The following is a 60,948-nucleotide window of genomic DNA, read 5'->3' as shown; positions in this document are numbered from 1 at the left end:
TCAAACCGCCTGTTTGTAAACAAACAAACAAACAAATAACGAGCTTCGCATTTTGCAGCCAGTAGTATATATATATATATATATATGTATATATATATATATATATATATATGTGTGTGTGTAACTCAGTTGATATACTGCCTGCTAATACATATATTAAGCTGGGTTGTTTGCTGACAATAAAATATTCAACAGAGGAGTAGCGCTATAATAATACATAGAAAATTTACATGAATTAAAAAAATATTTAAGAGTATTTTATGACTGAATCACGTTGGGTAGAATGTTAATATAATGTAGATATAAATTTGTTTTACATAAAGAAGACACATTTTATATCTTGAATATTTGAAACTTAGGAAGACAGTTTTGAAAAAGATCAAGTGACCGTCTTTAAAAAAAAAACAGGTAATAAGAACAGAGTTCCTAAAGATTTCTTAGGTAAGTAATTCCCAAGGAGAGGGTTATAAAAGGGGTCATTTGTAATGAAGGAGTAGATAGGTGATGATTTGGAAAGATGGGTCCATTGAAGATGTATTTTGGAAGTAGGACAAATATGCCGTGATTTTTAAAGGTAAGTCAAATAAAATTTTGAAAGTTAAGCATAGAGGATTATTTTCGAAGCTGGACATACAAAGGCCGAATTCGAGGAATATCATAATCGGTTAACAATGGCGGTCCAATTTCGACAAAAAAGTGCTAGCTGTACCTAATTAGGGACGTTTAGGAGATTATTTTTGAAGATGGTGAACAAAGGGGATAATTTCGAAAACAGATAAAACTAAGGGATAATTTTGGAAGTGGAACCGGTATAGAGAAACTTTAGAATAGGGATTATATATTTTTTTGAAAGACGGTGCACATATTGGACTGTTTTCTACATTGGAGATATAGGAGTCGAATTGAAGAGTACCTTAAAAAAAGAAAACAGTAGCAGTTAATTAAAACAAAACTGCTAGTTGAAATCAAATACATCTATGTTAAATAAATTAAATTGTTCTACGTAAATAGTTTTTCAAGTCTAACAACTTGTTCGTAGGTGGGTGGTGCTTCGTCATTTGAATCATCGTTCAGCGGTTGATGCCCGGTTGATCTTTGGGTTGGTAATTGCAACGGAAGTGTTATATTCCTTGATAGTCGGCACGGGAATCTGATGCTTTCTGGTAATGAATACGGTATTGTGCTGCTGGACAGGTTTTCATCGTGAGTTGTGCGTAAGTTATTAAAATCCTGCCCGGTTGATCTTTGGGTTGGTAATTGCAACGGAAGTGTTATATTCCTTGATAGTCGGCACGGGAATCTGATGCTTTCTGGTAATGAATACGGTATTGTGCTGCTGGACAGGTTTTCATCGTGAGTTGTGCGTAAGTTATTAAAATCCTGCCCGGTTGATCTTTGGGTTGGTAATTGCAACGGAAGTGTTATATTCCTTGATAGTCGGCACGGGAATCTGATGCTTTCTGGTAATGAATACGGTATTGTGCTGCTGGACAGGTTTTCATCGTGAGTTGTGCGTAAGTTATTAAAATCCTGCCCGGTTGATCTTTGGGTTGGTAATTGCAACGGAAGTGTTATATTCCTTGATAGTCGGCACGGGAATCTGATGCTTTCTGGTAATGAATACGGTATTGTGCTGCTGGACAGGTTTTCATCGTGAGTTGTGCGTAAGTTATTAAAATCCTGCCCGGTTGATCTTTGGGTTGGTAATTGCAACGGAAGTGTTATATTCCTTGATAGTCGGCACGGGAATCTGATGCTTTCTGGTAATGAATACGGTATTGTGCTGCTGGACAGGTTTTCATCGTGAGTTGTGCGTAAGTTATTAAAATCCTGGGTAACTCCAGTCGTAAATATTACCTGAAAATAAAAATCAAGTAACAGTTAATGAAAAAACACTGAAACTTGAATTTCTATATAGTTTTTGTGACTTCATTTCCTATTCCTATTGTTCTCCTATATATATATATATACATATATAATGGCTCAGACGTATCCAAAGTGCATACGTAAGGGGTAAGGAATGATTCCTAAGAAAAGGTCAGGTAAAGGCTCATTTGAAATGAGGGAATAGATACGTGGTAATTTGGGGTAAAGTAAAAAGGTAATTTTGGAAAACGCGGATGTTTAAGGGATACTTTTGGAAGTATTGCAGATATGCCGTGATTTTAAAAGTGCGTTTCGATATGATTTTGAAAGATGGTCACATAGAGGATAATTTTCATAGTTGGGCATATAGCACCCGAAGTCGGAGGGTATCGTAAAAAATTAACAGTAGCAGTTCTATTTCCTAAAAAAAGTGTTAGTTGTAATCAAGAGAGTTTGGGAGATCATTTGGAGAGCTAGCGAATATAGCGGATATTTGTAAAACGGATGGAGCTAAGGGGATAATTTTTAAAGTGGGACAGATATTGAGGAATTTTCAAAGAGGGGTTAGATATGATGTTGAAAGATGGTCACATAGGGCATTAGTTTGTATGTTAGGAATGTCGTCGAATTCGGAGGTTATCGTAGAACGGAACTGGTAGCAGTCTAATTTCAGAAAATACAAATCTGCTATCTGTAACCAAATACATTAATGTTAAATAATCTGAAATTAACTCATCAACTGCTTTTCTATAAATAAATATTTTGCAATTCTAACAACCTCTTCGTAGGAGGGTGGTGCCTCCTCATCTGGCTCGTCGTTCAGCGGTTGATGCCGGATTGATCTGTGAGGCGGTAATTCGCATCGAATTGATGCGTGGGGTTGTCGATGGCACGGGAGTATACTGCTTTCTCGTAGTGAATACGGATGTGTGCTGTTGGATGATAATCTATACGGAATTCTATCGCAATCTGTTTGTAGGTGACCAACATCCCGTCGTGCCCTAGTTTCCTGAAAATAAAATAAATAAACAATTAATGAAAAACAATAAAAATGATCGCATAAAATCTGTAACTGAATTCATGAGTAAACTGTAAAGTTGATCGGCGTTCCAATTTAAGATTATTTACTTCAAGAAAAAAACATTAGTAAAGACATAGCTAAGCTTATTTAGTTGAAGGAAGTTATTAGTATGAATCTAGCTTAGATTAATTTACTTTAAAAACACATTACTAAGAACCAAGCTAATATGAATTTTCAGAAAAGTTTTATAAAGAACCGAAATAAGATTATTTCCTTTAAAGAAAAACATTATAAATTACCTTATTTTGATTATTTATTTTCGAGAAAATAACATTATTTACATTAAAGAAGCATTTTTAAAAATATGGGAAATTATTTCTTTATAAATCATTATTAAAAAACTGGCCTAGATTTTATTCTTAAGAAAAGCATTTGTAATAAACTGGTTCTAATATTTTTCTTAAGACAGGAGTTAGAAACTGGCTGAGATTGTTCCCTGATAAAAGCATTAGTACGGATCTGGCTCAGATATGTTTCCTAAAAAAGTGATAGTAAAAATCTGGGCTCAGATTGTTTTCTTAGGAAAAGCATTCGTAAGAAATTGGCGCAGATTTTTTATGAAAAGAATTCGAAAGAACATTGCTCAGATTTTTTTACGCAAATAAATCATTCGCAAGGATATGGCTCATTTTTTTTTTCGGGAGAATTATTACAAAGATCATGGCTCATATTTTTTCTTAAGACCGTCATTCGTAAGCACCTAACTCAATGTCTTTCTTAAGAAAATCATTTTTTGATTTACAAAATACATTAGTAAGAAACTGGATCAGATTTTTTGTATCATGACAAGAATTAGTAAGAATCTTGTTTAGATAGTTTACACAGAATTGCATTAGAAAGAATCTCGATCAGATTTTCTCTAACTTAATAAAGCATTAGTAAGGACATTTTTGAAATATTTTACCATTAAAACCCATTATCCAGAAGCTTACTTCTGATATTTTCCTTAAAGACGTTATTAGTAAGAACCTACCTCAGATTTTAAATTAAAAAAACATTAGTAAAAACATAACTCAGATTTCTTTTTGTTTTAAGGAAAGCCTAAGTAATAACCTGGTAATTAGTAATAACCTGGTAATTAGTAATAACCTGGGAATTAGTAATAACCTGGTTTTGCTTTCGTTCTTCAAAAATACATTCGGAAGAAGTTAGTTGATATATAAAGGGAATACATTGTTTTTTTTTTAGTTGACGATATATTACTCGTCTAAAATTGTGACAGCACGTTAAAAGATGTTAAGAATAAATTAAATAAAAAAATTAAATGGCCGATCTAAAACACTTTCTATGATATAAAGTTTACTTATGAAAATCAAACGATAACAATGAATCCGTCACGGTACATTGAAATAATCCTGCTACCGTTTGGAATGAAAGATTTCAAACCATAACTATAACTCTCAATCAGATCGATATAAATAAATTAATAGACAATCAATTATTCAGAGAAATAATTGGAAATCTGCTCTGTTTGATGACAGTCACTAGGCTTGATATATGTAACAAAGCTTTTTTAAAACCAGTGGTGGGACGATTACAAAACTTTACAATTACCGATTTCGTTCTAAATTTTCAATTCCAATACGATTCCTGATTCTGATTCCAATTCCGATTCTTTTAAAATTAATAAATATTTTATTAGAGATTTGTTGTTGTTTTTTTTTCGTAAATTTGCAAAGTTCGAGTAATTTCAACTTATACTTTTTCTCAAATGTTTTCCTTGTAATTTATTGAACATTTTTAGACGAAAACATATTTATTTTGATTTTAAAACAAAACCAGACTGTATCAGTTCTCGTTAGTGTACAACATGCTACTTGAAAGTTTTCATAAACGTCTGAAAATAGTCGGTAAATTAAGAAAACGGTGTAAAAACAAAATATTTAACAACGGTCCTACCATAGTTACGATCGAATTTCTAAATAATGTTACTATTTATAAAACCATTTTTAACATGGGAATGGCGTGGGCTGTATATCATCATCATCATCATCATCATCATCATCACCATCACCATCATCATCATCATCATCATCATCATCATCATCATCATCATCATCAGCATCATCATCATCATCATCATCATTAAAAGTCTAATTCCTAAGCAAAAAGTAAGCTTAAAGATTTTATCTATCACCGTACTATATATATATATATATATATATATATATATATATATATATATATATATATACTAGCAAAAGTACCCGTCGTTGACTGGGTTAAGAAAATGGACTCTGATTTATGAAAGCATGATAAGTTATGAAAAGGAAGGGTTATAAAGAGATAGCTTCGAATTTGGGGGTATCAAAACCAAAGCAAAATATGACGATAGTAAAAATAAAATAGATAAACCCCATAATTTATTATACCAAACCTCTTCACACTGAAACACTTATCACAATATTCTGTGGATCTATATTAAAAAAACCTTGTTAAACTTTGTGACATATTTCCATTCTATGGGGGTCCGGCGCGAACGGAGACCCCATCATTTTATTATACCGTCCCCATTTAAGTTAAAACATACATATCAAAGTATTATTATGTACATCTATCTTAAACATTTGTTAACATTTTTTTTGTTAATTTTTAAATTTTTTATTTCCATACTTTGTGGAACAGGCGCTTACGTAGACCCCACACTTTTAATGAATCATCATTATGCCAGATCAAACATACCCATTCCTGTGTCTCGTGTCAGTTTTTTTTTTAAATAGTCAACAATATAGGAGCCTATTCGTGACCAGACACACCTACAGACGTTCAGCTTTATATTATAGATTTAGTATTTACTAAACACATTATACATTACTTTATTTCAGGCTATAATAGGTTAAAATCCATTTCAGCTTTGTAATATGTTCGAATCAAAATGGTTTATTCTAAATTCTTATCTAAAACACAAGCTATTAGCTCCGTTAAAATGAATATTAAACAGTATTTTTCATAATTATGTATAGTCAACCTGTAAGACTAGAATGTATATCATAAGAACTAAACAGGCATTGACAGTAAACCACTGTCCCCATCAAACATCTCTGAGCACTAAATATGGCTGACAAGACAAAAAAAAATCGAAAGTGAGCAAACAAGAAGGTAAAAGGGGAAGGTTTTAAACGTTCTCTCTCTTTGCTTGGTTTCTTATTAAGTGCCCCCTATTCGACTTCATTTTCCGTTGTTACGTTCACTTTTCCTTGTTTGTTTTTCTTCATTTTGACCCACGCTGGAAAAATGTTTGGTCACCGACACCCAAAACAATATATAAGTAAGAATAGCTATTATTTTCGAACCGTGTCGTTGCATTTAAGCAACTCAGACCCGCACGTTGTCTGCTACTATCGCAGGAACAAACAAAGAAGGGCATAAAATTACGACTAAGAATTATTAAAGTGGATACTAAACAGCAATTATTCATTTTTTTTTTGCATTAAAATTATTGCGCATGTGTCTGTTCGCATCCAACATCTTTTATCGACACTTATTTTCAACGCTCTCTGCATCTTTCTATGGTCACGCGGTCTATTTTCAATGTCACTTTTTCACCTCCTTCTTCCCGTGATGTTAGCCCGTGCGCAATTTGCCAATTTGCATACGTGCCTTAAATGTGGCTGCTGCTGCTTTTCTCGTTCGTCGACGGTCTGTCACAATAATAACATGATTTCACTTTTATTTTATTCTAATTATGGGATCAACACACTTCTACTTTCCCTATTATTCTATTGTGTTATTGTCATAGTCATTCATCTACTTAGCCCCTCTCATTTTCCAATCATAATTATAATATAACTGCTTACCGTTAGATGATAATAGACTGATGATATTAGCGAGAGACTGCACATGATAAATGCCAAGCTCAGGATTAATACCTCAACGATTGCAATGATGAGTTTGTCATCAACTTCAAGTCTGTATAAGAAACTCTGTAAAAACAAAAGACGAGACAATCAGTTTAATCCCTTATGAGTATCGGAATCGCATTTATGGAATTGGATATAACGCCTTTATTCTGCACTAGCAGGACCCGTTAACCGGCGCTGCCCGGTGGAAGCATGCTCCTCTCCGCGTAAAAATTTAAAATACAGTTGTTGTTGTTGTTGCCCAATCTCCAATAATCCCATGGTAAGAACGGCTTTGTAAATGGACACCGCCACGCTCCCTATGTAAAGAACATCTTTCGCAAAAGACACCCCGTTTTGTGAGTAAGGGTGGGGTTGTTTAAAACTATTGCTCGGAATGTAACCTCGATAATCGCTGTTAAGATTCCTACGCGCAAATACTCTGAACCAACACAACCTCTTTGTTTTTAACAATGGAAAATGAGATTTTCTAAATCAGCATAGTAGAAAACCTATAAAAGTCTTTATTTTAAAGAAAAGTGTGTGGTTCGTAAATTTATATTAAAAAAGGAACAACTGGTGTAAATGCAAACAAATAAGTGGTCTCTTATGTAATATTCATTTTTAACCTTACATGCATAAAATATTTGGGTCAGGGTATGTTTTTTGATGGAGGTGAGAGAATAACTGCGTGAGGAGAGCGGTACATGTCGTAAAGTACTTGCATCTGTCAAATATAATTAAGATTTTCTGAATCAGCATAGAGGAAAAACCTTTCAAGTTCGTCATTTTTAAGGAGAGTTTGAAGTTGTAGTTTAGGTAAAAATTATCTTTTCTTCGAAGGAAAAACAAGTACAACTCGTGTAAATCCAACCGAAGTAAGGGTTTCGTTTGTAGAATAAGTAAGTATATAGCGTACATGCAGAAACTTTTGGGTTCAGGGTGAGGTATTTTTCTTTTCTTGGAGATTAGATATAGAACTGGTTCGGTGTTATTAAAAAAAAAAAACTTAAAATGTTTAAAAAAGTAAAATAGAAGAAAAATATCGCTCGGGAATCGTAAAAGGTGAGAACACAAGGAAAGGTTCGTGTTTCTGGAATAAGTACGTATAAAGCTTGCACGCAGGAAATATAGGGTAGTTTTGTTTGGGGGAGATGCTTGGTGTAAAAAAACTAAAAATATTTTTAAAAAAATGGAAGGGCCCGTAATAAATCACAGTAGAAGGAAGACATCGCAGCTCGGAAGTCGTAAAAGGTAAACACGGTTAATCGTAATTTTTTTTTTTTTTTTTTTATTACATTTTCACCCCAAACAAGGCAAATTGCCACTTTGGTGTAGGGGGCTACTATCAGGGGCAACAACTACTGGGGTACTATGTAGGGATTTGGGCAGCAAGGTGTCGGTTCACGTTACACTTGAACTTCTGCACGTCAGTACTGTTGGGGAAGCAGGGACCTGGAATGGAATTCCAGAGTCTTGCGGTTCTGGGGAAGAAACTATTGGAGTAAAAAGATCTTTTACATCTAGGGACCTCTACAGTGTGGGGGTGGGATCTAGTAGCCTGTCGGGTTTGTCGAGGGTGCTCGCGTCGTGGGGGCACAAGTGATTGCAGTTCGTCAGAGCATTCACCACTAAAATACTTGTAGAAAAGGCAGAGGGATGCAACATTTCGTCGATGGGACAGAGGCTGAAGCTTAGATGCCAGTTCAGGGCCTATCAGGTTTGCGACTCTCTTTTGAACCTTGTCAAGGAGCGAGAGACTAGTAGCAGATGCACCAGCCCAGATGTGGCAGCAATACTCCATACATGGGCGAATGGTGGCCTTATAGAGGTACAGGATACTTTCGGGTGTTAGTAGTTTTCTAGCACGGTAGAGAGAGCCTACCTTTCTTGCAGCGGCCCTGGCAATGCCTTCAATGTAATTGTTCCAACTCATGTTTCCTGTGAACGTTAGGCCAAGGAGTTTGAAAGATGGACTCTCAGATAAAGAGTCGTGGCCATTGCTATGGGTGGTAGAGAGGGTTTCTTGTAATTATTGAATGAAACTAGTTTAGTCTTGGCAGCATTGAACGCGACCAACCACTTTTGTCCCCATTCCACTACAGATTGGAGGTCTTCCTCTAGTGTTTCTGCCATTTCTTTAGAAATGTGTTCATTCGTCTTCCTGTCGTGTCTGCCATAGAGCTTAGTGTCATCAGCATATATACCCATCTCAAAGGCAATGTTTTCGGGGAGGTCATTTATGAATATCAGGAACAATAGAGGTCCAAGGATAGAACCCTGGGGCACTCCCGCATTTATATCATATTGTTTAGATGTGCGACCGTCGAGGACTACCTGGATTTTTCTCTTATCTAAGAAGGATTTAATTATGTTAAGTATTCTACCAGTGATACCGTATGATCTGATTTTACTGAGGAGACCCTCATGCCATACCCTGTCAAAAGCCTTAGATATATCTAGAGCTACCGCTCTGCCTTCCCCCGCTTTGTCCAGTGAATGGTATATACGTTCAGAGATCACAGTGAGGATGTCTGCTGTTGAACGGGCTTGTCTAAATCCATATTGTTTGTCAGTCAGTAGTTTAGCATCTGTAAGATGATGGACTAGAGCATGGTTAATTATGGTCTCAAATATTTAGGCAAAAAGTGGGAGGAGGCTAATGGGGCGATAATTTGATGGGTCTGTCCTTTCGCCATAATTCTTGAATACTGGTACAACAGGAGTTTTCCAACAGCCCGGAAAGCAAGCTTCATTAAGACATTTGTTGTAGAGTTTGGAGAGAACTGGAGCTACTTCGGCTGAGCACTTTTTTAATAGCACAGCTGGGATAAGATCGGGTCCACATGCTTTTGAGGTGTCAAGGTTTTTTATGATAGCATGCACCTGAGCAGGGGTGGTTTTCAGATCGTCTAGTGTGGCGTCTGTCCGCATAGGAAAGTCAGGTAGGGGGTGGTTGGAAGGGTCCAGTGTGGAGTTTGAGGCAAACCGACTGGCAAGCATGTTAGCCTTGTCGGTTGCTGAGGAGACAACCTCGTGATTGTTGGTTAGTGGGGGAATTGTTGATTGCCCATTATTTACTACACTGTTGTAGATTTTCCAGAAGTCTCGAGTTCCTAGTTTTTGTGCTTCGATGCGCTTTTTAGTGGTTTCCGTAAATTCTCTCTTAGCTGTCGCTATTTCTTTCTTAACGTTATTTCTAGCTTCTATATACTTCAGTCTGTTTGAACTGGACTTATGTCGGTTAAATGCATTGTATTGAGTTTTAAGAGTATTTTGTTGAGGTATGGATGTTTAGATTAGTTAATGTGTGCATGTGTAGGTACTAATTTTTTTACTAATAGGTATTTAATATGGTTGTGTTTGGATTAATTTATGTTTTACGGTTGTGTCGTGTAGAGAGATAGAGAGAAAGAGAGAGAGAGAGATACAGAGAAAGAAAGAGCGAGAGAGGGAGCAGCCGTATTGTCGAGCAAGTACCAGTTAAACACAGGAAAGTTGTCGCGTTTGTGGATTAAGCAAGTATATAGCGTATATGTAAAAATGTAAGGTTCAAACAATGGTAATTTTTTTTTGGTGGGGGCGGGTAGATCTGTTTAGTGTTATAAAAACACCCTAAAAATATTCAAAAATAAGCGGCGGAACAGTAATAAAGCACAATAAAAGGGAACGTTAAAAAAGTAAATTAATTCAAATACAACCATATTAAATACCCATTATCAGAAAATACAGTTCACTCTGCTCAATCGGAAGTAAGGTTACGACCATCTCCCTTTGATTCTCAAGTGCAGACTACTCGATAACAGAAACTGATTACCAGAAGTGACGTCAGGAAAAGTCTATTGTCAGAATTTGTAGAGATGTGTACCCAACAACGAACTTTCACACTTTAAAAATGAATACTATAAAGTAGGTGGATATTTAACATTAATGTATATATATAAAAGGCAAAATGTGTGTGTTCATTTCGTGTATGTCTTCAAAAGGCTTCTTTCGTACGCGTTCCCGGGGTTGTTACTATCGCTTAAAACTGTGTATATGGGTCCTATATTATAATATCTAGGAATTAGAAAAGCGCGTAGCGTATAGATTTATTTACGTCGACTTTTATGAGATTCGCGCTATTTCGCTCCGTCCACTGTTTGTCGTGCATTTTAGTATAAATACAGTGAAACACGTTTTCTTCTCGGCTTTCGCTGTTTCCCCCCCCCCCACTTCCCACCGTTATCTGGGTGAAGTGAAAACTAAAAATAACGATCGTGCGATGACCTCATTTAGCGTCTTCCTGTCAATCAAACTTCTTTTAGCTTTATAAGCTTTAACTTAACATGCTAAAGTATTACTCGCATTCGTGGTCGAGACCGTTAAGTAGTTGGTATTGTTTTCCACTTCCGGGTTCAATCCCTCCTCCCGACCAAACGTTTTTTTTTATTACTTCGCTTATTCTTTAGTTTACCCCCCCCCATACGCAGGTTCATTTATGCCATTTTTTTTTTCGTTTTGGTTTTGTTTTTTTACATCGTCTTTTTTATAATATTTAAGCAGGATTATTAATTACCCCCCCATAATCACACCTACAAACACCCGGGCAACGCCGGGTAACCCCTCCCCCCCCGCTAGTAATATATAGTAGGTGTTTTCCACGATTTTTCCAGCTTCCTAATATTTTAATATTTCCAGTGAAGTATAATATGCTCGGTTCGTATTGTTTACAATTACAAACATGGACGGAGAAGCACATACAATAAAGACTTCTACCACTATAGATGACGGCATCTGCACTTGTCCTATGCATTCGTCAAAAGTGGATAACTATTGACGCCCAAATGTCAGTTTAAATTTAAAATACTTTTTTTGGTAAATATCTATATGCCTGCGTCTTTACATTGGTTACGACGTAAAACGTTCTTTTAAGCCTTCGATAATGTAAACACGATATAGAAACCATTTCACGGTTTTCAGTTACTTATTCCGCAAGCATTACACATTATCTGAGTCTACAAAGCAATTTCAAACAGATAACAGATATTTAAACATTTTAAATGCTTTTATAATTGCCTCAGTCTAGAGGGAATTCTCAAAGGATTAAAAAATGGACATAACAAAAACCAAATAATTAGATCATTTTAATATACTATTCAAAAAATGTAAACCTTTTTTTTTTTACTGAATACTGCCAGAGATTCAATATACTGTTTTCGACCTAATTTATTTTACCTTGGTCTATGTATTCGCCAAAATTAAAATTTACAGATAACGAAAACCAAACATTTTAAACACTTTATACAGTTATCCCGGAAACATTTATAATTGCCTTGGTCTAGTAGGAATTCTCAAAAAAAAATAAAAAATACAAATACGAATAATCTAATACCTTAAAGAGTTTAACATACTATTCAGATTATTCAGAAGATTGAAACGCTTTTGAAAATAAAATACTTTCGGAATTTTTTAATATTTTTCTGAACTTATTAACACCTTAGACTCGAAACTCACAAAACAAGGAAAGATTACATATACCTAAAACGGCATATTTATATACTTATTATGGAAAAATTAAACCGAATAATTTTGGCATACTTAAATATTTTTTGGAAAATTTATCTTTCTACTTTAGTAAGTTCGAGTGGATAATTATCATTTTAGCAAAATACAAGGGAGCTGAGAATTTAATGTTTTATCCACAAGGAGAAGTAATACTTCATATTGTAATATTTTCTTTGCATTTAGTTACGAGTTTTTAAGTCAAAGCTGTAATAAGAAAACAGTTAGCGGTAATTAGTACAAATTAGGTTTAAATGTTAGAAACATTTTTTTAACCTTAGCTGAAGAGTCTGGAAACAGCGACCTACCCATTTTTAGGGTCATATCGGAAGTGGGAACCTGACTGACTCATTCTAGCTACATAAGGATATGGTGGGCATTGTGTGTGTATGTTGGGAGCGGGGGTGGGTAATGCTTTATTTATTTTTTTATTCTATTTTATTTCTTTGTTTATTTTTATTCTTTTTTGTTTTTTTGGCTTTATCTATCGGGATTGAAATCCTCCACCTTCACCTTTATAATTAAAATCCAATAATTAACTTTTATCAACTTGTGAAGTCGGCTTAATATTAATTTACATTTGAGTTTAGATAATTATTCAAAATTTTAATTTGGGAGGTTCCCGTAGGAATTCTTAAACAAATCAAAAATTACAAATACATATAATCAGTTCAACATACTATTCAGATTATTTAGAAGATTTGAACGATTTTAAAAACAAAATACTTTCAGAATTCCGAAATATTTTTCCGAACTTATTTCCACCTGAGACTCGAAATTCGCAAAACAAGGAAAGATTATATATGCCTTAAAACCACATCTTTGTATCCTAATTAAGGGAGATGGGAATTTAATGTTTTATCCACGAGGAGAAGTAATACTTCATATTTTAATATTTTCTTTGCATTTCTACTTTATAAATACAATTTCAATAACTGACGATACGACAATTGACACAGAAATAACACACATGAATTCTATTGAATGTCCGAATTCACATGTACAGGGAAACACAAAACAAGGTTCTAGGTTAAGTTTCCATGATGGCGGCTGTATATACAACTGCTAATATGAAAAATTTAAAACAATAATATAAGCCTATCCTTGTTTTATCGTTATTTTCATCGCAGATGCTCGCCTGAACTCCAATCTCTGGTCCCCCCTCGCCAATCTCTCACTAAAAACACCCGTCTAGCTGAATCCACTGTGAAACATTTCCCCCACTCTATATTAGTGCCTAAATCAAAACGCGGATTCCATGAACAAAGCTTCTTTCTTAGAACTGCACGCCTGTGGAACTCTGTTCCGTCTGCCTGCTTCCATCCGGACTACAACTTGGATCTCTTCAAGTCCAATGTTAAAAAATTCCTAATGAACCGCCCCCTTAATTAAACACTTCATCAAATCTCCACACTAACGTAATGTACTTGCAATAACCCTTATCGCTGAGTTGCTTCCGGGCCTTGATAAGTGGTGATCACCGTGTAAAAAAAAAGAAAGAAAAGATAAAATAAACCTAACAATTCAATCAGTTAGATTCCTTTTATAATATCCTCGGGCAACGCCGAGAAATGACGCCTGCTAGTAAATGCTAGTAAAATAATAATGTTCTTAATCTCCTCTATCTTTTCTAATACTCTCTAATTATTTTCTACATCCAATTAAGAATCCATCAATATTATTAATTCTTATGGCGGGTGATAGCGGTTCAGTTGTTCACAACACAAACTGACGAGCTGGGGGCCCCAAGTTCGAATCTATTTCAATCCACCTAATCACCTTCACTTAGAATGTTTGCAATCTTTAAATGGTCCTTCCCGTTTGTACCAGATATCTTTTTTTTTTCTTTTTTTTTTTTTACACAGTGATCACCACTTATCAAGGCCCGGAAGCCACTCAGGGATAAGGGTTATTGCAAGTACATCACGTTAGTGAGGAGATTTTATGAAGTGTTTAATTAGGGGGGCGGTTCATTAGGAATTTGTTAACATTAGACTTGAAGACATCCAAGTTGTAGTCCGGAGGGAAGCAGGCAGATGGAACAGAGTTCCACAGGCGTGCAGTTCTAAGAAAGAAGCTTTGCTCATGAAATCCGCGTTTTGATTTAAGCACAGATATAGAGTGGGGGAAATTTTTCACAGTGGATTCAGCTAGACGGGTGATTTTCGTGAAAGTTTGGCGAGGGGGGACCAGGGATTGGAGTTCAGACGAGCACCTGCCATGAAAATAACGATAAAACAAGGATAGGCTCGCAACGTCTCTTCTGTGGGAGAGGGGTTGCAGGGTAGAGAAAAGGGCATCCCCCACTAAACCACGAAGTCTATTTTGTACTCTGTCAAGGCATGATAGGCTGTTTTTGGCAGCTCCTGCCCAGATATGGCAACAGTATTCCATCCTTGGCCGTACTTGGCTTTTATATAGATAGAGAATTGAATCAGTAGTGAGATATCTTCTGGAGCGGTAGAAGGATCCCACCATCTTTCCTGCGACCTTGGCAACAGACTTGATGTACGTGTTCCATTTCAGATCAGGAGTAAAGGTCAAACCCAGAAGCTTGTCAAAACACGGGGCCTCACCCAGACGAGAGCCATCCATCACAATTGATGTCAGCTGGGGATCAGAGCGTTGATGATGTAAGGATAGGAGTTTGGTTTTAGATGCATTAAAGGTAACTAGCCACATCTTCCCCCACTGAACCACGCGCTCGAGATCAGAGGTGAGAGAATCCGAGAGAACTTCGTCATTTACAGCCTTTGATGTGTTGCCGTAGATGGTCGTGTCATCAGCATAGATGTCAACGAATGATTTAAGTATGTGTTTAGGGAGGTCATTGATGTAGATCAGGAAGAGAGTTGGGCCGAGGATTGACCCCTGAGGGACTCCAGCATTTATATTGCAGGCCTCCGATTTTTGTCCATCTACCACTACTCTTATGAGCCTATCGGAGAGAAATGATTTAATGACTGAGAAAACATTTCCAGTTATACCGTAGCTGGAAACAGACAAATATCGGGGAAACCAATGCCAACAATAAAATCTTCGAGTTCATAAGATACAATATGATGCTGGTGAACTCTGGCACTCAACTAGTTTTAACTTTAATGATGGCTTATTGGTTATCTTCAAGTTTCTTCATCCCGTGTTGACAAATTGTATTTTTTAAAATAAGAAAACAAACACAAAATATGCTAACCCAGTTTTTTATCTGTTTATTAAACGAAAAAAATGCACTCGGCTATTTTTTGCACCAGACAGCGCCGCTCAATAAGACTTTTACACAATGGATTGAAACAATTTGGAGATAATTAAGTTGTTAGTATAATAAATTATACAATCTAACAATTTAATTTGTTAAAATCAATTTTTCTTGCCTTTTAATATATTTGTCCCTCATTTCCGTTAAAAAATTTACAGAATATTTTATTTAACTGAAGAAATATTTATTGTTCATACATATATTTTCCCTTATTTTTTTACATTGTTAAGTGTAGTTTCAGAATAGTTAACCCCCTCCCCATATTAAGAATGGCTTTCAGCATGATTCTTACAATAGTGCTATCACAGTTTATTGAGAGCTGCTCAATATTCTGGCTTAATGGATCATTTAGCAAGGAATGAAGATGGTTATTCTGGTGTACCAGTTATTCTACCATCTACATTTACAGGAAGTCCTAGGAATCTACAACAGCTTTATCAAGATGCAATGGCAGTTTTCTGTGACCTATTCATTACTCACACGTGTAATCCAAAATGTTCTGAAATATCAAACAACTTGGGGTCATCAGAACTTTCACAAAATCGATGTCAACAATGTCACACAGTTTTTTAAAATTCACAGTCTAACTCCCCAGAACCTACTGACTGACCACTATTCTCACTCCAAGCAGCTGATCGACGTCCCTGTCAACGCCTCAATCATCACCAGCACTTCCTGACAATATCAACAGCATCAGTTACGATCGCATTGACCTTCAATAAAAGTTTAAACTAAAGTTCTTTGTTTGTTCTACTTGCTTCCATACATTAATCTTTGTAATATAACAATAAGGAATTTCTTACTGATGTGTTTTAAAAGATTTTAACTACCGTGGAATTTCCACGGGTCCTGCTAGTTTAGATTATTCTCCCTATTATTTGGATTAATCGAACTACCGTTCTATCTTGACTGTCATTTTCACAAAGTTTCGGTCGATGTCACCTTCGACCTTCTTGTTGAACTCGGAAAATTAGAAGGAATTTCGAACAGAACTCTTTACCTCACGAGGGTAGCATGCTCTTGTTTCGTCAGCCATGACTGGATAAATTTCCAATTTATTAAAAAGGAGTTTAAAATTTGATAACATACTACGAAGATTACATTAATTTAACGTGCGTAGTATGTTATCACCTTCTACCTCTCTTTGAAATAAATGGGATCCCTGAAACACCGAATGCGCAATGTGAAATATAAAATTAAACAAATTAAATTTAAAAAAAATGATGTAGCTTTGGGCCGTACGTGTAATTAAATTAGTTCTTGGTCTTTTGGCTAGGTTTTAAGTATCTGTTCTGTCTAAAGATGGTATAATGATATCGTGGGGTTTCCGTTAGCATCAGTCGTTCTGCAGTTAAATGTGCTGGTAAAACGCAAAATAAAATAAAATAAATACAAAAAGCAAAAGTTCAGCTAAATTCGTCACTGTCAACTTTCTCTTTCAACTTCCAGCACGTGTTCTCCCGACCAGCTCTGCCAACAGGCATTTTATTAGAAAACTGACCCCATTTCATTTACATACATGTGCAGTGGAAGGTGAGATCTCGTGAGGTTCCACGAGACTACACCTTATAAATCCATGGATGTCATCTTTAATTTCTCTCTCTTTCTCTCAGATCTTATCCGAATGTAAGTTGTATAACCGCACAATACACACACGCGGACCTTTTCTTCTTTGATTATTATATTCAACTCTACACGTTTATACAATGGGAATATGTCACAAACTACTATAAGGATATTAGAGATTAACCGTAATAACCAAATATATTTTGACACTAAATTAATCAGATTGTTACGTTGTGTCATAAAATGAGCGTTTGTTGTTTATTGGTTGAAATTGGAATGGAGATGATATATTAAAACGTGTCTATTTATAAAAGATTGTGTGTTTGATTATCTTATCAGAGTTAATGTCGTTTGTGTGTGTGATCGTCTAGTGGTATTTCTATTACATATGTTCATATGCTGTTAAGTGTGAATATGTGTGTGACATGTCATTTGGACATACCTTCTGCCATTTTGTTGATCCATCTGGAAATTCTCGTCTGGGAGGGAGACTTGATACCTGTTTTGGGGGACGAAGATTTATTTCACACAAAGACAAGAAATTGATTCTATAGTATATTTCACTTTCCCAGATGTCTTGCAGAAGGTGGAAAGTGAATTTGGCCTGTGTTGTTTTTTTTTCTTCTAGGTTTTATTTCTACCACGTCAGCGTTTGTTCCCCACCACCAGCGAAGGGGAGGAGACAACGGCGAAGCCGTCTGCTTTCGTCCAAGTTGCAACCAAATCTCAACGATTCAGCTAACCTGATCACGTGACTCACACGCAATCCAATCAGCTGATCTTCTTGACTTCCGGTCAACGTGTCTCCACTATAATTCACACATCTCTCCCCCCTCTCTCTCTCTATCCATTCTCTAACAAGATTACTTAAGTAAACACTTTTAAAGTTTTAATAAAAGCGCTACAATAATATTGCAGTGTCTTTATTCACGCTGTATGATCACAGAATACCCAGCAGCAATATATTATATAAGAAAGATGCCGCCGTGAAAGGCCCCGCTAGTTATATCTAAGTACAATTCCACTATTCTTGGTTGGACTTAAGTGTTGGTTCGAAATGATGGGTAGGAGGGTTTCGGCGTTAAACCTGTCGTCTGTTTTTCTCAACATCTTATTGGATAAGCGCTTTGTCAGATAAACCGAATAAAAATTGCTTTTCTCTGGTTAAATCCTGTACCAGTACTGAAATACTTTCCTAAACATATTTAATTTAAAAAATATACCTGAACAGATTTGTGAAAATTAAGTATCCATTCTACGTGAGTGTGGTTGAAAATATAGTCCTCAGTGCAACCATTATCCCTGAGTGGCCTTCGGGCCTTGATAAGTGGTGACCCCCATGTAAAAAAGCGACACTATTTTGACAAGGTAGGAACTGTATATAATTTGCATTCAAGATGTAATAATTAAAATTTTAGAAATTGACGACTTTAAATCTCGGACTACATCGAGTAGAGAAATTAGTAGAGAATAATATAATCAGAAAACTAAATTACCTGTTGATTCAGATGCAATGCTAATAACATGGTAGAAAGACAGACATTGATTGCGTCGACAACCTTTACTTGTTTGCTCTGTAAAAAATAAAAAAAAAATGAAATTAGTTACAAATGACGGGTTGCCAGGAAATAATTTTATTTTTTTAACTAGATGACTATCTTCCTTTTTTTTAAAAAATTCTTTAATTATTGTTAATAATTTTAATTAATTATTGTTAATGTCGACAAAACTTGTACAGAGTGAAACAATAAAATTGTCGCCCTAAAAAGGCGATATGATTCAATTTACGCTTATTTAAAAAAAAAAAATTCAGATCATCTACTAGTTGGCCAGTTGTGTACAAATCCCGAAAGCGATAGGAGCCTTCTATCATGTCATAAAGTGACACAAAATTCAACGCGCGAAATCGCAGATGTGCCGCTGTACAATTCATGCACCCTTTCGATTAAAGTAATGACACCAGAACAATTACCAGCACCATTAAAATACATCGTTTGATTGCTAGAGATAAAAGGGACGTGCCCAAAGTGATAAACAGAGTTTCCGGCCATGGTTATTGTCTTTTGCGTGGTTTCAAGTGAGGGCCACATCATGCCACCTCACATCTTCGAAGTTGGCTTGAAATTCAACACGAAAGTGTATCTGGATGTGGCAAAATGTGTGATTATCTCCTGTCGCAATCAGCCCACAAGTCCAAAGAAACCCAGACTTGGCTTCAGAAGAACTGCAACGCCTGTGTACGATTTCATCACTGGCCTACTCCCTCCACCAATCTGAACCTGGTGGGCGACTTTGTTTAGTCATACGTCGGGTTTATCGCCAACATGAACTCCCACAACAACAAAACCGCCATCCGCCGAGTATTCGCCGAGTATTTGTCGCGTATTCGCCGGATATTTGCCGAGCTCCCACTAGCGCTTGTGTAAAACGCATACTCCCAGTTCTCAGTATCGGTGATTGAGGCTGCAGTCGGCTACATTGAATAGATTCCAGCTTTACTACATACTCAATTTACCTGAATTGATTTTCTTTCAATAAATGTTTTAAAATAAAGTTGTAGTGTCGTTTCCTTCAGGGCGACACTTTTATCGTTCCACCAGATTATATATATATATATATTTTACTTGTGAATATGGAAATTCAGTGACCTTTCTTGACGTTCTATTTTTTTATTTTACCGTCATTGGATTATTTAGCTTTCACCAGACTATCCATTCACGTGTAATCACCTTTTTCCTCACCGTATTCCCACTGCTTCACTTTTTGTTATCAAGTAAGATCTTTGACTTACTTGTTGTTTCATCTAATACTTTTGTATGCAAAATCAGATCTCGAATTTTACTAATTCCTACCCTCTGATGAGAAGGAAAGTATTTATTCGAAACTCCGCGGATTAAGGACTATCCACTTATCAAGTGTTTCCTTTTCAGATTAAATGTTTTTAACTCTTTTTCAAAGTGTTTTTAACGTGTTTCATTAACTGTTTGCTCGTATATATATATATATATATATATATATATATATATATATATATATATATATATATAAAGATTCCTTGTGAATTTATTTTAATACGGTTAATTTGAGTCTTAAATCAGGAAAATATTAATATATTGCCCATATATTGGGAGCTTAAGCAAATTCTATTTATCTTATTATATTGATGAAACAGTAATCTACCGGCATATAAACACGAAGCTAACACGTTTCATGCCCAGGCGTTCCTCAACTGGCAGAAACTAGAGATCCGACTTGCTAAATGAAAGGTAATGGACAAATTAAAGCAAAATATTTTTGAGAAGGAAACTAAGATGTGGCAAGAACTCCTAGCTAGATCACTGGACATCATCAGATTTTCTGCCAAGCAGAACCTGGCACTACGAAAACACCAGGAAGATATCCATGATGATGAAAGTGGTTAAGAAAACAAACGGAGCTTTTTAGAATTGTTAAATTCATTGGCCAAGGATGACCCTGTGTTCCATGAACATTTGGTGAAAGCGTAGTTTGACTCTTGTAAGGAATCGAACCTAAGAAATTTCGGTCTAGTGCGTTAATTTTACACCATCATGTCCTGGATGAATTCTACGTGTTATTTTTAGTGCTTTAAACTCATGTAGATTTTTGTTGATTTAAAAAAAAAAAAAGATAAACATATTATCATTAAAAAAAATCAACAAAAATCCATATCAATTTAAAAGCGACAAAAATAAAACGTAAAAGCTATCTAGCATAACAGTTAAATCACCAAACTGTAATACATAAGGTCCAAGGGTCGACTCCTAAAGCTAGGCTGATAAGAGGTTGAATCTCGAAACATTCATGTTCGTAGATTACTGTTGTATAAGTGTGTATGTATATATATATATATATATATATATATATAATTATAAAACAGTAATATATATATACATATATACACATATATATACATATGCATATATAGCTGTATTCATATAAATATATATATATGTATGTATATACATATATATACATATGCATGTATATGTATAAATAAATATATGTATATATACATATATATGTATATGTATATATACATATACATCTATGCATATATATAAACATATGCATATATAGCTGTATTCATATAAATATATATATGTATGTATATACATATATATACATATGCATATATATGTATAAATAAATATATGTATATATACATATATATGTATATGTATATATACATATACATCTATATATATACATACATATATATATACATATATATATATGTATATATATCCATCTATATATATAAAAGCGAAAATGTATGAATGTATGTATGTATGTGTGTATGTTTTTGTGTCTGCAAAACACTTTCGACAGACACAAAGAAAATTCACAAACTTGGTATCATATTGAAGCTCCATCCTTCGCTCAAAAAATATCGAAAAATTGGCCAAAACGTTAATTTTTTCAACCGAAATCGACAATTTCTGACAGGGGGGTAAACAAAAACGGCCCTCCCAACCGGTTCTACGCATGCGTCAGATGACGTCATGACCTGATTTACTTTAAATAATTAAAAAACTGAACAAATTTCATGTACGTCGCGTTAGGTCAGTTGATTTGCGCGTTGGTTCATTATCTAAACGTTTTGGGTTCTAATCGTGGTGTGAGCTGTCTTTTTTTTCGATTTTTTAAATTTAAATATTGAACCAGTATTATTTAAGCTATTTTCACATAACGTTCGTTTTTCTGTTTTTTTTTTTTTTTTTTTTTTTTTTTTTTACTTCGCTTATCCACTCCTGACCACACACCCCAAAACACCCGGGTACCCACCAATTTTTTAAAATTCTAATATCGAAACAGGCTTATTTAAGCCATTTTTCACGTGTCCTTTTTACTGTTTTCATCGTTCGTTTGCCTTACGTTAGTTTTTCTTGTGTTTTTTTCATCGTCCTCGTCGTCGTAAGGCTCGACGACTTCCGGGCGCGCACCTGCCAATTTCGTTCTTACTTAAATAAATTCAAACATCTTTCACTAACTCATTTTGGCTGTCCGATTTTATTTTAAAACTTCGCCTCAGGGCTTCCGGTTCGATCTTAACATCCCGTTTCTTTTTTATTTAACACCACACACACCTACAAACATCTGGGTAACGCCGGGTACCCCGCTAGTCTATATATATAAAAGCGAAAATGTGTGTATGTATGTTTGTTTGTATGTATGTATGTGTGTTTGTATGTCGCACAAAAACTTTCGACACTGGTCACAGATTTTTTCCAGATCGGTATCATTTGAAAGTTGCAACCTTCGATTGACAAATATCGAAAAATTGGCCATAAACGTTACATTCTTTACCTTGAAATCAGCAGATTTCTACAAGGGGGGTCAGCAAAACCATTCCTCTCATGACGAGTTCGGTTCTACGCATGCGCAAATGACGTCGGAACCTGATTTAGTTTAAAGATAAAAAAACGACATCCTTTCCTGGACTTCGTCTTAGCTCAGTTGCTTAGAGCGCGGCCTAATTGGGTTCGAATCGTGATGTGAGATTTCATTTTTTTTTTCGATATTTTAAATTTTAATATTGAAGCAGCGTTAATTCCTTCACTCTGAAATCAGTAGTTTTCTATAGGGGGTTCAGCAAAAACCGTACTCTCATAACGAGTTCGCAAACGAGCAGTTTCCAAGATATAAAAAAAATGTTAGTTTCAAAAAATGGGGGTCACTTTTCTATAATAATTTGATGTAAAATGAGCACCCACTTTGTTGCCACCATTCTTTTTAGGGGTGGGGAGGATTTCTTTCCACCCTCGGAAAATCTTTTAAAAAACGTTAAAAATTCCAGGACACAAGTAGTTTATAGGATATGAAGAAATGCACCCACTCATTTGAGGTAATTTTAAACGTTTTTTTCGTGTTCAGCGTCCGCGAAAACATATGAGAGTAGTAATTTTAACGGAATTTTCGAGGGTGGTGTGATTCTTTATATTTACCGAGAAAAATAATTAAAACTCATGTCCTAATTTACTTGCACCTCCACGAAGGCCGAGTTAGTCAGACACAGGGCCAATTTTCCATGTGAGCAATATCCATCATCCTTTTTTGTTTTTGTTTGTTTATAGAATTTAATCGGTGTTGCCCAGGATTTATTATAATAATTATACCATACCAAGTGTGTTGAATTGCCTGCAAAACAGATGTTCTTTATAATTTATTTAATTAAATTAAAAATGGCCAATTTTTACGACGTGACCCAGTGTTATTTAGCCCCTAAAAAATAAGGACCTGCTGGTGAGGGGCCTATGACGTTTAAGCAGTCTTTATGAATAATATGAAAAAAGACATTATAAAAAGTTAACATTTTATTGTGGAGGATAACTTTTCTATATAAATTTAACGTAAAATCAACACCCTCTTTTTGCCCACAAAGCGTTCAACCAATCATGTTATCTCTATCATTTTTTTCAAGTTTGGCGATCGAGGGGGGGGGGTGAAAAATTACAAATAGAGCTTGTTTTTGTGTTTTTTTTTTGGGGGGGGCGGAAATTATATTTGAAACATAAAATAACTTAATTAAGTTTTATGAGACCATTCTGTACTTTCACCTAACAATTTTATAAACAGAACGAACCCCAAAATATGGCAAATTCATTTGGGTGAGGGATTACATTAGAAATATGAAATTTGGGTGAGGGATTACATTAGAAATATGAAATGACGATAAATTTAATTTAATTGTCTTTGGAATTAATTTTTGGTAGATCTTTTTTCTCTTTTTTTTGCGATCGCATGTGCATTCGCTCTTTTTATTGAAACAAAAGTTGTAATGATTTATTTTTAATTATTTTGGGGAGAGAGGGTCTTTCCGGTGCTCAATATCCGGAGAATAGTTTATTCTCTTTGAAGCCCTTCTGCCGAAATATCTTTTTTTGGGACGACTACATTTACATGCTTTCATCCGTTCTTTGATTTATATTGTGGGAGTATCCATATTTCCCAAATTAAAATGATTAGTATACAGGTGTTTTTCAAACAGAACTTCATGTCAACCCAGGCAACACATAAAAACGAGAAACAACCACAGAATTCGCGCATAAGCCTGACGAATCCTAGAGTGGATGAAACGCCGAATATTCAGTGTAGCTTAATCGCCATATACATTTTATAAATTACTATATATATATATATATATATATATATATATATATATATATATATATATATATATATATATATACGGTATAATAACGCATAACACATATTACCCTCAGATCAGCGAAATAAAAGAACGATGAGCCTGGCCAATACCAAATCTGTGATTGGCGCTGTATGTGTTCTCCGTTTATCTCGGAATTGTTTCCAGTCGTCCTGGATTTTTCCGTGCCACTAGATTAAGGGAGATGCGGTTGGGATTGCGCAACACTTGCAACACAATTACACGCGCAGTGCCACTACAGGGGTATCGTTTGTCTATCGAGACTGAACGGAGGCATATATATATATATATATATATATATATATATATATATATATATATATATATATATACGGTGCACTTTAATTTCAAAGAAAGAACTTACTAAGCCTTTATATGTTTCTGGACTCTTGCTAACTTTGATGGCAGACACTCCAGTTGCTATCATCTGAAAAAAAAATCGATAAAGATAAAAGGTAAAGTGAAAATGATCTGCTAAAGTTAATTCAATTTTGCATACTTAACACATTATTTTTTAATCTGCTGCTTAAGCGTATACGATATCGTTTTAAACACAGTCTCCTCATCAACAAAAATATTGGATGTTGATTCTAGTTTATAAACGCATGCGTTTATAAGCTACAATCAACATCCAAATGAATGTTTGGCGACAATTACGGTTTTCAAAAGGCGAAGAATTAAAATAACATCTGCCTTACTTAAAAATGCTAGGTTTATTTATGGTGTCTTTTACATATATTAAAAAAAAACACCCAATATTTTTGCTGATGAGGAGACATTGTTTAAAAAAAACTATATGTCCAAATTATTGTCCATGGCTTAATGTCTATCACAATAAAAATCATCGTTTCCGAAACGATCGTACAAATTATTAACTTTGTTGCTGTTCCTTCTTATGAAACAAATTTTTAATTTTTAATTCTAATTTGAATTTTAAATTGTCAATCACATTACTAAATATTAAAGTAGCTCTAGGATATTTGCCTATCGAGCTTATTATATAGGATATTTGCCTATCGAGTTTATTATATTAAAATACACTCTGCTCTTTAGACTACTGTTCTAATCCCCTTTAAATAAATATATATATATATATATATATATATATATATATATATATATATATATATATAGGAAGATTTTAGGGGGTTTTATGTAAGCAAAGATGGTTCATTACATACAATGATATAAATTGAATTGGAGGTAGGTTGTAGGTTAATATGGATATATATATATATATATATATATATATATATATATATATATATATATATATATATATATATACATATAATTTCCCTGGATTTTACTTGTGCGAATGGATATATATATACAGAGAGAAGGATAGACAGCAACTTAGGATATCGAATATATGTGATTTGTCATTTATTTATATATCCGTTATAGTTACATCGAGATTCATAGATGGGAGTGTTGGTATCAATAAAGGGTGAGAAATAGTTTAATAAGCAAATTTTTCCTGTAGCACACACATATATGGGTATATATACGAACACACATATCCATTTATATACATATATATGCATATGTATATGCATATATATACATATATATATATACATATATATATATATATATATACATGTACATATATATATATTTATACCTAGAATAATTTTCCCATTTTGAACTTAACTATTCCCATTTTGAACTGAACTATTCCCATTTTCAACGGAACTATTCCTATTTTCAACTGGACTATTCACATTTTCAACTGAGCTATTCCCATTTTAACCGAACTATTCCCATTTTGAACTGAACTATTCCCATATTGAACTGAACTATTCCTATTTTGAATTGAACTACTCCCATTTTGAACTGAAGTATCCCCATTTTGAACTGAACTATTCCCATTTTCAACTGAACTATTCCCATTTTGAACAGAACTATTCCCATATTGAACTGAACTAACCCCATTTTGAACTGAACTATTCCCATTTTTAGCTGAAGTATCCCAATTTTCAACTGAACTATTCCCATTTTCAACTGAACTATCCCCATTTTGAACTGAACTATTCCAATTTTCAACTGAACTATTCCTATTTTCAACTGGAAAAGGTATAGAATATGAGTATTGACTGACATCTGCCAAATGCTTTACAGTTTACTTAACTATTCCCATTTTGAACTTAACTATTCCCATTTTAAACTGAACTATTCCCATTTTGAACTGAAGTATTCCCATTTTTAACTGTACTATCCCCATTTTGGACTGAACTATTCCCATTTTGGACTAAATTATTCCCATTTTGAACTTAACTATTCCCATTTTGAACTAAACTATTCCCATTTTGAACTGAACTATTTCCATTTTTAACTGAACTATCCCCATTTTGAACTGAACTATTCCCATTTTCAACTGAACTATTCCCATTTTCAACTGAACTATCCCCATTTTCAACTGAACTATTCCAATTTTCAACTGAACTATTCCCATTTTCAACTGGAAAAGGTATAGAATATGAGTATTGACTGACATCTGCCAATTGTTTTACAGTTTCTCTGTTTTCTCTCAGCTTAGTCAGACTATCAGATTGAATTTGTTGGGATTTCTTCAAAACACCGCGTCTCCATTATTTACGGTCAATCGCTTCTTTTTCAAGACCCCTATATGGTATGTTTTCTGCAGACAGATTACTTTTGCCAGATATTTTGCATTTTGTGAATAATTCAGCATTTAATTCTTTGTTGCGGAGGGTATAATTTTTTTTGTCCACTCGGATATTCCATTCATTCCACATGCGGTGATCAAGGATTCCAAATGCACAAGTACTTAGCAATTCTGTGAACAATTTCATAATCAAGGGATCCACTATAATTAACTTTGCTGCCGAGGTAGTGAAACGATTTAACATGATTTATATAAAGAATATCCATTTTCAGTTTACATTTGGGGAATCTATACTCAGGTGAATTTTCTTTACGCCTACAACTTACTTTGGAGTAGGTGAACGCTGATGAACTACCACAGTCTTTTTTATGCTTATTGTCAGTCCAAAGGCCCTACATGCAGCTGAAAAGGGATCGAGAAGGGTCTGCGCTTCCACGACAGATGTTTCCACCGGAGCAGCATCGTCAAATAGCGAATAACTTCAGTTTGGCGAAGAGTTTTTGTTTTGGTTAAACAATTAACCAGATGACCGAAATAAAACCAAACAATAGTGTCAATGTTTTTAAATGCATGTTTCAGCATAAGCGAAAAGAAAAGCGCAAAGAGAACTAGTGCCATCACACACCCCTGGTTGGTCCCATTTGTAACACTGAAGACTTCGGACATCATTCTATCAGAGACAACATTAGCCCTCATCCCTTTATGATACGAAATAATCACGTTTAGCATGCTCTCGGGGTAACAAGCTTTCCCAAACCTGCCAAAAGAGCGCCACAGTTCACAGTATCCAAGGCCTTATTAAGGTCAACAAACACGATATGCAATTCTTGACCTCTCTCTCAGACCTTTTCTGCCATTTGACGAAGTGAAAATATCATGTCAATGGTGCCGCGACCCAAACCGAGAACCGGACAGGGACACAGGATACACCTCATCGCCAAGATGCTTGATGATTCTGTTTAGAATGAGACTAGCCAAAATCTTTCCAGCAATCGAAAGCAGAGATATCCCACAATGGTTTCAAAAAGCATTTTTGACTCTCCTATTCTTGTAGAGGTGTTTGATGCAGACGTCTTTGTAGTCTTGTGGAACTTGACCTGCCTTCTATCTCTTCAAAAAGTGCATGAAGTTATATATGCATATATATATATATATATATATATATATATATATATATATATATATATATATATATATATATATATATATATATATATACATCATGTGAATGCCGTCTTAGTACACAATGATTCCAAGTGCTTAGCTAGCTTTTATAGAATTACGGACGTTTACAGCAAATTAATTCCTTACTATACGTCACTATCTGAATGAATAAGAATGCGCCATTAGTAAAAGTTATCTACTATGTGGAACGAGAAAATTGCTGCCGTAGAAAAGACATGACCCCATTTGATGAAAACCGGCCCTTTTTGGAGGTTCCAGACCATCTACTAGTTGCTCCATTGTGTACAAATCCAAAGAATGATAGGAGCCTTCCTTCATATTTAAAATGACACAATGTCCAACGAGCGAGATCCCAGATGCGCTTCTGTACAACTAATGCCCTCTACCAATCCAAGTTATAAAGATAGGACCATTGCTAGTACGTTCAAAATGCAAAACCGGCCGGTTAAACGCTTGAGGGCACAGATTTACGACGTCTCCGGTGACGGTTTTTGTTTTTGGTATAGTTATAGTTATATCATGTCACCTCACATCTTCTAAGTCGACTTGAAATCAACAGCGAAGTGTACTCAATGTGGTGACGAGTGTGCTGATCTTCTGGTGCAATCGGGTGACCGCTGGCAGACCCTGGGTGTCGCATTAGCACTCAGCGCCGGCCCACAAGTTAAAAAGAAACCTAGACCTGGGTTCAGAAGGAGTACTGCGACTTTGTACTCTTCTCTCAATACCTCTCTCCTCCCCAACTTGAACACGCTGGATTAATTCATCCTGACTATCACCAACATGATATCCCACAATACTAAACCCAGCCTGATCTCTACCAGCTGTCAGGAATTCACTGAGCTCTGGACAACGCTGATGGAAAAGGCATGTTCCCAGTTCATGAGCCGTATTGAGAACGTGATTGAAGCTGAAGGCGGATACATTGAATAGATGTCAGCTCTACTACATAATCAAGTTACCTGAATTGAATATTTAAAGTAAAACTAGTGTTATTTTCTTTAGGGCGACACTTTTATCGTGGATCGCTCGTGAGACTCTCTTTATTAATGCATGGATATCGCGATTCGAAGGGCCGTTTTCTGTTGTAAGTAATTGAGGTAGTCACTTTAAAGGTCAATAATTCCAGAAATTAGCGAAGATGATTGATTTTTACCGACTAAGAACGACTGCATATCATATTTCAAAGCAATTATTTGATTGAAATAGCATACTGGAACCTAAATCCAGCAACGAATAAGGAGGATGGACAAATGGTTGATGCACCAGCCCAGATTTGACAACAATAATTCATGCAGGCGACTTTGTAAAAATACATTGTACTCTAGCTCTAGAGGGAATCAACTTCTTCGCAGCCGCCTCGGCAATGTCTACGATCACTTTGTTCCAATTAATTTTGCGTGTTATTTTAAGTCAAGGAGTTTAATAGATGAACACTCAGGTAGAGTATTATTAGTCTTGGCCAGCAGTGGTTAACAAGAATATTGTTATTGTTTTAATAAAGTAGCTTAATCTTAGTAGCATTTAATGAAATTGATACCGAGAATGTGTTTACTTACCGATAAGATTAACCATGCATGTAATATATACGTATTATATATAGTGACCTCATATAAGCATATAGCAATGAAGTTGGCCAGATAACACACACCGAGGAACGCTTGGATACATCCTGTCGCAAACATCATTTTGTACCGGGTATCGGGAAGCATGTTGCCTTTGTAAGAGTAATTCAGCTGTCCGTGTATCCGATGAAAAGCTACAAAAAATAGTGCTATTAGAAGACATGTTATCTCGTAACCACCTGTGTTACAACTGGGACGGACAAGTAGAGAGATAAAGAAAGAGATCTAATATAGGATTGTTCAATTAGTTAAAGAGGGGCAAACATTAATTATTAATTTGTAGAATCTGCTCTCAGTTTATTAAAATATTAACCCTATTACTCCTTATTACTCTCTAACTGACCATCAATCGGATACCATAATACTTAGTTCGCTCTACCTCATCCTAACAAAGGTGCATAGAAAATTTCAATTTGATCAGTCTAGTATTTTCCGAAAACTTTTTAGAGTACGTGTGGCATGGTGGTGATTATAACTGTCTATACCTAAAGATTATCATAATATATAGTTCTATTTCGTTGTCTATACCTAAAGATTACCATAATATTTAGTTCTATTTAGTTGTCTATACCTAAAAATTACCATAATATTTAGTTCTATTTAGTTGTCTATAAATAAAAATTTCCATAATATTTAGTTCGATTTAGTTGTCTATACCAAAAGATTACCATAATATTTAGTTCTATTTAGTTGTGTATACCGACGGATTACCATACTATTTAGTTCTATTTTGTTGTCTATACCTAAAGATTACCATAATATTTAGTTCTATTTAGTTTTCTATACCTAAAAATTACCATAATATTTAGTTCTATTTAGTTGTCTATAACTAAAGATTACCATACTATTTAGTTCTATTTAGTTCTCTATACCTAAAGATTACCATAATATGTAGTTCTATTTAGTTGTCTATACATAAAGATTACCATAATATTTAGTTCAATTTAGTTGTCTATACCTAAAAATTACCATAATATTTAGTTCTATTAAATTGTCTATACATAAAGATTACCATACTATTTAGTTCTATTTAGTTGTCTATACCTAAAAATTACAATAATATTTAGTTCTATTTAGTTGTCTATACCTAAAGATTACCATAATATTTAGTTCTATTTAGTTGTCTAAAAAAAAGATTACCATAATATTCAGTTCTATTTACTTGTCTATACGTTAAGAATACCATAATATTTAGTTCTATTTAGTTGTTTATACCTAAAGATTACCATAATATTTAGTTATATTTTGTTGTCTATACATAAAGAGTACCGTAATATTTAGTTCTATTTAGTTGTCTACACCGAAAGATTACCATACTATTTAGTTCTATTTAGTTGTCTATACCTACAGATACCGATACTATAGTGTTCTATTTAGTTGTCTATACATAAAAATTACCATAATATTTAGTTATATTTAGTTGTCAATACCTAATAATTATCATAATATTTAGTTCTATTTTGTTTTCTATACCTAAACATTACAATAATATTTAGCTTTATTGAGGTGTCTATGCCCAAAAATTACCATAATATTTAGTTCTATTTAGTTGTCTATACCTAAGAATTACAATAATATTTAGTTCTATTTAGTTGTCTATAAATAAAAATTACCCAAATATTTAGTTCTATTTAGTTGTATATACCTTACGATTACCATAATATTTAGTTATATTTTGTTGTCTGTACCTAAAGATTACCATAATATTTAGTTTTATTTACTTGTCTATACCTAAAAATTAACATACTATTTAGTTCTATTTAGTTATCTATGCCAAGCGATTACCATACTATTAAGTTCTATTTAGTTGTCTATACCTAAAGATTACTATAATATGTAGTTCTATTTTTTATCTATACCTAAAGATTACCATACTATTTAGTTCTATTTAATTGTCTATACCTAATGATTACCATAATATTTAGTTCTATTAAGTTGTCTATACCTAAAGATTACGATAATATTTTGTTCTATTTAGTTGTCTATACATCACAATTACCATAATGTTTAGTTCTATTTAGTTTTCTATACCAAAAGATTACCATATTATTTGGTTCTATTTAGTTATCTATACCTAATGATTACCATACTATTTAGTTCTATTTAGTTGTCTATACCTAAAGATTACCATAATATTACGTTCTATGGAAGTGTCTATACCTAAAGATTATAATACTATTTAGTTCTATTTAGTTGTCTATACCTAAAGAGTACTATACTATTTAGTTATATTTAGTTGTCTATACCTAAAGATTACCATACTATTTAGTTCTATTTAGTTGTCTATACCTAAACATTACCATACTATTCAATTTTATTTAGTGTTCTATACCTAAATATTACTATACTATTAAGTTCTATTTAGTTATCTATACCTAAGGATTACCATAATATTTAGTTCTAATTTTTTCCATACATAAAGATTACCATACTATTTAGTTCTATTTAGTTGTCTATGCCTAAAGATAACCATAATATTAAGTTCTATTGTGTTGTCAATACCTAAAGATTACCATGCTATTTAGTTCTATTCAGTTCTATACCTAAAGATTACAATACTATTTAGTTCTATTTAGTTGTCTATACCAAAAGTTTACCATAATATTTAGTTCTATTTAGTTGTTTATACCTAATGATTACTTTAATATTAGATTACTATAATATTTAGTTCTATTTAGTTGTCTATACTTAAAGATTACCATAATATTTAGTTCTATTTAGTTGTCTATACTTAAAGATTACCATAATATTTAGTTCTATTTAGTTGTCTATACTTAAAGATTACCATAATATTTAGTCCTATTTAGTTGTCTATACTTAAAGATTACCATAATATTTTGTTCTATTTAGCTGTCTATACCTTAAAATTACCATATTATTTAGTTCTATTTAGTTGCCTATAAAAAAGATTACTATAATATTTAGTTCTATTTAATTGTCTATACCTAAAGGTTACCATAATATTTAGTTCTGTTTAGTTGTCTTTACCTAAAAATTACCATACTATTTAGTTCTATTTAGTTTACTATACCTAAATATTACCATACTATTAAGTTCTATTAAGTTGTCTATACCTAAAGATTACCATATTATTTAGTTCTATTTAGTTGTCTATACCTAAAGATTAAGATAATATTTAGTTCTATTCAGTTGTTCATACGTAAAGATTACAATTCTATTTAGTTCTATTAAGTTGTCTATACCTAAAGATTACGATAATATGTAGTTCTATTTAGTTGTCTATACGTAAAGATTACCATACTATTTAGTTCTATTTAGTTGTCTATACCTAAAGTTTACTATAATATGTAGTGCTATTTAGTTGTTTATACCAAAAGATTACCATAATATTCAGTTCTGTTTAGGTGTCAATAACTAAAGATTACCATACTATTTAGTTCTATTTGGTTCTATACCTAAAGATTACCATTCTATTTAGTTCTATTTAGTTGTCTATACCTGAAGATTACCATAATATTTAGTTCTATTTAGTTGTCTATATCTTATGATTAACATAATATTTATTTCTATTTTGTTGTCTATACCTAAAGGTTTCTTAATATTTAGTTCTTTTTAGTTTTCTATACCTAAAGATTACCATAATATTTAGTTCTGTTTGGTTGTCTATACCTAAAATTACAATAATATTTACTTTTATTTAGTTGTCTACTCCTAATGATTACCATTATATTTAGTTCTATTAAGTTGTCTATACCAAATGGTTACCATAATTTCTATTATGTTGTCTTTACGTAAAGATTACCATACTATTTAGTTCTATTTAGTTGTCTATACCTAAACATTACCATAATATTTAATTCTATTTAGTTGTCTATACCTAAAAATTTCCATAATATTTAGTTCTATTAAGTTGTCTATACCTAAAAGTTACCATAATATTTAGTTCTATTAATTTGTCTATACCTAAACATTACCATAATATTTAATTCTATTTACTAGTCTATACCTAAAAATTACCATAATATTTTTTTCTATTTAGTTGTCTATACCTAAAGATTACCATAATATTTAGTTGTATGTCGTTGTCTATACAGAAAGATTACCATAATATTTAGTTCTATATAGTTGTCTTTACCTACAGATTACCATACTATTTAGTTCGTTTTAGTTGTCTATACCTAAAGACTTCCATACTATTTAGTTCTATTTAGTTGTCTATACCAAAAGATAACCATTTAGTTTTATCTAGTTGTCTGTACCTAATGGTTACCATAAAATTTATTCTATTTAGTTGTCTTCACCTAAAGATTACCATAATATTTTGTTCTATTTCGTTGTCTATACCTTATGATTACTATAATATTTAGTTTTATTTAGTTGTTTGTACCTAAAGATTACCATATTATTTAGTTCTATGTAGTTGTCTATACCTTAGGATTACCATAGTATTTAGTTCTATTAAGTAGTCTATACCTAAAGATTACCATAATATTTCGTTCTTTTTATTTGTCTATACCTTAGGATTACCATAATATTTATTTATATATACTTGTCTATTCCTACAGATCACCATAATATTACGTTCTATTTAGTTGTCTATACCTAAAAAATTCCATAATATTTAGTTCTATTTTGTTGCCTATACATTAACGTTACTATAATATTTACTTCTATTTAGTTGTCTATGCCTAAGGATTACCATAATATTTAGTTCTATGTAGTTGTCTATACCTAAAGATTACTATAATATTTAGATCTGTTTAGTTGTCTATACCTAAATATTACCATAATTTTTAGTTCTTTTGAGTTGTCTATACCTAAAAATTACCATAATATTTAGTTCTATTTATTTGTCTATACCTAATGATTACCATAATATTTAGTTCTATTTATTTGTCTATACCTAAAAATTACCATAATATTTAGTTCTATTTATTTGTCTATACCTAATGATTACCATACTATTTAGTTCTATTTAGGTGTCTATAGGTAAAGATTACCATACTATTTTGTTCTATTTAGTTGTCTATACCTTAGGATTTCCACAATATGTAGTTCTATTTAGTTGTCTATTCCTTAAGATTACCATAATATTTAGTTCTACTTAGTTGTCAATACCTAAAAATTACCATAATATTTTGTTCTATTTAGTTGTCTATACCTAATGATTAACATAATATTTAGTGCTATTTTTTTTCTATACCTAAAGATAACCATAATAGTAGGTTCTATTTAGTTGTCTATACCTAAAGATTACCATAATATTTAGTTCTATTTAATTGCCTATACTTAAAGATTACCATAATATTTAGTTATATTTAGTTGTCTATACCTCAAAATGTCCATAATATTTAGTTCTATTTTGTTGTCTATACGTAAAGATTACCATAATATTTACTTTTATTTAATTGTTTATACCTAAAGATTGCCATAATATTTAGTTCTATTTAGTTGTCTATACTTAAAGATTACCATAATATTTAGTTCTATTTAGTTGTCTATACTTAAAGATTACCATAATATTTAGTTCTATTTAGTTGTCTATACTTAAAGATTACCATAATATTTAGTTCTATTTAGTTGTCTATACTTAAAGATTACCATAATATTTAGTTCTATTTAGTTGTCTATACTTAAAGATTACCATAATATTTTGTTCTATTTAGTTGTTCATTCTTTTATTCTCAGACACCCACATTTTATAAACGATTTTTCTCGCAAAAAGGACATAATTGAAGTTTTCTGGGTCGAAATTCTATCAATATTTCACTTATGGGGTTTTTTATTTAAATTAAAATGATATTTTAGTTTTTTGCGTCAAGTGCCCCCATTTCTGTCTTTAAGCTATTGCCATGAAAATATGTCGGGCATGAGTGAATTTAATAGACAATGTTAATAATAATAAATTAATATACAATTAATAATAATAATAATAATAATAATAATAATAATAATTTTAATAATAATAATAAATTAATGTACAATTAATAATAATTATTTTATATAGAATTATAGTAGTAATAAATTAATATACTATTTGTAATAATAAAATAAAAATATTAAATTTATTTATTTTTTATAATAATAAAAAATATACGAATTATAATGATAATAAATTAACACGCAATTGATAATCATTTTATAATTAATAATGCATTACTATGTAATTTGTAAATTAATATATAATTTATAATATTAATAAATGGATATACAGTTTATAATAATGCATATTATCATTTATACATTATAATAATAATAATAATAATAATAATAATAATGATAATATTAACAAAAAAAAATAATAATAACAACAATAATAATAATGATAATAATAACAATGATAATAATAATAAAAGCAATAATAATAATAATGACAGCAATAATAATAACAACAATAATAAATATCTAGAAAGATACAATGAATAACAATAATGAAAGCTGCTGAAATATGAAAGAAACCTCTGACTGTGGAGAGTAATACACTAATACGCATGCGCGGGCCAGACGAGCTGCTGCAGAGACAAAACATGAAGCTATACATGGAACATCTATAATTCTTTATTCCCTTCCCCATCTCCTCTCATTATCCAACCATCTCCCCAAAGAATGATCCCAAATAACCGAGAATAGTCAAGGAGCATAGAAAGACCGAGGAGAGACCGCTGACCAGACCTCAAATTCCAGTGAAGACCAATAGTCATTGTTAGCGAGAAATCAATGGTAAGCGGCTGTTGCGATAATGCAAACTAACTTGCAAATGTTATCGAAAGAGGTGGAGGGTACTGAAAATCCGGGGAGACTTGTTGTCACTCAGCTTCCAGGGAACACCACAGGTTGTTTTAAAGAAGAGATTCTTTATGTGAAAGCTCCTTGTTGTCAAATAATAATAATAATAATAATAATAATAATAATAATAATAATAATAATAATAATAATAATAATAATAATAATAATAACTAGCAGGAGCCGTGTACTGATGTTTCCCACTAGAAATATGTCTCCCACTCCACCTGTCAAAAAAAAAAAAACTAAGTACGGTTGTTCGTTGGTATTACTGTCCGCCCATTGTAATGTCAGACACTGGCAACCGTAACCAATAATAATAATAATAATAATAATAATAATAATAATAATAATAATAATAATAATAATAATCACACACAGGACAACAACAATAAAACAGTATTTAAAAGGATATGAGTTCAATATAGAAATGTTGATTTTATTTGAATAAAATAAATTACGCATAAAGTGCACTTAAAAGCCAAATCACAACATAATTTATTTTCTTCTTTATGTATTTTCTTCTTTCTTGCCATGTTGTAAAGTTTGAAAAGAAGAAAGCAACACACTGAGGATGGAGTTTTGCTCCGAAATATATTAAATTAAATGAACGTTTCTATATGGAACTCATACTCTTTGATGTTATTCTCGCATTGCTTACGCACTGTTCCAACATTTCAAAATACAACGGCTGAGATACAACGCGCGGATCTTTACAAACAGACTTTTCTTGCTCCAACTTTACAACATGGAAAGAAAGAAGAAAAGAAAAAAAGAAAACAACATACTTAGGATGGAATGTAGCCCCGACGTATATTTATATTTTAAATTTCAAACAAGTAAAATATTTGTTTATTTTTCCTAATATTACGTTGTGATTTGGCTTTCAAGCGCACTTGATGCGTGTTTTATTTTATTCAAATAAACATTATCTTCACTATTTGGATTATTCGGACTATTGTTCTCACATTCAGTGTTATTTTTACGTTCCAAACGATGTAACATCCGACCTTCTTCAGGTATATCTTGTCCAACCGCAGAATCTTACTATCCAACTCGGAAACTTTCACGAGATTCCGAACAGAATATCTATTTTATCCACGGAGCCATGAAAGTGTCGAAGTCCTAAGTAATTCGCACCGGTATGCTGAGTGTCGTTCGCAATTAAGACCAAATATTGGATCTCCAGAAATGTGTAACTTAAGATTGAATTTTACCAAGTATTTTATCCGCTATGCCAAGATGTCTTAAGATACGCCGGAAGAAGTTCGGCGGTTACATCGATCGAAACGATGAAAACGTTAAGTATTAGATTAATAGATTCGGACAGAAAAAAACAGCAATCATTTCCCTTTTTTAGAAACATCACTCATGGAATGTAAAAACCAAAAGACAAAATAAAAGAAGCAATTGTTCAATTTATTCAATAAAAAAATTTACTAGATTACTATCTATAATCCTCTTCCTCTCCCACTGTATATTGTTTGATCCCGTTGGTGATCGTTATAGTCTCTATCACTCTCAAACCCTGTCCGTTCACATAAAACATTCACCACATGAACTCTTCTTTTACAACCACAGCAAAAGAATTTCTTTTCTCTTTCTCGCTCCTCTCTCTCACTTTCTCTATCTTTCCCCTCTCTCTCACTGTCTATCTATCTATCTTTCACTGCAACGACAATAATATGTAACTTCAATAAACGTAGTTTATTTTTTATCAATCACTTCATTTAACGAACAAGATACCATGAATGTAATCCCATATCGACTATAGTATTGGCGTATTCATAGCAGGTGCTCCAATTATGGCCAATCATTTGTCTTGCCTGTAAAAAATCGCAGCAATAACTAATATACCTCAACCGCAACAAATAACTTTTATTTCTGTCTTGTATGACTTTATAAAATAAAACAATCAAAACTTCCATGACCAAAGTTTCTTTCCTAAAACATCCGATGCCTATCCGTAGAACGAGATGCAACTACTTTGGATTTAGTATATTTAAATATTTTATTTTACTGCTTTGTTTACTCATTTTTACTGATTAAAAAAAAAAACGAGTTTAATGTCTGGTCCATCGGGCCATTCGTATTCCCCTATTTTTTAAAAAACCACATAAACAAGTTCAAAAGAAAACAACAAACTATGCGACCTCTTTTACGTAGTTCCGCCTAATTTCTTAGGGTTTACATGTGCTTTACACCTGAACCATAGTTAAAAAAAAGAAAATTTCGCGCACACTCATCATTTTTGGTAAAAAAATAACAAAAGAAACCAATAAACAAGAAAACGTTACCTTGTTTTACTTACCTTTTCGTATTCAAAATCAGTTGTATTTTTAATATTGTTTATCTTGTCAATATGTTTTTACAAGAAAGTCATTAGTTATCAAGATTCGAAGGTTACTCAAGGATAAGGTTTAATGTGAATAAGGTGATCATTGAGACAACAGCATAGTTATCGTTACGAAATTGAGTACAAGTTGATTATTTAAGAGCAACAGCTTAACAATAACTTGTTTACATTGGACATGAAGACGGCCATGTTGAGGTGAGCTAGAAAGCAGTCCAAACGTACATTCCACGGGCACAAAGTTCAAGAAAAGAAGCTTTGTTCGTGGAATTTGCACTTGGATTTAAACACAAATAGAAAAGCGGAAAATTAGTGACAAAAGTTTGTAGTTAGAGGAACGCTTGTAGTGAAAGTTTTGTGGGGTAGAACTCAAAATTGAGCTGGAGAGTAGCATTTGACCTATTGTGAGGTAATGTCACGTTGAAGAATTAGATGTTTTAAAATGACGAAAGTTTAAGATATTTTCTTTTTGTCTTTTTTTCATTTTTTTTAATAGATTCAAATTTCTCATGCGTGAAAGGAATTCGTACATTAAATTTATACAAATCTGATTGGTTCATATTACCAAGGTGTGCATAAAATTGTAGCTTCTATGTAGTTTAGTTTAGGAGTTGCTAATAAGTGGGTGCGGGCAGTGTAATCGGGTTTTACCCCAGCAATCAGGATGTCTAAATGCGCACAATAAACCAAGCTCCAACCTTGGTTGCATTGTCGCAACGTTGCATCACTGGGTCTATTTTACAAATGTAGGCAAACGAGTGCTTGTTGGGATTGTTTTGCAGGGCTGGACTAAAGACAGGAAATGAGCACGTGCCATGAAAATATAATAGAGTATTGATAGGCATCCAAGGTAATGTTCCTATTTACTTGCCTCCCCACGAGGGCAGAGTTTTTAATGTGGTGAAAATCATGCTCCCCAAAAAGGGGCATTCTTGTAATTTTGAAAAAAATGTTAAAAAAATGACGACCGTTTCGAATTTGTATTTTTTTCTTTACTTCTTTTTTAATTTATTCAAATTTCTGAACCATGAAGAGAATTCATTCTGATTGATCTATGTTTACAAGATATGCTAACAGTTGTGGCTTCTATGTTTATTAGGAGTGGCTAATAGTCGTTGGTTGGCAGGATAATTTGGTTTTGCCCATGAAAAATGAAAGGCTATGTCAAATGAAAGATTGGACGCACACTATCAACCAAAATTTAACCTCTAATCGCTTTAATCTCGCATCCTTATATTTATTTTACAAATAGTCTAAAAGAAAGTGCTACTATGAACTCATTGCATTTGGACTCCCTCGACGTACATACTCCCGACAAACCCGTTTAGCAATAAAATCCTAACATTTTAGTGTAGATGCCCCTAAATGCCTAAAAGTTTCTATTCTAATTCTATGCCGACTCCTGCTACCCCTCCTAGGGTCTGAAGCGGCCTGCTTATTGCATCAAGGGATAACACCCACTATTCATCACATCCAAGTACACCTTGGTGTTTATATTAAAGCCGACTTCGAAGGTGTGAGGTGGTATGATGTGGCATGATGTAGCTTCCTCTTGAAACCGAACCAATGACCATAACCGTTTCCGGAAACTTCGATGAGCTATGCCTTTGCGTGTTGAACCGTCCGGATTTTGCAATTTGAGGGTGCTAGCAACGGTCCAATTGTCATAACTTGGATCGGTATAGAGCATGAGTTGTACAGTGGCGCATCTCCGATCTTGCACGTTGAACATGGTGTCACTTTCAGACATGTTCGAAGGCTCCTATTGCTCTTCGGATTTGTACGCAACTATACAACTAGTAGATGGTCTGCAACAAAAAAAAAACAGAAAACGGTTTTTCATCAAACGGAAATGGAATCATGTCTTTTCTAAGGAGATAACTTTATCTTTCTACCCTGTACATATCGCCGAGTGTGTTTATACGTGTACAAATTTAAAAAAAAACTATTAGCAAAACGATATGCGTGTATATTACAGTGACCATTTTGTAAGTAATATATTTCTTTTTAATAAGGGGTCACCGCTTATTAAGACCAAGGGCCATCTCGAGGATAAGGGTTACTGAGTATCAGATGTAATAACACTGTAATCTACAGAAACAGTAGAAACTGATTAGTTAAAAGCTGTCTCAACTTCAAAACGAACGATGTTATAGTCAACTGGGAAGCAGCCTCGCCGTATTGTGTTCCACAGACGGATAGCTCTAGAAAATAACCTCTACTAAAGGAATTTGCGTTTAGTTTTAAACACAGATAAAGGATCAGGAAAATTGTTGACGGTGGTTTTTTTTTTACACAGTGATCACCACTTATCAAGGCCCGAAAGCCACTCAGGGATAAGGGTTATTGCAAGTACATTACGTTAGTGAGGAGATTTGATGAAGTGTTTACTTAAGGGGGCGGTTCATTAGGAATTTGTTAACATTAGACTTGAAGACATCCAAGTTGTAGTCCGGAGGGAAGCAGGCAGACGGAACAGAGTTCCACAGGCATGCAGTTCTAAGAAAGAAGATTTCTTAATGGAATCCGCGTTTTGATTTAGGCACAGATATAGAGTGGGGGAAATTTTTCACAGTGGATTCAGCTAGACGGGTGTTTTTCGTGAAAGATTGGCGAGGGGGGACCAGGGATTGGAGTTCAGACGAGCACCTGCCATGAAAATAACGATAAAACAAGGATAGGCTTGCAACGTCTTTTCTGTGGGAGAGGGGTTGCAGGGTAGAGAAAAGGGCATCCCCCACTAAGCCACGAAGTCTATTTTGTACTCTGTCAAGGCATGATAGGCTGATTTTGGCAGCTCCTGCCCAGATATGGCAACAGTATTCCATCCTTGGCCGTACTTGGCTTTTATATAGATAGAGAATTGCATCAGTAGTGAGATATCTTCTGGAGCGGTAGAAGGATCCCACCATCTTTCCAGCTACCTTGGCAACAGACTTGATGTACGTGTTCCATTTCAGATCAGGAGTAAAGGTCAAACCCAGAAGCTTGTCAAAACACGGGGCCTCACCCAGACGAGAGCCATCCATCACAATTGATGCCAGCTAGGGATCAGAGCGTTGATGATGTAAGGATAGGAGTTTGGTTTTGGATGCATTAAAGGTAACTAGCCACATCTTCCCCCACTGAACCACGCGCTCGAGATCAGAGGAGAGAGAATCAGAGAGAACTTTGTCATTTACAGCCTTTGATGTGTTGCCATAGATGGTCGTGTCATCAGCATAGATGTCAACGAATGATTTAAGTATGTGTTTAGGAAGGTCATTGATGTAGATCAGGAAGAGAGTTGGGCCCAGGATTGACCCCTGAGGGACTCCAGCATTTATATTGCAGGCCTCCGATTTTTGACCATCTACCACTACTCTTATGAGCCTATCGGAGAGAAATGATTTAATGATTGAGAAAACATTTCCAGTTATACCGTAGCTGGAAATCTTGTGAAGTAGACCCTTATGCCATACTTTTTCGAAGGCCTTTGATATGTCAAGAGCAATTGCCCTAGAAAGGAAGCCTTTGTCAAGAGATTCACTAATCCTGTGGGATATAACCGTAAGCACATCTGCGGTAGACCTTGCAGAGCGGAAACCATATTGTGTGTCACTAAGAAGGTTATTCCTGCTGAGGTGGTTGACTATTTCTCTATTTAATATGGATTCCAGCAACTTACTCATAACACAGAGAAGACTTATTGGTCTGTACTGAGAGGGAGATGACTTATCACCTGAATTCTTAAATACAGGGCAAACTGATGAGGTCTTCCAGGGGGTCGGAAAGCACTTCTCCTTAAGGCAGCGATTAAATAGTTTCGTAAGTATGGGAGCAAGTTCTGGTTGAAGCTTTTTTAACACTATAATTGGGATGCCATCAGGGCCAGTTGCTTTACTGGAATCTAGGTTTTTTATTAGCTTGGCGACCTCATGCACGGATATTTGTATGTTACCTAGCTTGTTCTGTGTTATAGGAGTAAATATGGGGAGTTGATGGCCTTCGTCGCATAGGGTAGAATAAGCTGCAAAGTTCTTTGCAAATAGTTTGGCCTTGTCTGACGCTGACGAGATGACCTCTGGTCCATTGATAGTGGTTGGGATAGAACGCACACTTCTGTTCAGGATCCTATTTGTTATTTGCCAAAACTGGTGGGAACCAAGCCGCTGATCAGCTACCTTGGATTTAACAGACTGGGCATATAGCTCTCTTGCATTTTTTATTACTCTTTTACATTGGTTGCTGGCAGTCCTGAAAGCAGCTTTAGTCTCAGTGCATCTATTACGTTGGTATCTATGGAAAAAGTGATTTCTGTGCGCGGTAGCAGCAGCACATTCTGGGGAGAACCGTGGCTAGCTGTTAGGTTTTTGTTGGAATTTTTTAGATGGTATGAATTGGTCTATGCCTACAATTAACCATTCGGTCAGATCTGATACTATAGAGGACACTTCCTTTTTAAACATGGAGTGCAGAGGTAAATCAGATATGAATGTACGGAAGCTATCCCAGTCAGCCATAGAGTATCGGTATACAGTACGGTGGAGGGGTACGTCTGGGGGCTTCTTACATTTAGTTTTTATCTTAACTGATACGACGGAGTGGTCGGAGGATCCTAGAGGAGAATGAACGGTACATGAACATAGCTCAGGGGACGTTGAGAGAAAAAGGTCTAAGAGGCTTGCATATTGATTGGGTGCATCGGGCACACGGGTGGGTTCGCGAACAATCTGAGTGAGGTCATAAGCAATGGCAAAATCATGACAAAACCTCCCCTCATCATCTGTCTTATTTGAATGGCACAGCCATTCCACGTTATGGACGTTGAAGTCACCACAGATGTGGATGTTAGCCGAGGGATGTGAAGACAGTATGTGGTCTATTTTCTCAGATATGCTCTTAAAGATAGTAACTCCACTGTTTTGGGGCCTATAGAGGGCAAATATAAATGCAGTGGTGTTAGCAAGTGCAACCCTGAAGCACATATAGGGTAGATTAGGATCTTCTCTAGAGATATCCCTTCCACATGGGAAGCCATCCTTAATGTAGGCACATATTCCATGCCCATGGCGATCTTGGGAGTCAGATTTAGCTGTTGAATTGGAGTATCCATTAATTATGAACTCATCTAGGGAAGTGGTCGGCCCTATTCCAGTTTCACTTAGAAAGTATATGTCCGGTTTCGTCTCCTGTAATTGGGTTTCAACCTCTGGAAGGTTGGAACGTAGACCCCTGATATTGGAGAAGGAGACCTGGTAGTAGGGGTCTATGCTGGAAGATGGGGTTCTAGGTTTAATCGAGTTTTTATTCTGGAGATATTTCATGTTGAGGTTTGGGGATTTGTGGAATAGGTCGGCATACTTGGTTATAGCAGTACAGAGAGGGAAAGTAAGAGAGAAAAAGACAGGAATTTTTTTTTTATTTGTAGCACACGAAAAGGTAAAGCCGTAACAATTACCCACTAGTATGGCATCGAGAAGCCCCACCAGAGTCTACTGCATGGTCCAGATCCACTCACCAAATGGCAATACAGCAGTCCCAGTACTTTGCGCCTGCTGATAGGACATCCTCCTTAGTGGTTAATCCAAGGGTCGGGTCCCTGACTATCAGGCGGATAACGTCAGCCCAGACAAAACGTTTACCTCCAGCACCCTTACTAGTGACATGGCAACAAGGACAGACAGAGACAGAAAAATATCCGACATCTCAGACTACTGGTCACCAAGTAGTACCGACCTTTAAGCAGCTTTTTCTTCACCCTTTGTCAGAAAAATCACTCATTGAATGAGGACTGAATGACAAAATAGGAGAAGCGAGAGTTACTGGAGCTCCGAGTTTTTTATGTGAATGTTTTACAGAGGGTGGAGGACTATTGATTGAAGTTAAGTCGAGCACTTGCAATGGAACCAAACATAGAACAGATTCGCTACTTCTCTAAAAAAAGGGGGGGTAGCATGGAGGAGATGACATCTATCAGATTTTGAAGCCGGTGCAATGTCTAAGTTGGAAATGGTGCTCCGGACAGACCCCTCCAAATACTACTCCATTTCAGGTCTATTTGGCCCTTATGTTAGTAGAGCCCGGTTAAGATAATTTAGTGTATATATGGACTTATATGTACAAACGTTCATTCAGCAGGAAGTGCATCTATCTATTATCAATGTCTGTTCGTTGATTGCCGTGTGTGTGCGTCACCGAATGTTGAGTTTAGTAGTCCGGAAAAATCTCCCGGTCATCTCTCGAAACCCTTCGCCAGAGACCGTACTGAGCCGTTGAAGACGTATCTACACCTACCTGGTAGATACGAATAGGCTAGAACAAATATGGTTTAATCAACAGTATGGATATTGCTGAGAGTCTTTTTGATGTTTGTTGACATATGGAAGTATTTTTTCTTAAATCAAAACGAACAGAAAAGAAAAAAATGACGTGGTTATTTTTCATACTGTGCTCGATATGTAAATACAATATTACTCTCGCTCCTGTTTTTCCCATGATAAATATTGAAGACACCTCCATAAGATTCAAATATACGGCACGGTCTCCATGTTAATTCAAAGTGCAACAATTTTTTTGTAAAAACTAAGACCAGTTTTTAAATGGGTTTTTTTTCGGTAGCTAGAATACATCTTTTGAGATTAGTCGAATATGCCTCATATTAAAGACCAAAGGGACGAATAATAACAACTTCAGGGTAACCGAATATTGCCTAAGAAAAAGAGTTGAGAGTTTTGTTTTAGTTTCGATTCTAGCTGATGGAACCTAAGTCATATATAAAACTCGTGTATAGCTTTACTGCAGGTAAAAAAAAAATGTAATATTAAAATTGCTATGAAACGCAGACAAGTGCAATATGAAACACTGGAAGTACATAACAAGGTGCCTTATTTCCCTGAATGTTTTTGTAATTTCAACTAATATTTTGAAAATGATTTTAATTTTTCTATTTTCTGGTAATTTCAAGTGTGTATCACTTTATTGTAGGTATCTTGAAATGAATACAAAGGGTGGATTAATAGCTAGTTAAAAGGAACGTGTTGTCGCAAGTCTTGCAGAAGGTATATCTCTTGTAGATCAAGCCAAGGAGCTTGGAAGAGATCAAACTAAGGAGCTTGGAAGAGATCAAGCCAAGGAGCTTGGAAGAGATCGAAAAACATTATCTTCATCCGTTGAAAGTCCGAACATCAAACCAAGGAAGGACAAAAACACAAGAAACTCAGTTTCTGCTCCTGATGTTAGAAATATTCGCCATCAGCTTATCAAGCAGTCGGGCAGCAACGGTGATGCTATATTAGATAAGGTTGGAATACCCTCTTTATCCGTGAAGACACGTTGCAATGTTTTAAACGAAATTGCAAGAAGCATTGAGCCAATACCAAACCTGTTTTAAACCAAACTCATGAAACGTTTGGCTTTGGGTCAGAAATACATGAAAATCAGCATTAGAATTGCTATTTTCACCGATTAGAAAAGTTTGATGGACCAGATGGGTAGGCCAAAGTTCGGAGTGCTCTTGGATTCCTTACCCCTCATCGATTATGTCATCAACAGCGAGGGGGAGGTGTTATGTTTTGGGATGGAGTAAACTGCAATGAACTAATTGGACCATTTTGAGTGCCAGAAAGTGTCAAAATGACAAGCCAGTCTTATATTTGATTTTTAAATGAGCATTTGCCACCATGGCGTAGTGACTTTCCATTGACGCGTCATCGCAAATTTATTTTTCTGGTCGACAATGCGCTATCCAACTCAGTCAAGGCTACGACATCCTACCTTATGTCATAAGGAATGAATGAAGAAAATTTGATGACATGGCAACCTTGTTCTCCAGTTGAGCAGCTATGGTCACTAATAAAGATGAAACTTATGAAGTAGGTGTTCAATTTTAGTCGAAGCATGAACTTTGGAAGAAGATTTTGGAAGTTTCCCATAGCATCACGTCATCTCAAATCCTCTGAGTGACATGATCAGTTGACAGGAGGCTATGCAAAGTGATTTTGTAAGAGTGAGAGTTATGTTGATAAATAAATATTTCCTTAAACAAAATAATGTTAAATCGTTCTTGTTTTTGGTTAATATTGTTACTGGATATTTTCATAACAACGGGGGTACCAATATATATATATATATATATATATATATATATATATATATATATATATATATATATATATATATATATTGGTTAGCTGGATTAAATCAACGACAGAATCTATACGAACCTAAATAAGACAGTCATTCAAATAACAAAACTAAGCTCTTTAAAAATTAGCGATCTAACACGTAAAATTATGACTAACACCAACACTAACACCAAAGCCGGAATATATTCCTGCCTTGATCGTGGAAGAATATACGTAGGAGAAACTCAACGTAATTTAAATAAAATAATATATGAACACAAAAGGGATGTAAAAAAACAACAACAATACACTCATGGAGAACGACAACCATTTTAATTTTAATAAAGCAACTTTCCTTAAACACATACCTAACTGATCCACACAACGTTTAATTGAATCGGCTATAATTTCCCATTCCAGTAATATAATTAAACAAAGAAAAGGTTTTTTCCACGCTCCCTATATGTCGAAAATAATTATTAAAGAGAACAACTTAGACACCGGTTAAACTCGATATATATATATATATATATATATATATATATATATATATATATATATATATATATATATAAATCCATTCGTAATTTCACTTCATTTTATTACTTTTATTTTATTTATTTACTGTATTTTATTTTATCACTGTCTATTTTTAGACTCCATTTTCTCACCCCCTATTCTTAATTTTAGACGCCATCTTTTAAGTTACTACGCTATTTTAGCCCAATTCAATTATCTCTAATTATTAAAAACTCCCTTCGTAATCTCGTTTCATTACTCTAATTTATTTCCTCTCATAAAATATATATGTACATAGACATCTAATTTACATAAGGAAAACCTGCTGCTCTCCCCCATCATTATATATAGCCCCAAATCTTCCGACTCTCTCGTCATTGACCATACCTCTTGAAAAAGGCCGCATGAATCGGGCGAAACGTTGAGTGTTCAGGTCCTTTCACCTCCATTTTATTTCATATATATATATATATATATATATATATATATATATATATATATATATATATATTTGTTCTTGTTATCGATACTTCTCGAATGAATTCAAGTATTTATATAAAAATGCATGTTTACCTAAATGCGTGTTGGGAATAATTTTCCCTTTGACCAATTTGGTACCTCCTAAATTGGGAGCGGCATATATATTATTTTTAAAATATAATTATCCACTGACACGTTTTTTTTTTGTCGTCCACGCCTCATCAGTTATGTGTTCATCAACATATATATATATATATATATATATATATATATATATATATATGTATATATATACATATATATACATATATACTCTCTCTCTCTGTATATATATATATATATATATATATATATATATATATATATATATATATATATAGATAGATAGATAAGGAACCTTTTCTGTGTGGGTGTATGAGTTTGTTTATTATGGCCTCTAAATCGACTGAGCCGATTTTATGTCTGGGAGTGTTCTAGCACAGGATTTAAATCAAAATGTATAAGATAATTACTGAAAATGGATAATCCAAAAATCTGATTGAAAAAGGATAATACAGGTAAATATTATAAAATATAAATAAATATGATATTCTATGTATGCAGATTACGATGCTCAAAACTTTTGGGTCTATCTGGCTTCTGTAGAATGTTTTTTTTTTTTTTACTAAAATATAGCTCAAGAAAAAGATGTTGTTTTTCAGTGATGACAAAACGTATTTAAATTACTGAAATAGGATTTGATAAAGGTTAAAATTATTTATGATAAAAATGAAAGGGTCAAACTATTTGATATTATTTTCTGTCCCACTGTTCTTGTCCCCTTTAAATAACTGACTTTATTTTTAATATCTCTTTGATTCTTTATCAAAAATTAGTAAAATTAGTAAAATTTCATTCGCCTAAATTGGTGTTGCAAATATTCTCAAACTATTTAAGAAAAAAAAAACATTTATATTTTAAAAGATTTAAGGGATCATAATACGGGTCAAAGTTTAAAAAAAATGACCGCCTTTTTTTTGCTCGACATACACCTCCAAATACCGGGCAACGCCGGGCACCCATGCTAGTATATATATATATATATATATATATATATATATATATATATATATATATATATATATATATATATATATATATATATATTCATTTGGACGATGTCAAAACACCGTTTATTCATTACCCACACATCAGCAGCCGTATAACGTAATGGTGAGAAGCCTTGACTCTCATTTGGGCGGTCGGGTTTCGATCCTGGCTTGAGGAAGTTGCCTGCCTAGCCGCACTGATGAGCTGTGAAACAGCGCAACAGTACTGTATGTGGATGACTATAATGCTTCTTATCTTGGATTTAGCATTTCGGGAAGTGATATACAAACTGCCATTACCGTATTGAGCGACACTCTTTGTGTAAACAAATAAAACGGAGGCATTTGGACGATCATTATCCAGACAGCAGCAGGTTTATAGCGTAATGATGATGATTGGATGTAGCGATAGAAAGCGCTTGAGAAGAATATGGCTGAATAACAACTAGTGGGCGCTATAATACACAACATGCCAGCTGAGAGAAAAATGAGAGCTCGGCGAAATGAAAAAATATAAAAAAAAATCAGAAAAAAGAAGAACTCTGTCGTCTTCAATCGGAAGTGCTTGAATAATAGTTTGTTTCCAAACTATATATCCATAAAAGTGAAATTGTCTGCCTATGTATGCATTTCCAGACCTTCCTACTCTGTCAATTTTCCGTCTACAGACCCAAGATTTATCATGAAGATTATTGAGGCTTGACAAAATCGTTTTAATCGGTTTCCGGCCAGAAATTTGGAAGTCAAGGGATTAAAGTTCAATGATTTTACTTGTGAAAACTCTACTAATTTCCTCCAATTTTGGGACTAAACAGTTAAAATTTTAGATGTGGGTTACTTGACCATGGATCTTAATTTTTAATTTGATTTGAGCCCAAAACAATAAATGCTAAGAGGTAAAAAAAAATGAGGTCAAACCAAATTACTCAGACAATTTTTGATCTAAATATTTGAAATTTTACATAAAGTGTATTCAGATATAGGACAAGCTTTTTAATCCTTTTTTAGCCGAAATTTTAGGTGCCAATGTGGGAAAGTTAAATAGATCTAGCCTTTGCGATCTCTAGCCAACTGTTCAGGCAATTTTGGGTCTAAACATTTGAAATTTTACGTAAATTGTATTTAGACATGTAGAAAGCTTTTTATTCAGCTTTTGGGCAAGAATTAAGCTGTTAAGAGGTTAAAGTTGAAAGAGTTTATCTTTCCAGACTCTACCAAACTCCTCCGCCAATTTTGGGTGTAAACACTTGATATTTTAGATGTAGTTTACCTGGGCATGAACCGAACATTTCAATATATAGCCATACGAACATAAAGTTATGAACAGAACATAGGGTCCGAGCAAAGCCGGGTTTAATTGCTAGTATATATATATATATATATATATATATATATATATATATATATATATATATATATTGTTTTAACGGTATGTTTTGAATGAATTCAATTTTTTACGAAAATGCATTTTTACCTAAATGCGAGTTGGGAATAATTTTCCCTTTAACTAATTTGGTACCCCCACATGGGGAGCGGCATATATATTATTTTTAAAATATAATTATTCACTGACACGTCTTTCGTCGTCTATGACTGATCAGAGTGGCTGAATCTAGCGAAATTCGAAATCGGGACCACATGTTAATGAGCCTAAACCCTTACTGCTCACCCCACCCATCACGCACGACTGTTTAGATATATCGCGATTTACTTAGATGTTGTTTGTTTTGTTTTAGCGATATATATATATATATATATGTATATATATATGTGTGTGTGTGTGTGTGTGTGTGTGTGTGTGTGATGTAATTGGAGTGATAAAAGATCAAATAAAAGCTAATTTTACATTCTCTTCCTATTTTTGAATTTTGAAATCATGCAAAAATACATTTTATTTATTTTTTTTACTCGATTGATAGCTTCTATTATATTGTGGGTGGTAAAGGGCCGAATAGATTCACTTATCGATATAATAATTAATTGAATTATTCTGCCTTATGAAACAGTTACTGTCAAGAGCTGTAAATATTAACACACCTAAAGGAATAAATTGTAAGATGATCAGCATCATGAAATTTGGAATATGGACTTTTGTCATTCATTTGTTATATGCTTTGTAATTAAACTGAATTTCATAAAGTTATGTTTGATATAAATCAGATGTGAAATATAATTAAAAAACATAATTTCACAATATATATATATATATATGTATATATATATATATATATATATATATATATATATGTATATATATATATATATATATAAGAACAAAGAAATAATAGTACAAATTAAAAAACATTTTCGCAAGAGTTAAAAAACATATTTAATTTTAAGAAACGAGACACAAATTACGTGAATTGCCTAGAGTTTCGAAAAAGATACTTTCCTTCTCATCATAGAGTAGGAATCGGAGTTTGCCTGCAAAGTATATAATGAAACTACAACTGAACCATGGAGCTTACTTGGTAAAAGTTTAAAAAAATAGTGAGGCAGAGGGAATGGGACAAACGAAAAATGATTTCAAGTTAATTCTAGTATCAGAAGTATATTTATATCACATTCATATAATTTGAATTACACGTGTTTCGTTGAATGGTATACCAGACAACTCCTCAGAGACCTATATGAATCCATAATTTCTTTTCTTAGAAAAGCACTAAATTTAGAATATGTAATTATATTTTTTTAAATTCATGAGAGCAAAAAAAAAAATTACTGATTGTAGGTTATTTATAAATCGTTCCAGGGAGAAAACACTCAACTAAAAGCACAGATACAATGAAGGTGAAATAACTATTATATAAAATTTAGTTTGCGTGTGTGAGAATTGCCTTCCTTATAGGTTACGAAACGGTTGAGGTTATCTTTTGCAAATTTTACACAAAAACAATTTATGCCCGGCGGTGTTTTAGATATGTTTTCTACAGAAATTCCCCAGATAAGTATCGAAAATCGAAAAAAAATCCGATCATGAAAATAGTTTTTTATTACAGTTAGAAAGGAATAATTTTTACAGGTTTATAGGTAGACCAGTAAGGGAGATAATAAAATCTTAGTAAGTGATTTCTTTTTAAGGAAAATAATTATTGAGATCTGAGGATATATCTCAGTTGTACAGTATTCGACTACAGATCGAATGATCCCCTGTTCAGCCCTGGTGTGCTTCACTATTTTATTTTATTTTTTTTTTTTTTGCTCAACACACGCCGGGCACTGAAGCCAGATTACAATTAAAAAAAAAAAAATAAGTACTATTTAAAATCGCTGCAAGTCTTTTCTTCTTCTGCATATTTTACAACTAAACATTAAACAGAAGTGACATTTCCACAGAATCCATCGTCAAACGCAAATATAAGCGGATCTGATATTGTAAACAAACACAAAAGGAATTTGATGGACGATATTATCATTATTTTTTATTTTTAAAATTATTTGTTGCGAATTAGTCCACAGAGTAATTATTCCTCGTAATATATAATAATCAACAGAGGATCGATTCTGTAACAATCTATACGCATTCTGCATAAATTACAATATCATAGCGTGTTGTACAACTGTGTAACGCCGGGCGTCCAGCTGGTATACTCCCACACCTTAATTAGAACCGATACATTAAACACACACACACACACACACACACACGCAGTCACCCACATACAGGCACAACACCCCATCTCTAATATAACACATTTAGCAATACCAACTTACCTCGAAACCTACAACACTAAAATATACCTAGAACCACAGTGTAGTATCTGTTCCAACAGTACGCCCACTCCTCCTACCCTCAGTCAGTGGATCGAAATACTTCATGACTGAGATAATTCTCATTCGTATACTTGTGCCTTTCCAGGTGCCCCCTCCCTTCTGGGGAGCGAGATCTTCTCCACACTAAAAAGCGATCCTGGATCTGGCCCTAACCACATGGGGAGAAAAACAAAAGTCCCGTATGTCTATTTATAAATAAGCCTTTTTATTTAAACACACATAATATTATGAATGCCCATCCGACTAAGATTAAAACGAAATCATAATAGAAAGAAACTAAAATCTAAAAATCCAAAAAAGTCAAAATCAAAATTGAATGAAAACAACCCTACAAATTACCAGACTACATATTGCTTAACTTTAGTGATCTGCATAAGTCATTTGGTAATCCCAAGTAGTCACCCATCTTAGAATAACCAGACTACATATTGCTTTACTTTAGTGATCTGCATAAGTCATTTGGTAATCCCAAATAGTCACCCATCTTAGAATAACCAGACTACATATTGCTTAACTTTAGTGATCTGCATAAGTCATTTGGTATTCCCAAGTAGTCACCCATCTTAGAATAACCAGACTACATATTGCTTAACTTTAGTGATCTGCATAAGCCATTTGGTAATCCCAAGTAGTCACCCATCTTAGAATAACCAGACTACATATTGCTTAACTTTAGTGATCTGCATAAGTCATTTGGTAATCCCAAATAGTCACCCATGTTAGAATGACCAGACTACATATTGCTTAACTTTAGTGATCTGCATAAGTCATTTGGTAATCCCAAGTAGTCACCCATCTTAGAATGACCAGACTAACGCGACCTCACTTCCACCCAAGTATAAAAAATAAATAAAAAGTAGTAAAAGGAGAAAAGAGAGGGAAAAGCAAAAGATAGCAATGACCATGGTCTGACCCCCAATAAGAAGGGTAGGGGTGGAACACGCCCGTGAAAAGATTTATAATCATTTACAGACATTTCCACTGCTCGGGATACATGTAACCAAAATAGACTGCGAAAATGCTTTTATACATTCTGACCACATTTCAAATATATTTTAAATATTTTACACTTTGAATAATTTCTGAAGAAGAGCCTCCACAGAACGTCTGAAACGCGTAAAAAAACTATTTCAATGATTTAAAAACATTATTACAATGATCTATTTATGATACCTTTTTAAATGAAAAATCTAAACACGGAATAATGAAATAATGTTAAAAAATACATAGCAATTGTTGGTGAGCTTTCTTATATATATATATATATATATATATATATATATATATATATATATATATATATATATATATATGTGTGTATATATATATATATATATATATATATGTTGGAGGGGATCGCTCGGAGGTTAAGGAAAAAGGGTGTGGTATATTTTGATTTCGATTCTAGCTGATGGTCTCCAGTTATATATATATATATATAAATAAATATATATATATATATATATATATATATATATATATATATATATATATATATATATATATATATACTTTTGGCTTTGGTTTCACTATCATATATTAGGTACAGTATGATAATTGATGAAGAATTGCCTCTATAAAAATAAATATGCAATCTGCATGAATTTGCATATCATATTTAAGCGTATCGGGCGGCCTACTAGAACACATATAAAGTTGGCTTGTTTGGCGCACTGACATTGATATTAAAAGCTCACTTTTCTATTAAAAAAAAACGAATACAATTTCTGTATATACTCTGTTGCGACTAATTTGTATATTCCTTTTAAAAACTAATTTTTATTAATTCACATTTCGTTTTTTTTCTGCTTTCTTAATGGTTGATTATTTTCATTTCACGATTAGGCACCGTTTGATTTTTGTATTTATTCTACACTGTGCATAAGTGCATCGCATCTTTATGTGTGGAATGATCTCTACAAAATAACTCTGTCAAATTTTACTTCACAGACTTGAAACAATATATAAGGTTAACGGACTTGTAATACAAAATGATTTAGTTTTTAGCCAGAAATATAACTCATAAGGCGTTGATTGAATTTGAATAAAATAGAATTCACGTCAGATGTGCTTGAAAGCCAAATCACAACGTAACATTAAGAAAATAAACACATATTTTACTGGCTTGAAACTTATAATTTTAATGTATTTCATAGTCAAACTCCATCCTCAGAATATTGTACTTAATGTTTTCTGTTTCTTTTTTCTTCTTCCTTGACATGTTGTAAAGTTGGAAAAAGTAATGACAGTTGATAAAGATCCGCGCGGTGTCTCTCAGTGGTTTTATTTTGAAATGCCGAACGTGCGTTGGCTAAGCGACATTAATGTCAAAGATGTGAGTTCCGTTAAAGAATCGTTGATTTGATTTTAATAAAATAGAATACGCATCAGATGCGCTTGCAAGTTAAATCACAACACAATATTAATAAAATGAACAAGAATACAACCGCTGAGAGAAGAAGCTAAGGAACGAAATGAAATGGGTGAGTTTTATATATAAATAACGGAAACAGAAAAAACAAGAAAACTAATTTTGATGTGAAGCTCATTGCAAAAAAAGAAAAATGAAGAAGAAACATAAATATAACAGCTGAATAACAACGCGCAGATCTTTACCAACTGACAACAGATATGGAGTTGGATATTAGAAAAGGAGTTGGATATGACTTTGAAAGATAGGCGCATCTTTCTTAGAACTGCACGGCTGTGGAACTCTCTGCCGCTTGCCTGCCCCCCCCCAGAATTAAAATTGGATGTCTACAAGTCCAACACAAACAAATTCCCGATAAACCGCCCCCTTAAGTAATGACACCTTAGCAAACCCCCAATACTAACCATTACTACGATACTATCCCATTGATTACTGTACGCACAATAACCCTTATCCCCGAGTGGCTTCTGGACCTTGATAAGTGGTGACCCCCATGTAAAAAATAGGAGATTAGTGTTTTATGTTAGGAACATAGGAGTCGAATTTGGAGAGTATCGTAAAAAGAAAATGGTAGCGCTCTAATTTCGAAAAAAAATTGCTAGCTGTAACCAAATACATTTATATTAAATAATCTTAAATTGATTCAGCGACTGCTTTTCTATAAATAAAAAGTTCCGCAATTCTATCAACCTGTTAATAGGAGGGTGGTGCATCCTCATCTGGCTCATCGTTACGCGGTTGATGCCGAATTGATCTTTGAGGCGGTAATTCGTATTGAATTGATGTATTGGGTTGTCGATGACACGGACGTATAGTGCTTTCTAGCATTGAATACGGGCGTGTGTCGCTGAATGGTAGTCTATACGGGATTTCATCGTAATTTTTACGTAGGTTATCAAAAGCATGTCTTACTCTCGTTCCCTGAAGATAAAAATAAATAGTTAATAAAAGCTAATGAAAACAATCGCATAAAATTTGTTAGTCGTTTCAGCAGTAAATTGTAAACGCGATCCTTTCTCGAATTTGCAAAGACAAAATGATACGCATACCACATTGCAATAAATCATTAACATTCGCAAATTAAAGAAACTGTTGAGGTATAAACCTGGCAGCATTAATTACCAAACTTAATACTAACTGAAGCATCTTGGAGTTTCTATAAGACAAAATCATTTGCTTCATGGACATCAAACAGAACCCTGCTACGATATTCTTCCGTAAGACTTCCATTAATAGGATCGTGGTTTACGAAAATCATTAATATGAACCTCGCTGCGATTTTTGCCCTGAGAAAACCTTTAGTACGTAACTAACTTAAATTATTTACTTGACGAAAGCGTTACGAATCGAATCTGTAGACTAAAAATTGACAGAGTAGCTTGGTAGGGAAATGCCACGCACGGACAGACACACACAGACAATCTCACTTTTATAGATATATAGATAACGAAAACATTTGTAAGAACCTAGTTAATATTATTTACTTTAACGCACGAATTAGTAATAACCCTAGATCATATCATTTACTTTTAGAAACGCACGAAAAGAATCTTACCAAATATAATTTACTAAAAAGAAAAACATTAGTAAAAATATAGTAGATATTATTTACTTAAACGAAGGACTCAGCAAGAATCTAGCTAAGATAATTTACGTGAAGGAAAGCATTAGTAAAAAAAAAAACAAGCTAAGATTATTTACTTTCTAGAAAAGCAGTAGTAACGACCGAGTTAAGATAATTTACTTGAAAGAAAAGCAATAGTAATAACCTAGCTAAGACGATTTATTTTAACGAATAATTTGTAAGAACCTAGCTAAAGTTATTTACTAAGAGAAAAGCATTAGTAAGAACATAGCTAAGATTAGTTACACTAAGAAAAACATTAGTCAAAATATGGTTCAGATTCTTATTGCTTTAAGAAAAGCATTCCTAAGAACCTACCTCAGATTTATGTTGTCTTAAGGAAAGCGTTAGTAACAACCCCGTTTTCAATTTTACATTAAGTATTGCATTAGTAATAACTACGGCTGTGACAATAACATATTCTTTTCATTGTTTTGACTCTTGAGTATATATTCGTTAATATCTTATATATTTTTATATAGACTGATGTGGTTCTCGGTTGATTAAGTGTGTCTAACTGTATCGGATATATGCGCGAGAGTCAAAAGAATGAAAAGAATATTCCGTTGTCACAACCCGAGTAATAACTTAGCTAAGATCAGGTAAAACTTTTATTAAAGAATTAGTAAGAACTTAGATGTGATATTTTACTGTATAAAAAGCATTAGTAGAAATCTAGTATTTATTAACAAGCATTACTAAGAACAGAGACTATAATATCTTCCTTGAAGATAGCATTTTTAAGAACTGTTTCATTTTTTATTGTTTTACGAAAGGAAATTATAAGTACCTGGCTCAAATAATTTTTAAAGTAAACCATTAGTAAGGATTTCGTGTAGATTCGCATTTTACCTACAGAAGCGTATTTTGACTTTTCACCTTAAAAAAAAGCATTAGTAAGAAATTTAGTAAGAGTTTTTACCTTAAGAAAAGCATTAGTAAGAACATAGCTTAATTTGTTTTGTCTAAAGAAAAGCATTAGAATTTAGCTCAAATTTTCTTGTTCTAAGAAAAGCATTAGTAAGAAGCTAGCTCAAAACATTTTTGCCTTAAGAAAAGCATTAGTAAGAAGCTAGCTGAGAACGTTTTTGTCTTAAGAAAACCATTAGTAAGGAGCTAGTTGAGAACTTTTTGCCTTAAACAAAACCATTAGTAAGAGGCTAGCTCAGAACTCTTTGCCTTAAGAAAAGCATTAGTAAGGAGCTAGCCCATATTTTCTTGTTCTAAGGAAATCATTAGTTAGAAGCTAGCTCAGAACGTTTTGCCTTAAGAAAAGCATTAGTAAGAAGCTAATCGAGGACTTTTTTGCCTTAAGAAAAGCATTAGTAAGAAGCTAGCTCAGAACTTTTTTGCCTTAATAAAAGCATTAGAAAGAAGCTAGCTGATAACTTTTTCGCCTTGAGAAAAGCATTAGTAAGAAGCAAGCTCATAACTTTTTTGCCTTAAGAAAAGCATTAGTAAGAAGCTAGCTCAGAACTTTTTTGCCTTAAGAAAAGCATTAGTAGAGGCTAGCTCAGAACTTTTTGCCTTAATAAAAGCATTAGTAAGAAGCTAGCTCAGAACTTTTTGCCTTGAGAAAAGCATTAGTAAGAAGCTAGCTCAGAACTTCTTTGCCTTAAGAAAAGCATTAGTAAGAAGCTAGCTCAGAACTTTTTTGCCTTAAGAAAAGCATTAGTAAGAGGCTAGCTCAGAACTGTTTTGCCTTAAGAAAAGCATTAGTAAGAAGCTAGCTCAGAACTTTTTTTGCATTAATAAAAGCATTAGTAAGAAGCTAGCTCAGAACTTTTTTGCCTTAAGAAAAGCATTAGTAAGAAGCTAATCGAGAACTTTTTTGCCTTAAGAAAAGCATTAGTAAGAAGCTAGCTGAGAACTTTTTTGCCTTTAGAAAAGCATTAGTAAGAGGCTATCTCAGAAGTGTTTTGCCTTAACAAAAGCATTAGTAAGAAGCCAGCTCAGAACTTGACTGCCTTAAGAGAGACATTAGTAAGAAGCTAGCTGAGAACTTTTTTGCCTTAAGAAAAGCATTAGTAAGAAGCTAGCTTAGAAATTTTTTGCCTTAAGAAAAGCATTAGTAAGAAGCAAACTCAGAACTTTTTTGCCTTAAGAAATGCACTAGTAAGAAGCTAGCTGAGAACGTTTTTGCCTAAAGAAAACCATTAGTAAGGAGCTAGTTGAGAACTTTTTGCCTTAAACAAAACCATTAGTAAGAGGCTAGCTCAGAACTCTTTGCCTTAAGAAAAGCATTAGTAAGAAGCTAGCCCAGATTTTCTTGTTCTAAGGAAATCATTAGTTAGAAGCTAGCTCAGAACGTTTTGCCTTAACAAAAGCATTAGTAAGAATGTAGCTGAGAACTTTTTTGCCTTAAGAACACCATTAGTAAGAAGCTAGCTGATAAATCTTTTGTCTAAAGAAAAGCATTAGTAAGAGGCTAGCTCAGAACTTTTTTGCCTTAATAAAAGCATTAGAAAGAAGCTAGCTGATAACTTTTTGCCTTGAGAAAAGCATTAGTAAGAGGCTAGCTCAGAGCTATTTTGCCTTAATAAAAGCATTAGTAAGAAGCTAGCTCAGAACTTTTTTGCCTTGAGAAAAGCATTAGTAAGAAGCAAGCTCATAACTTTTTTGCCTTAAGAAAAGCATTAGTAGAGGCTAGCTCAGAACTTTTTGCCTTAATAAAAGCATTAGTAAGAAGCTAGCTGATAACTTTTTTGCCTTGAGAAAAGCATTAGTAAGAAGCTAGCTCATAACTTTTTTGCCTTAAGAAAAGCATTAGTAAGAAGCTAGCTCAGAACTTTTTTTCCTTAAGAATAGCATTAGTAAGAGGCTATCTCAGAACTGTTTTGCCTTAACAAAGCATTAGTAAGAAGCTAGCTCAGAACTTTTTTTGCATTAATAAAAGCATTAGTAAGAAGCTAGCTGATAACTTTTTGCCTTGAGAAAAGCATTAGTAAGAAGCTAGCTCAGAACTTTTTTGCCTTAAGAAAAGTATTAGTAAGAAGCTAATCGAGAACTTTTTTGCCTTAAGAAAAGCATTAGTAAGAAGCTAGCTCAGAACTTTTTTGCCTTAAGAAAAGCATTAGTAAGAGGCTATCTCAGAAGTTTTTTGCCTTAACAAAAGCATTAGTAAGAAGCCAGCTCAGAACTTGATTGCCTTAAGAGAGACATTAGTAAGAAGCTAGCTGAGAACTTTTTTGCCTTAAGAAAAGCATTAGTAAGAAGCTAGCTTAGAACTTTTTATCCTTAAGTAAAGCATTAGTAAGAAGCTAGCTCAGAACTTTTTGCCTTACGGAAAACATTAGTAAGAATGTAGCTCAGATTTTTTTAAAGTTTAATGAAAAGTATTTATATTTGAATCTATAAGGCATAAATAATTTATTATTTTAAAAATCGATTATCAGAAAACTCTACTTTTAATTCCATTAGGTCTAAAAGTTGCATATCTATCTGTATCTATACATATATGCACCCACACAGACACACACACAGACACAGACACATACACACACACACGCACACATATATATATATATATATATATATATATATATATATATATATATATATTTGGTAATTCGCACTAAATTGATGTGTTGGGTTATCGCTGCCACGGGTTTATAGTCCGTTCTGGTAGTTAAGGCGGTGTGTGCTGCTGGATGGTATTCTATACGGGATTTCATCGTAAATTGTAAGTAGGTATTCCAAATCCTGTCTTATTCTCGTTTTCTGAAAATGAAAATAAATAAACAGTTAATGAAAAAAACATGAAACTTATCGCATAAAAGTTATCAATCGTTTCATGAGTAAACTGTAAATTTGATCTTCGTTTCAATTTAAAAAGAAAACTGGGACGCATGCCACCTCACAATGAATCATAATCGCAAATTAAAGAGAACCCGTTGAAGTATGACCCTGGCATCGTTAATTACAACACGCAATGCTAACTGAAAAAGTTTTGGTTTTCTGTGGGAAGCGATCTGCAAAATGTACGATTATTTGACTTTTTTATAAGACAACATCATTTGCGTCAGCGAAACCAAACAGCATCAATAA

At 33.7% G+C, this 60,948-nt stretch overlaps 1 protein-coding gene across 5 annotated transcripts; it reads right to left on the bottom strand.

Moving 5' to 3' along the window:
- Nucleotides 1-256: 256 nt before the first annotated feature.
- On the bottom strand, nt 257-39,324 carry LOC145256289 (uncharacterized). 5 transcript variants are annotated; one of them, XM_080114998.1, is made up of 8 exons: nt 38,839-38,966; nt 37,189-37,266; nt 29,718-29,917; nt 24,706-24,768; nt 18,649-18,726; nt 6,745-6,870; nt 2,645-2,875; nt 257-1,857 (listed from the first exon to the last, which is right to left on the bottom strand). In XM_080114998.1, the coding sequence occupies exons 3-8, from the start codon at nt 29,868-29,870 to the stop codon at nt 1,000-1,002; spliced, it is 1,509 nt and encodes a 502-aa protein (XP_079971124.1). In that variant the 5' UTR covers nt 29,871-29,917; nt 37,189-37,266; nt 38,839-38,966; the 3' UTR covers nt 257-999. The 5 variants fall into 5 exon arrangements, with proteins under 5 accessions (XP_079971124.1, XP_079971123.1, XP_079971126.1 ...); XM_080114997.1 differs by lacking the exon at nt 37,189-37,266 and having other exon boundaries at nt 38,839-39,324; XM_080115000.1 differs by lacking the exons at nt 6,745-6,870; nt 37,189-37,266 and having other exon boundaries at nt 842-1,857; nt 38,839-39,324.
- Nucleotides 39,325-60,948: the final 21,624 nt, after the last annotated feature.

This window comes from Euprymna scolopes, chromosome 32, assembly GCF_053919585.1.
Source record: "Euprymna scolopes isolate OS-2025 chromosome 32, ASM5391958v1, whole genome shotgun sequence".
Classification (NCBI taxonomy): domain Eukaryota; kingdom Metazoa; phylum Mollusca; class Cephalopoda; order Sepiida; family Sepiolidae; genus Euprymna; species Euprymna scolopes.
This window is presented reverse-complemented; position numbering and strand designations above follow the sequence as displayed.

Bases quoted from the DNA above. Each gene is read 5' to 3' on its own strand.
- LOC145256289 (XM_080114997.1), bottom strand. From the start codon at position 29,870: ATGCTTCCCGATACCCGGTACAAAATGATGTTTGCGACAGGATGTATC. The intron at 2,876-6,744 runs GTAAGCAGTTAT...TTTTATTTTCAG, and splicing joins CAGTCTATTATCATCTAACG to GAAACTAGGGCACGACGGGA. The intron at 1,858-2,644 runs GTTGTTAGAATT...TTTTATTTTCAG, and splicing joins CACCACCCTCCTACGAAGAG to GTAATATTTACGACTGGAGT.